The following is a 72089-nucleotide window of genomic DNA, read 5'->3' on the forward strand; positions in this document are numbered from 1 at the left end:
ATCTTACAAATTCACCCTTATATTATTAGGTAATATCAATATTTTTTATTTTTTACATAATATGTTTTATATTAGATGTAAACAATATTTTATTCACCAAAATAAATAATATTAAATGCAACCAATTAATTAAAACAATTATGTTTTAATATATTATTATTACTCATTAAACTATTTGTAAGTGAAATTATACTTTATTAGAATGAGATGATGTATAATCAATAATCAATAATCAATAATATATAACAATTTTTGAAGGCAAAGGCAATGGTAATTGTTAGTGTATATATTTTTGCATCATTTTAACCGCCGCTAATATTAATGCATTGTAAGTGTAATCTCTCCAATTTCAATTTCCCTTGACTATTCAAAGCAAAAGAAACCTCCATAGTAAATATATGTTTCTTATGATGATTAACCAATATTCCTTCAAGGCTTCTGAAGTGAACTTTTCGGCTTTCATTTCATGGATGTAAGATTCATCATTAACACTTGCATGTGTTTCTGTATCATGCTTGATATAAACTCCAGTGCCTACGTTTTCTGCACAAATTTGGACTATCTTTTAACGGGTTTTGTCTTTAGAATATTTCCTTTTAAACTGTGTTTTATTAGGCTTAGGGGAATTGAAATCTCATCCTTTGTGGCCACCAATTCTGTTTCCTTTTTCTTCAAATGCTTTTGGGAAGCATGAGATGCACTTGACTGGATAGCTTATAAACATAACAAGTGCTTGATTCATTACTAAAATTACAGACAGACATGTTGGCAAATTCAAAGGTCAGCATCAATAAATTTTATACCAGTAGCCAATTAGTCCACAATACGATTCAAATTTCCTGCCATCAAAACGTTCCACTTTGAAGATTGGCAAAAGAAAACAATAACTAAGAACATGATTGTAGTAGAGATAAATATGTTACAAAAAATTCCATTAATATAAAAAGAACAGAAAGAAAAGAGAGAAAATTATATACTTCTGAAATGGAACTCCAGATATGTTCAATCTTGACATAAGATTGGATCCAAATCCGTAGCTGTGGTACATATAGAGTGAGATTGAAAAATGGAGATGATAACAAAACATCAATGTTGGTATTAATGAGTTTTCACCATACATAAGGGTCAGAGAGGGGGGTTTGGTTTGGTTTTTCACACTGTTGCTATCCCCAGCTTTGTAATTCATAAGCTTCAATTAAAAATAAAAATGTTCTGCATTTTATGTGAAACTAGTCTGCAACCCGTGCGTACGCACGGGTCACTTGATTAGTTCAATTACAATAATTTAGGTAGAATTGAATTGATTAGTTCAACTACAGGAATTTAGGCAGAATTGAAGATTAAATAGGAAATTCTAAGTATAATTTGTTTTCACCCATAAATATAAAGGGAAATAATTAAAATACACAGAAAATCAGAAATATATTACGTAAATAAAAATGTAGGAAACAATCAGCAAGATAAAAATAGAAACATTATTGGACATTTGAGTATAATTTGTTTTCACCCATAAATATAAAGGGAAATAATTAAGATACATAGAAAATCAGAAATATATTATGTAAATAAAAATGCAGGAAGCAATCAGCAAGATAAAAATAAAAACATTATTGGACATGTACGTGTAAATCATTAATCGACTCTAGTCATATTAATTAACTGAAAAAGAAAAAGGTGACTAACCCTTTATTCTTTTTATATAAAAATTTTCAAGCCCCACCAGAAAAAAAAAAACTATTTGACATGTCCTATTTTATACATCCAGTTTACCAAAACATAGGTTTTCAATTTAATTATAACTCATTAAGTATGGTAATCAATTGACACAGACACCCTCTTGATGATTTCATTTTCATCCGGAAAAAGGAAAAACTACATTGCAATTGCAATATGAAACTCTCTTTCACTATCACACTCTCTCCTTTTGCATGATGATCAATTGAAATGTTGCTGCTCCAACCAAGGCCAAAGGCCAGATTGATCATCAATGCCACAAAACATGTTGCTTAAGCTCTCTTCTTTGACCATGTGATCAATCTTTTGGCACTGAATCTCTGGCCTTGAAGTGGTTTGGAAAAGTTGAGCCACTCCTGTTGGTCTAGCAGAAGATGGAAAGAAGGTTTTGTTGTTGCTCTGCTGAGTGGATAGAGAACTGTCAATAGCTGGTGTTCTTGAGATATCCAAGTTGATCTCTGAGCTGTTCTCACTTCTATTGCTGCTGGATCCGTCAGTTTCTTTGTTGAGGTTGATGGATTCAGTTGGTTCTCTGCTTTTCAGTGCCAATATCTGCAGCAGTGAGTGGCAGTAGTGAAATTAGCTAATCCGAAAAATAGCACAAAACAAATAATAGCATCCAGGAAAGGTTGGAGTATAAGTGTGTAATATCAGCCTAAAACAAAGGTGTGTCAATGTCAAAATGAACCCAAATGATTGCTTATTTCCAAACCAAGGAAACTATGCGTTGCATGACAAACATCTAATTGAGTGGAAACTGGTCTTTATGAAATTACTGCGGATAGTTGGAAAAAGCAGCTTTGTAGAAAGTTATTATCATCATATCAGTTCAGAAGTTGGTGAAAGGAAATGAAAGGTTTTGAGAGCCATAATAAATATTTTTTTTAAAAAAAACATAATAATTAAAGAAAAGCATCATGATTACCTAGCTTTATTGTACAGAATCAAAACAATCTGAAATAGCAGAACTTGAACATCCCCTCTATTCTTCGTAAATTTAGGACTAATTTAATTTAAATAAATTTCTCAACAAACATTCATGAGAAAGATATAAAATGATTTAAGAAGGTAAAATACATCAATCTTCTCTTATAATTTAACTTATGTACCTCAATGGAGAAGTTAAGAAAGTTTCTAAAAAATTTGAGGTGTATAAGTAAATTTTAACTTACGAAAAGAGTTTGATTTGCTTACCCTTTTAATTAATTTTATTTTATTTTCTTGTAAGTATTTGTTAATAAACTCATTTAAATTTGGCCTTAGTAATTTAAGGAAAAATGGTCTTCTTTTTTAAGTTATCTTCTCACATATGAAACCAAAATCAAAACAACAAAATCTTAATAGAAGTAGGAAGAAAATTACAAACCTCAGTTTGAAGTTTTTTGTTCTGAGCTTGAAGTGCATCATTATCTGCCTTGATAGCATCATATTGTCTTTTGAGAAGATCATAGTCCTTCTCCAACTGCTTGGTCTTCCACCTAGCCTTCCTATTCTGGAACCTCAATCTTGTTTTTCATCCCTTATTACATGATTTCAATACACCATCTTACGGCCAGAGATTCATACTTCAAATAACTCCTTAGAGCTTAATCTAGATAAATAGTGTCTTAATCCTACATCAATTTGTTATCTTGTGATATGAACTAATCCATGAGAAGAAGAGGAAATTAACTTTGCAGAGATATATAAGAAAAATAATTGAAAAACAAAGAAATTTCAGGTTTATTTTTTGGTCATTCAATAAGTAGTCAATATTTTTTAAAGAAGAAGAAAAATACTGCTCTTTATTCAAATTGAGGAAAAGAGGTTCATACATCATGTTGCAGATAGCTAACATTCTAAGGTGAAACCTCTTTTATTTAGTATCTTTCCTAAAGCATGAAAGCTAGAGAAGCCAACTTATTAGCAATAATTCTTCTTATCCATTGAACACCAGGTGATGAAAAAGAGTGCATCAATTGAATGCAATCTTTGATAATGCCATCAAAATATGTGTAATGCAGTGTTGGTCCCTTATTACATGACTTCAACACACCATCTTAAGGCTAGAGATTCTGCCACTCTGATGCTATAAGTATTTGCATAAACTTTGTTGCAGCTGCCAAAATTCCTGCAAATATCAACTCATTAAAACACATTATTACATTTTCTGATCAGTTCCACCATTTTGTCAACAACAAAAATTAAACTTCCATTATGTGGATTTGAAAGAAATTCAGAACCGTTAATTTGAAACAAAATAAAGAGGAGGAAAGAAAGAGAGAGAGGGAATAAAAGGTAGCTTGGCAGGGAAAATAATAGTAAATTTTTAGTGAAGAAAGCGCAAAAGGGGCTTTGACAAAAGTTAATTAGAGAAGCTTCTTGTTTTAAGAAGAAAAGATAAAAAAAAAAGGTTGTACAATTATCATACACTATCAACCTGTGCAAACTACATTTATTTCACATCAATTTTAATTTAAACCAGTTTCCTTTCCCTTTAATAACCTGTCCTAAACATACAAACACAGAGTCTCAAAAACACATACACATCCATAAAAACAATACTTTTGATTTATATTTATGAATCTAGAAAAAAAAATTAAAACACAAAAATGATTGAAAGTAATAAAGAAGATGTGTAAATGTAATAATACCTAAAAATCTTACCCGTAACAAAGGCAATGAATGATGAGTGTATCCAACACCCGTGAAGTAGAGAGCAGAAGGTATATCATTTGCAAGGAAAGTGAGGTCCAAAACAAAAATAAAACAGAGAACCATGAGTATATCTCCAAATCAAGAAAATTTTCAAAAACGAAAATAAGGGAATATAAAACTTAAAAACCTTACCCGTAAGGAAAGTGAGGTCGAAAACGAAAATGAAGCAGAGAACGATGAGTATATTTCCAAATTGGGAAAAATTTTAAAAAACGAAAATAGGAAAATATAAAACCTAAAAACCTTACCTATAACCAAAGGCTCCTATGATGCGATAGCCATGTTCGATCCAATATCCAGCACTGGTGTCTTGAGAGGATGAGTAGCGAGAGGAAAGTGAAGCAAAGAACGATGAGTACCAACAGAAGAAGAGAGTAATGGAGTTCCCTGATTAGTTTCCAAAATCAACAATACAAAACCACACAAATTTCATTCATATGTTATCAAAGCCAAGTGATGTACCTATTGGAAGGTGTTGAGGGATGCCAAAATGGAGCCTCTAATCCAGACACTGTACTTCCTCTTTGGTGGTGCCACCACCTTAATTTTCATGCTGCTTGGTGCTAATGTTGTGATCTCCTTGCTCATCCTATCAGCAATGCCACGGAACATTGTTGAGCCATCACCACAATGTTACCATAGAGGTCCTTCTTGATGTCAGTATTTCCAAAATGATTTCCTAAAGCATTGGCAGATGCAAGAAAGTCTTACCAAACTCTCCAAACAGCTGGAAAGTGAAATAATTAATTCTTGTGGACAAAATGTATTTAGCATCTGCCTAGAATTGGCAGATGCAAGAAAGGCTTTTTAGTTCTATCAGTATGCAATTGATAAATGCTATTTGGTTTTTTGACCCAGTTTGAAATTTCATGTGTATGTCTAATTTGATACTTCAAGTTACTACATACTATGTAGTAACTGTGGTCAAGAGTGCACTTGGTTTCATGTTCACTTTTTGATCAACAATCATAGCGTGTGTACCTGAATGGTATTTTGCATCTTTAACTCTTTTTCACCTCCTCAGTTGTAGCTTGACCATCCTGTCAAAACAAAACTACTGAATGATGTAAGAAACAATCTAAGGTTATCATAAAAATTGCAAGAAAAATGGAACTTTAATCAAGGAAATCACAGCTGATAAAAAAATAGATAACCTTATGCTAATTAAAAAAAATCATTTCATATATAGCCTTAGCAACCCAGTTGCCAAACTCATTTTAGAGTTTTTTTGCTGCATAAAGACTTCATAGCCCTTGAATAATCCAAAACTTACAAAATGTGTTTAATTAGAATTAAGAGAATAACTCAACCAAACACTTAAATCCATTGATCGCAAAGTTTAACTGCAGTAAATAAAGGAAGAAAGTTGTATACCTCCATGCCATTGATGTGATCTGAACTCAGCTTTTAGAGTGTGTCTTCATGGTTCAAGATCTGACTTGAGGAAAGGTTTTAACTTGTCTTCAAGGAAATCATTCCCAAACATCTGAGAAAAAAAAATAAAGAATACAAATTTTTAGCCAGAATCTCTTTAAAGACTTTTTAAAACATAGAAGAAAGCATTTATGCATGTTCCATAAACCATGAGGAACCACATTATGAACCTAACCAACTCCATCTAAATTCCAAAGGAAAAAAGAAGGCCTCTAGGACCCTCTAGTTGCCATTACAAACCCCATTCCTTTTTCGTCATCAAAAAGTCATGTCTAACAACGCAAAAGTTATCAACAAACCCTATAACAACTCCTTCTCCAACAGTCTCGAACCCACCATCTTGAAACCATGCTCCCTGTGGCAGACCCAAAAACTGTGGTGTCTGCATAGTCGCAGTCCTTACAGAAAAATTGAAAATCACATTGGACACTTCATTGCTCCTTGATAGTTTCTCTGCCTTCATGATTAAGCAATTTCAAAGGGTAAGAATACTTTTCCATGTTAATAATATGCTAGAATGTAGCTAAAATTGAACAATGGAAGTTCTGCTCCACTTAGTTGATTCCCTTCCAAGCCTAACTCACCTAAAATTTCTGATAAGTCTGTACTCCTCGTTAGATCAAAGACTGGTATTTCGCTATTGTTGTTGTAACCAGAAGCTGATGAAATTGCTGGCAAATAGAAAGGAAGATAGAGTATATAGAAGTCAATATTAAAAAAATAGTGTGTAACACCTTGTCATTCATTCATCAAAGGGATAAGAAAAAAATACTTAGGAAAATAAATATATTACCTTTAGGTTTTCTCTTAAACCTCCATACCAGAAATATATCGATTCCAAGGCAGATCAACCCCACCACAACAACTAATATTATCCAAATTTTGGTCCTTTTCTCCCCACCGCCTGTATTTGAAAACAGAGAAATCATATGTTGTAATTATAATCTGACAATCAGGGAAACTTGTGAGAACTTGTTTGAAATTTGAAGTGATGTTTCCCTTCCCATCATATTCATGCATAGACAACAAATTAACAGATATTCTCCCCCCATATGCAATATGGGAAGAATTTCTTATTTAATGTACTAAGCAAATGTTTTCTTGTGCATTGAAAATTGGAAGAATGCATATAAGATGGGATGTAAGATGGATTTGTTTATCAAAATTAAATAAAGTTAAAAAAACTAATCAATGAATGAAAATATAGACAAAATACTTTGTTATTGTTACCTAAATCAGCATCAGCAAGACGAATGTTGAGTAAAATTTCAAGATTATTTTTAGTTCAAAATTCTCCAACCGTGCAAAATGCGGCAACTTGGTACACCTTTGCTCCAAGAAACCATCTTCTCTGACACTAACCTCAGCTCCAGAAGAACTACTATTAGAAGCTCTCTCAGTCTCAGCCTTTAGTGGAGTCTTCCTCCCACACCCCTTGACCAATTCGTATTATTCCACTCCTCCCAATGCACTGGCTGAAACCCTTGCATGCAACTACAAATAGGAGAGTTACCCATATCACACACTGCAAAACTACCACAAAAGTTATTATTCCATTGTTTCCCATCTTAATAGTGCTCACACTCATTGCATTAAATTAAACAAAAAAGTTAATAGTGCTTAAACATGGCCGAGATCAGTTACATGATACCATTCAGCTCAATTAAATACTAAAAAGTTTCAAAGATGTAACCAATGAACACAAACACAACATGAATCAGAGAAACCATTTGAGTCATCAACATTAAACCACATCTAAGAACATACCAAATCTACACAAATTCCACTAGATCTACAACCTGAAAAGTTATATACTCACTCAAACAGGACCTTTCAGTTATGTTGGATATACTCGTTCATCAGCCCATATATGAGGTTCCCATAATTGACCTGGTAAATAAAAAAAAATGATTGAGGTTAAAAATGAGAGAAACCATTACTTGGAATAGTTCAAATCATATCCTTCCAGTCTGTGCAATAGAGAACAAAAGGCAATAACTAAAATTTTAGCCATAACACACGAATTTGCCAACCTAATTTTGTTTTGTAAAAAAAATCATGAAAATAAACTTCATTAGTCTATCTACAGATTCCGTAAAATGTTGCAACCCTGATTTATGGTGTCATATATATATCCAGGCTATCACCATGCAATGTAAGAAATAATATATAATATATTTATCTAATTCATTTGCTATTATGCCACCATCCTACTTTACATATTTGGAGTGTTCCCTGCTGTTCACAATATCCCATAGAAGTATTTATAAAACAAACAAAAAGAGGAGACCCGTGATGCAGAGAAGAAAGCATATACACCCAGACCTCTCAAACTTCAAAACCAATCACTGCACAACAAAGTATTTATAATCAAATACAGAGAATTGATGTGGAACATATTTTTTATATATGTTGTGGCATATTGTGACAACAAAAACAATTAAGTTAAGAAAGATGCACAACATCTCTGCATCTGGAACTTTAGGGTTTAGGAGAAAAAAAATGAAGCATAAAATTAAAAAAAGTAAAACCCGAAAACTCTAAATAAAAACTTAAAATTAAGTCGGGAATGGAGCAGAACATTGATGGAGGAAAAAAGTTACCTTTAGTATTTTTTTTTCTACTCCAATCCACCGTCCATCCTTCCTAATCACTATCGAATATTGATGGGGAAAAAAGGGTTACATGCATAAAAACTCGTAGACTTTCTGTAAAAGTCTGAACAAAATCAGAAATATGAGTTTTAGGGAAAAACAACAATGAAGCATAAAAAAAACACAAAAAATCAGACAAAAAACGGTGATAGATTAACGATTGGAGATTAGCGATAAGCAAAAGGGGCTTACACGATCAGTATGTATATCCTTTGTAACCTTCGATGGCTTCACGAATCTCTTTCCTGCGGAGGAAAATGATGACAAATTATTGAAAAAGATAGAAGGAAAGGAAAAAAGAGTGGAAAAGAGACATGCACAACAGAGAAGCAAGGAAAGAGGAAGAAAAGAGCCAAGCGAATAAAACCCGGAATGACCAATCCAAAAGCACCACCTCACACTAAGAACAAAATCAGCAGAGCACGTGGCAACAAAAAATAAATCAAGCATGGATGTGTCAACAAAACTACAAATGAGAAAATTGGAACTGCAATATTAGAACCAACACAACAAAAAGCAACAATCCACGTGCCAGAAAACCAAGCCTAAAGCTGGAGGGATATAAAATGACCAAAAAGTCAGGAAAATGGATAGATGTCAACACCTCAGCCATGGACATATTAGTAAATTTGTCATACTCCAGTTTTAGTATATAGATATTGATACAATAACTGTACAAACAGAAGTCTATCTACATACTATCTAATAAAAGAGAAGTACTTGGAAAACCCTATTGTGCCCCTTCTTAGAATTTTGACACGTGTCACTTTCTTTGGTTTTTTGGTCATTTTGTCCCTCCCTTTTTTTGCACCGTTTTTTGTTGTCATCGCCACGTGTCGCTCCCTGATTGCTGGATTTCAATTTCCCATTTAATTTCGCTTAATAATCGCCTGTCTTCTCTCTTAGTTTCTCTTTCTCTTCCGCAATTTTCTCCACGTTACTCCCTCTTCTTCAATCTTCTCTTTCTCTTCCTCAATCTTCTCTTCCACTCTCAGATTTGTGTTTTGTTTCCCTTTCTAGATTTTATTTACCTTAATCCTTCGTCTACTTTTTGCTTCCCTTGACTCCACCATTCCAGGTCATTCACGCAAGGTTTGTTTCTTATAATTTCTTATCTTTTCCAATACTATTTTTACCTAATTTAATTATCTGGATTTGCATGCAAGCTCTCCACCTCATTCACGGGTGTTTGATTTTGTTAATTTCGATCTTTTTGCAGTTTTTGTGATTTTTATTTGGATCAGGGTGTCTGTGGCCCAGTGGAATTTCGGGTTCAATCGCTTACAATTGGTCTCAACTCAACATGAAAACTGGTGTTAAGATCATTCACGCAAGGTTTGTTTCTTATAATTTCTTATCTTTTCCAAAACTGTTTTTTACCTAATTTAATTATCTGTATTTGCATGCAAGCTCTCCACCTCATTCATGGGTGTTTGATTTTGTTAATTTCGATCTTTTTGCGGTTTTTGCGATTTTTATTTGGATCAGGGTGTATGTGGCCCAGTGGTATTTCGGGTTCAATCGCTTACAATTGGTCTTGGCTCAACATGAAAACTGGTGTTAAGATCATTCACGCAAGGTTTGTTTCTTATAATTTCTTATCTTTTCCAATACTGTTTTTTTACCTAATTTAATTATCTGGATTTGCATGCAAGCTCTCCACCTCCTCATTCACGGGTGTTTGATTTTGTTAATTTTGATCTTTTTGCGATTTTTGCGATTTTTATTTGGATCGGGGTGTCTGTGACTCAATGGTATTTTGGGTTCAATCGCTTACAATTGGGGATATATTCAGATGCAGGGTATCAACACATCAACCTTAAGCTTTGATCATGAGCATGCTGATGTTAATTTATTGAAGCCTTTCTGATCACTTACAGTTTCTTTGCAGAAATCAAACTTGCAGTAAACGTATGCCTAGATCACTAGGACATGAAGAAAAGATGCAAAAACATTTTCTTCTTGGGTATATATGATGATACATTCATTTGAAAGTCATCTTGCATTTCTGTCAGCATATTTCTAACATAATGTTACCTAATATCTGAATTAAACATTATTTTAGGGAGTTGGCTACTTGAAGTATGATAATTGTGAAAATGATGGTATATTAGCCACAGAAAGGTATGCATGATCTTTAAATACAAACAATTAAGTATCTACATGCTTATAATGTTATTAAACAAGGAATTCACCGTTTCATATCATACATTTTTTAGAACAGGTATCCACCAATGAGTGAAGCTTTGTTAAAAACTAGAAGGCCAATCATCTTCTCTATGTGTGAATAGTGAGTTAAATTGGTGATGATCTCATATAGAGAGAAAGTAAAATTAGTATTCTATTTGCTCTAATTTCCCTCTAATTAAGTTGACAGAAACTGCATATAATATGAACCAAGCTTTGTTCACAAAAGTTGTTGTTGGAAGCTTTGTATTCAGCACTTGAGTAAAAAAAGTCTATTAAACTATAATTTAGATATTATATATCTCAATGGAGCCTAAGCATGTTTGAAATGTTGTATGATTCTTTTTCTTTTGTTATTAATTCAATTGACAAAATGAAATTGATATACAGTTTCTGTTACAACTTACAAGTCCCACTTTAAAGTTCTATTCATTGCACTCTGTATTTTAGCTTCTAATCACAATCCATTCTTGATTTTGCTAGACCAAATCATGATGGTTTGTACAGAGCTATAGACATCTACTTGAAGGTAGGATTTTGTTTATTCTTCATGGTTTTTGTGTCTATTCCTGCTTAGTTCGTAACTTCTGATTGTTGTGTGTCTCAAGCTTATGGGTTAGAAGTAAATATAAAACATGTTGTCTGACCATAATCAACATCAATTGACTGACACTCAATTTCTTTTTTGTTGCTATCTTTATTGCTCTGAAGAAAATGTTTTGTTTTATTTGATTGGTTCCTATTTTAACTGGCTGCACATTTTTGGTAACTTGACAATTGGTGCCTTTGTGATGTCTTGTCATTTTGATTTATTAATTTACCTATGAATTTAACTTTCTCATATGAATATTTCTACAATGTTCAGAGTTCTTTAGTAGTTTTCTATTGACACACTAATCTGTTACTGCTTAATGGCGTGTATATATATATTTTATATATATAATGAGGAAATACCTTTCCCCAAAATGTGAGGTTTCGAAGTTCAAATTCACTCTGAGCCATTTACTGATATGATGAGAAAATAGACAATATATATGTGCAAACAAAAAAATATGCTTCTGATCAGCTTCTTCAGCAGGAAAAGAGGGAAGTTGATTGCTCATGATGCACGTGCCGCCTTGACCAGTTGATGACATTTATTTTACTAATTAACTTTGTTCTTTTGTTAGGAGCACCCGAATTTGACAAAAGCTGAAAGGAAGAAGCTATGTGGACATCTAAATATGTGTGGTTGAAATAATAACCGGTGCAATTACTAAGGTAGATGATAACGTAGTAGGTAAGAAACCTAACAGAATGGGTGGAAATAAACGAAATAGAAGGCGGGAAAAATGGATTAAGGGTTTGGCACATGAAAGAAGGCTGAGTGACAAAGTAGGAAGTCACCGTCCATGGACAATCATGGATTCAAAGCTAGAAGTCTGGAATATGTTTGTCGTAAATTGCAAGTGGAAAAGTCACAAATACAGATGGCAAGATGTTCAATTTTGGTTCGGGATATGCATGAAAAATGTAAGCAAAGGCAAGGAAAAAATCACCAAATGAATGCACATCCAGTGAGGTATTCGGTTTAGACTGACCTTGCTTGAGCCAGTTGATGAACCAGAAGTCATGGCGGCAATCGCGTTGAGAGAATGATTTCCTTGGAGTTAAAGTGGAGGTCGTAGAAAAAGGGAGCGTGGTTTGGTGGTGTAAGGTAATGGGTGATGGAAGGGTCATTGCTTTTCTAAGGGTGTAACTGGCGGCAAGTTAAGTGGTTTGGGAACTGTGGAGCATTGAATGCTACATCTAAAGATTGGACGTGAATGGGCAAAATAATCAGTGTGAAGGTCCGTGGTGGTGGAGGCAGGTGAAGAGGTTTTTTTATTGCTGAATATAACAAAGATTTTGACACTATTTTTTTATTGTTACAAATACAATTGCCATTATCAAATGAATCACGTGTCTAATGCTGAAGTGGGTAATCATTTGGGAGACATAACATTTTGTATGGGCAATTGATTATCTAACAAAAGAGAAATGGTTCTACTAAAAGAGCAACAATAAGTGTATTATCCTACTAAAAGAGCCACAATAGCATATAGAGTTAATTTGTTGAATGGTAGTATTTAAATTGAGATAAGTATTTAAGTTTTTTTTGTGCAATTCATGAAAGAAATGCTTAATTTGCAGTTTATGAAAAGGGATGAAAATTTAAAATGCAGTAAATGAGAAAATGTACTTCGTAATGGAAGACTGGTTATTTGAAGTTCATGAATTGTAGATTGGCTCATTTGATGATGTTTTAACTGTATATCAGAGATCATATGAGTAAGCGGCAAATATAATTGTGCATAGAATCAAATTTGGAATCGCTAATAAATTGGATTTACCTTTTAATATTTGTAAAGACCTCTTTGAAAACCATATTGGTGGTTGAAGTCATTTTTTTTTTCTGATCATGTATTAAAATTCGAAGTCCTTTCTTTGACTTGACCCTTGATAATGCAACATATAATTTGCCATGTGAAAAAATTGATTTTGGCAAGTAAAGTCCAACTGAAGATAGGGATTGTCATTGAGATTTGTTAATCGTCTTTGCATAAGAAAGCATTATTGGAAATTATCTCCTCAATAGCTTAAAAGGCCATGGTGACTGTGAAGGTGGCATAGACATTCATGGGATATAAACATGATCTTCGATATTTGTCCCAGAAATTATGTCAGTTGCAATAACATGTTTTGCTAGCCTTGTGACAATTAACCTAGTACCGTTATACAACCCTTGAGTTTGGTCTAAGTTCCTTAAGAGCATTATAGGTGTTCCAATTTTGAGTTTGAGACAATGATTGGGTAAGCCAGAAGTTGTCAATGAATTAAGAAATTCAGTTGTGAGTTAGCAGAAATGACTACTTTCAATGGTTTCGGATTTGTCAACTGAATCAGAGCTCAGATATTCCATTTGTTCACCTATGATTATTTTAGACATAAAAATGCAAATTCATTAACAAAAAATGTCAAATCCAGCAAAGTTGCAATATAAATCATTATTATGATTTCGTCGGGACTAAAAGATGAAAACTACAATAAGATAATTTAGTATATGATCACCTGGTATCAATGTAAGTATATAATCATTAACTTGTTGTACTGTTTCATTTGTAGAAGCTAATATTGCTCTGAATTGGAAGTATTCACGATCATTGTGATGATGACATAAATCTAGGAATGTAGAGCTAACTATACTATGAATAGGATCATTATATTCTGTGATTAATAGTTCATGTGAAATTTCAATAGTAGCGTAGCCATCATTGTCATGTCCAATAATACCATCACCAATATCTATAATCCATTGTGCAAAAGTCATAATTTCTTCTTGATCTGTTGCTTGCATGTTGTTTTGTAAGAGCATGTTTTTTGTCAGCCTCAAGATCTGATAATAATCCCATAGATAAGAGGAATTAATTGTTGCATTAACAATATCAGAGCGGCTGCCTCTTGGAATGACTGGCAGGATCTGTCGGAAATCTCCACCAAAGACCATTACTTTACCTCCAAAGCTTTTATTGTCCCTTGAGTTGTGTTTGATGATATCTCTAAGGCTGTGATCAAGTGCCTCAAAACAGAATTTATGAGCCATGGGTGCTTCATCCCAAATGATCAGACTTGTCTGATTTAATAGTTCAGCTAATTGAGTTCCTTGATGGATATTGCAAGTTGAGTCTTCAAAAACTGGAACTGGAATTTTGAATTTTGAATGTGCAGTTCTACCTCCAGGCAATAATAGAGAAGCTATGCCACTAGAAGCAACCATAATTACAATTTTATTGTCAACTCTTAGTGAACTTGCGAGTTTTTTTTCCAAATGTATGTTTTTCCTGTACCTCCATATCCATAGAGAAAAAATATACCATCTTCATCTTTATTAACAACTTCAACAATCTGGTTATAAATCGATGCTTGTTCGTCTGGAATTATCGATATGTGGTGTTAGATGCAAAGAAAAATGAATCCAGTTGAAGTACTGATTTGAAGATGAGAAAAGTTAACAAAGAAATGGACATAACAATTTTTAGAGGTGTAAATTGCTTTGTAGTTAATATACCTGTTATCTGAGAAAATAGATGTTCAAACTCCGATCTGAGTTCTTGATTGTTGTAATTGAGTTAAGCTAATATAAGGCTATTGTCTAGATAGGTTGGGCAATTCGCATCTTCTAGATATGACATTGAAGGATAGTTTGTAAGCGATCTTTGATTTGCTTGCAACAATTGTTCAATTTCACGCAAGACCAGATTTTGAAGAGTCCTATCATCAAGCTGTAATGCTAACACACAAAAGGAAAAAAAGTCAAATTATGTGTCGCATCAATATTCATCTGTGTCATGGGAAATTACTACTAACTTGGACTTGTTGATGATTTTTTATAATTATAGACAATATCATCAGCCATTCAATGCCAAGATTGGTCCCAAACTTGTTCAGGTTTGTTCATTGTTGTAGTTAAAAGTAACAACACAAATAGCTTTCTTATATAATGTGCTGAGCTCCAGTCTTTTGCTTCTTTGATTGCCTCAATGAATTCTTTATCATCTTGCAAAAACCCCATAGTAAAACATGCTTCTCTATATGTAGGATATTGAACATTACCAACTATTCTTAAATCCTCAAATGAGGTAGGTCCTTTGCAAATAGTAAGCATCATCCTCAAGTAAAATAATTTGCGTGTAATTGGTGGGACCCATAGTAATCTACCAATGGTGTAGCCTTTCTTCATAAGGTGACAACATCTTTTCTTCTTGCTATATACAAACTTAGAAACAAATTCTGCATAAGTAAGATTTCTTCCTTCAACAAAATTTTGGTTGGTGTTCATCCATGAAATAAACTTTGAATCAGAGATACTTGGCTTAGACAATACATCATCAATATCATCATGGTCTTCGTAGACAATACTATGTCAGCCTGGAAGATGGAAGTGCAATCTTTCAACAGCAGGTTTTCTGCCATGTATTGGAAACCCAAAGATTCTCCAAGTAGATTCACAAGGACATATGTATCTGTCGGGAAGATAGATGTAGGTGTTAAAACAATAATGGTTAGATAAATTAGAGATTAATTTTTAATAATACCTGCAATCTAGATATTCTTTGATCTCATCATTATGAGTGCTACCATTGTGAATTGGATCATTATCATCATGAATCAAAACAACAGTTACTCTATCATATCCTTTGTTGATGTACTTAAATAAATATTTGATAGAAGTGCTTTGGTTAAACCATTCAACATTGATATGGGCTTGGTATTTTCTAAGCAATCTTGGATTGTAAGGTACAATATACCTATTATCAATTATAACACCATTTTTCTCAATTGTGTGACCATTATTTCTTCTACGATAGACCGGATAACCATCTGCATCTAAAATAGTATGCGGCTGGAACATTTTAGGATAGAAACGACTACACTTGCCTTCTTTCATGCATGGAGATCCAGGTCTCAAAATTCCACATGGGCCAAGAACCATATGGTTTTTTACTAATGAATGCAGTTTTGTATCATCTTGCTGTGAAGGTATTTCTGCTGATATAATTTGATCAATTTCATCCGAGGATGGATATTTGTTATCGGGATGTAAAAAAAGCAACAAACGGACATGAGACAACCCTCATTTTTGAAATTCTATTGTATACATATCTGCAATTCATTAGTAAGACTGTTAATAGGCAGCAATTAAAGTTATCAGATACGGCTGTGTGGTCAATATTAACAGTGCAAAATAAGAATTTGGCACATAATATAAATTCACCAAAGTTAGAATCAACTTACATGCAATAACTTTCCCTAGCATCTGATTCTTTGTCAAGTCCATCAATATTAGTTCATACTTTAGTTTGAAGACTCTGGAGATTATGCCTGGTCTATCTGTTGCTTTTAGATTCAAGGGATTTAGCAATCTATGGATTTCAGGCCAGTTTGGATTGCAGGTTAAAGTAATAAACAGATTTGGGAAGCCCACATGGCTGCATATGGCCATACCATCAAAATAAAGTTGATCCATATAGCGTGGACTACCAACAAAGGTTGAAGGCAAAATGACTCTTTTACCTTTATTTAGGCCTTTCGTGCTTCCATCATCCAATGAGTGTTGTAAGCTCCAAAACTTATCAACTCGAAGTTTTTTTTGGTTGTTTCTGATGTAAGAAAGCCTTTCTGATTTAACCATAGTATATTGCTCAACAACAAATTGTTGGAATAGTCTCCCAGAATTCAACAAATTTTTTGATTCATTTGATCTGCATTGTAGCCTGTAAGCAAACCACTCCCTCATTGTAAGACGATTTCTTATCCTTTTCTTACTATCTGGTGCACTACTATGTAGGATATCAGGTCTATATCCATCTTCCCCGTAAGGAAATAGGAGAGGGTATTATAAAGCTAGATAGCTAGAATGTAATTCATGGATCTTTTGTAATTGTCCATGTTGAGTTTCAATAATAATATCTCTTTTTGAATTTGCATCAAAATCGCCTACAATTAGCGTTGTAACTTCTGGAACAGTAGGTACATTATATGTACGACCATCTTTTTCACGGTTAGTAATCAATTTCAACTTTATATTATCCACTTGACCATCTTGCAATCTATCTCTTGCCATCTTGAAAGTTTTTGCATGCACGTCGTATTCATCCAGCATCTCACTAAGTTGTGAAACAATGTGCCCTTGAATTTGATTATGTGGACTGCTGACAAAAGTAGCCAATTATATATATGATGATTGCAAGATTAGCAATGCAGAATAAAGAATTAGAATCTGTTTAAATCTAACATTCTTTATGGATGTTGTGCATTTATAATAATAACAATGAAAGAGTAACTACCTTATTGCATTAATCCTATTCTGCACTTCATTTTCTTTTGAATCTATTTAAATCTAACATTCTAAATGGATGTTGTGCATTTATAATAATAACAATGAAAGAGTAACTACCTTATTGCATTAATCCTATTTTGCACTTCATTTTCTGTGTCAAAGATATACACTTGTGCAAATTTAGGTTCTTTCCCAGGCATTGGTAACATGCTGCCTATTCTGTGACATGGTTGACCTTGAATTCTTATTGTAGGAAGTCCTCTTGAATGATTAATTGATTTGTCGAACTTAATACCAGTAGAAGTAAAGACAAACATCATGTTATATGTCCTCATGTTCTGTTGTAATTTTTACTATCAGATGTATCATGATCATACAAAAGTTGGTGGAGATATTTAGGTGGATTTTGTAACAATGGAAGTTCAACTTTGTCACCTCCACAACATAAGCTGAATCTTGGGTTTGTAGTTCTTACACGTTTTGAGATTCTTTCATCATACCACATATTTGCATTACAGTGGGTACATTGCATGAGTTGGTCACCAAGATCAGGATACCCTGAATTTGTTTAATGACATATGGTAAAATGATGTTGGCTATTGAAAATGTTTTAGAAAAACATGTAAATTGGAACACGATAAACAAAAGGAGTTCTGTACAGTGCAACCTATCTGAGGCTAAGCTAATAACATAGTATTTATGAATATTAATTGTTACCTTCTCTATTAATTGCAGGCTCATTAGCTGAGGACATACAGTTTTGATTTTCAGCTAAAGAAACTGAAGTAGAGCCTATGAAAATTGCACTTAGATCATATTATAGCATGATAATCTTGAGATTTAATTTGATAAAGTAGATTTTGAGTGGTACCTTGTGTTGATTCAGAACCCTCGTCCTCTGATGAATCAGAAACATTAGCTAAAAAAGTGAATTAAATCTAAGTTAAGTGGATTCTATTTTGGTAATTAAAAGAGAATTGTAATGTGGAATGCATTCCCATAATGTTGAATGCAGCTTACAACTTGGTTGTCTTTGCGTATCAAAAAAATGTGGACATTGTATTAAATTAATAAACTAATTACAACTGTTAATTATAATTTGGAATATAATATTTTAAATTGCTTACAATGAATATTCTAAGCCTGATCATCAACTTTGTGCTGCCTGATACGTTTTCTGTTCATCCTGGCTTGTGCTGGATCAGTATGATTTCCATGTTGATGGTTATCCATGTTCTTGATACTTGTTGTTAATGTTGACTGAGTTATAAAATTCTCAGTGATTTCTTGTTGGAATGTTACAATACATGGTGAATTAAAACTTCGAAACTCCATGAACATGCAGAAGAGAAATGCTATTCCCACTCGGATCAAGACATAACTTTACTTGTTGACTAAAATTATCAATTTTGATAGTTGGTTAAATGGATCATACTTTCATAAAAATGATTAGACATGCATGTATAGGCATGATTATAGCCATGGTTTGGCGGCTGGATTAAAACTTCAAAAGTAAGTAATAAACAGTAAACATAAGGAAAATTACTAAAATTATGAATGTTGATAGCTAATTAAATGGACCATACTTTCATAAAAATGATTAGACATGCATGTATAGGCATTGTTATAGCCATGCTTTGGCAGCATCGATAAGAAATTTGATATGAAAGATGTTATGGATGGCAGAAGTAGGATGTCAACCTAGGGGGAAATTGTTTTTTTGCCTATGTTATTAATTGTACATCATATTGGGAGATATGATGAAAGATGGAGTAAATTTATAAAATATCTGATTCTGCATTTGTCAAAGTTAGATCAAGGCAAACATGCCATCTAAAATAACAAATGAGGCTAAACGATGATTGATAATAAATAAATACTTAATTACATATCATTGATGATTCAAGATCATGTTTTTGGAGACTTGAAAGCTGATACTTTTGTCTTGGTGTGTATATTTTGTTCTTAGAAAATTAATCAAATATGAATGTTGGTTTAGCTGTCATGGTGATCGATGTTTCGTGGTAATTATTTCTAAGATGTTACTTTGTTGTGTGCATACTTGGAGCTAAGACAATTAAGCATGTACACCTTAAAATCAGATGTTTTAATGGCCCCCTAAAACTTTGATTGAAATTTAAGTTATCATCATTGTGAAGAACATGTTTTCTGAATTTTCTATCTAGCCATCTATGATATGTATTTCAAAATCTTACTTGTTCAGTCTTTCGCCATACATTTGAATTCATAACATTTGCGTAGGTATTGTATGAACTTTGACAATTTGTGGAGTTTCTTGAAACATGCCTTTATAACCATTAATATAACCATGCTTTGTTGGTATTTATTTTAACAATCGAACAAATAAGGATTTTGAAATATAGTCCAATAGTTAAGGTGAGATCGCATAAACAACAGAACTTAAATCCCACAATACTTGGATACAAAATAAGGTTGAAATTTTAACAAAAGTTGAGATTAAAGTTTTAAAGGAACACCACAGCAACAAAAGTAAAGGTGGGAGCCAATTTACAATATGCAAATAGCAAGCCAAAAAAAATTGTTTTGCAAAACTTGCAAGCAACCAAATGCACTAAATTGCGTCATGTTTTTTTAATTTGTTAGATGAAAGCTGTGCAGGTGAAATTAGAGAGCTCGTTGCTTCATCATCACAATCATGAAATGTCTGTCGCTTTGTAGGTGTCAATGGGAGCCCAAGCAGTGGATCATGGTCTATAGTCACAGACATGGATTTCTGGATAAAACAAATAGCAATGAATAAGTTGAATACTAAGTTGAAAGTCATGAAGTGTCAAAATGGAAGAGTTGCAAGAAAAATCATATTAAAGGATGAAGGTCATGATTAAAACTCACAGATTCATGTTTGGTAGAATGATTGGAATCAAAGGCTGGGACATTGATTTTTGAAGATGTCTGAATAAGACATACATTGATGGCAACACAACCCATGCAAAACAAATAAGTATGGGTAGAATACATAGTTTTGACAATAGTTAATGTAAAATAAGTTGTATAGAACAGTACCTCAGCATCAGGTAGCATGTCCATCACAACATCAATTAAGCTTGAGTCAGTAGAACACTTCAAAATGGCAGAATTCCTGAACTTGGGTTGCACCTTTATCTTAAAAGCAAGCACATAACCCAACAGCTTATCAAGTGCTTGGGGTGAAGCATTTAAATCAAAATCACCATCCTTGTGCAAAGAGAATAATTGGATGCTAAAAAAAAGGATAATGGTATTGGATATTACACAAACAAAAAATAACATATCAAAGGAAAAAAGTTGCTTTTGAATCCAAATATGTACTTCAATTTTAAGCCTATTAATTGCATCAGCTGACTGACCAATTAATTCAGTGCATTCACGATCCCAAAGCAAGAATTTTGTGTTTTCATCTCTGTGGTTGATCATCACGTCAAGCCTATACCTGGTACCATATATACCAACAGTGTGAAAAATATGAATGTATGAAGAATACACAGGATTTTAAAAGATCGCAATGACCTAAGCATAGCTTCCTGATTGTATTTGCCACATGCACATGTGAAGGGCATCATCTCTGCATCAATTTTTTTATGGCACTGAATGCAAGCTATATAACACCATGAATGATTGTCCATAACAATCCTAGTAATTGTGCCAATAGTTACACAAACAATTTCCTGTGTGAAATAGCATACACATCAAATGTTGCATAAACTTGGGATGGTGGGGGGTCAAGAATTAAAATCTATAAGATAATTACTTCAGGGATGGTGTTAATCTCAACAATAGTCTTTGCCTCAGCCTTTCCAAAGAATGATTCCTTTGATGATAATTGGATAGAACCTGAAAGCTATGAACTGCCTTAACCATGGGATTTAAACACTGACCGGGCCTCAATGCCCAACTCTGCAAGCCTACAAATATAGAATCAACAGCAAAAGTAAGACAAAAAATGATCAGCACATATTAGACACCACATGGAAAAAATATCGTTCATTGAATTCTTGAATCTCCATCACCGATTGGTTAATAATTAACTTCGAAGCCTTGAAAGAATTGTTGACCGATGGTGGATAAGATCCTAAATCATTTTAAAATAGAATGATAAGGTGGAATAGCATAAACAGAAGAACAAATAAATTGAACATAAGGATATACCCTGAGCTTCCTTTATTCTACCATGGGTCAATAAAACTGTAATCGGGCCATGACCTTCATGATCATCTAAGAACTTTAAAAATTGCAAGCAATAATCATCCCACAAAGTGCAAGATAGCAATTGCTGGCTATTGGAAACAAATAGTTATGAGACAATCAATTAATAATAATGTAATCATAGCCACAACTTGACAAAGTATATGAGACAAATTGTTAGCGACTATCAAACTTTACCTCAAGTCCTTTAGTTTAAAGACTACCCTTCTACCTTTTCCTGAAACATGGCGAAAGACAACCTCGTCCACAACACCGATAACGTCTAAAGCAAGTAGGAAAATGAAGGAATGTTATTTATTCCAAAAAGAGCAAAACTTTGAAAATAAATTCAGTGGCAAAAATATAAGTTAACATACCAACCAATAGGCCAAGTTCAAACTGCCTAGCCACAACATCAGCAAATTCAGCAAACCTGTATTTTCTAAAAGGGAGGTCGTCTAGAGCACACTGCCTTACAACAGTAACTTCAATAAACACCAATTTAAATTGGTGATCACAGACTCTGTATTGACCGTTGTTTTTTAGCACTTTAAAATTGTGCATGACATAAGTACAATTTTCCTTCAAGTCCATCTTCTAAGACTTCAGTTGGTCTTGTTTACAAACAGCATGGATCTCATCACCCTGGATTCCGTTAAAGTTACAACACAATGGGCTGAACAATAAGTAATAAACCTAGAAAAAACCACAAAATTGAAGCATACATCGGAGTCAACAAAAACCATCTCAGCTTGCTTAGATTTGTTAGGCGTCCCAATAAACCATAGATCACTGATTCTCACAGCAAGTTAAAGAGTTTCGTTTGAGTCGTCGATGTTCTTTATCTTGTCTGGAGAACGTGCCATAATGCTGCAAAAAAACACAACAACAATGTAACACAATGCCGTTTTTCAACACCCACAACAATCATCCAAAAAACCAACAATGAGTGGCACCATCAGGCCAAAAGAAATATTGTTGTTCTTATATGATATAATGACCATGATAGCTTACTTTATCTAAACTACTTCCTGCACAACCTTGTAATGGAAATGAAAAATGGTGACGACCATAAAACCTTGTAATGTAAATGGAAAATCGTAGATAAACTTCTTGTTGCACGACCTTCTGAACGAAAAATCGCTATGACCAAAAACAAACAAACACATACCATGAGTCACAAAAAGAATGCCCATGCAAGTGCTAGAGTCAGCAACAAACCATGCACAAAAATGCACAAAACTAATGCCAAAGACATAAACTTTCCTGGTAGATGGTTTTTCGTAGATAATCTTACAAGAAAGAAGTTAAGTTTTTTAAAAAACAAAGCCCAAATAAAAAAACCAAGCCCAAAAAAGGAACCTGCCCGATGTAGATAGTATCGTAGAACAACAAAAGATGATAGAACAGGAAAAGAACGAAACAACAAAAGTACCAAGAACAAAGAAACACGATAAGCTAACATGCAATTTCTGAAAAACATAAAAACACGGACAATGAAGGCAAGATGAATGTAAGAAAAGATGCATGAAAACAACATTGAAAGAGAAGCCAAACCTCGTCCGACACAGAAAAATGAAAAGCTAACATGCATGTAAGAAAACACACATGAAAACAGCACCAAAATAAAACAGCAAAAGTACCAGGAACAGACAAACACGATAAGTTAACATGCAATTTCTGAAAAACATAAGGCAACATGAATGTAAGAAAAGATGCATGAAAACAACACCAAAAGAGAAGTCAAACCTCGTCCAACACAGAAAAACTAAAAACTAGCATGCATGTAAGAAAACATACATGAAAACAAGACCGAAAGAGAAGCCAAAAAATGAAAAGCTAACATACATGTAAGAAAAGAGAAGCCAAAAAATGAAAAGCTAGCATGCATGCAATGTAAGAAAACATACATGAAAACAACATCGAAAGAGAACCCAAAACTCGTCTGTATTTGGAAAGATGAAAAGCAAAAAACCCAAACTGGAGCATGACAGATAAAATGGAAGAGATTTTAACCATGTAAAAAAGCAAACAGGAGCACGTGCACAGTCTGGGAAATCAGACACGTGTAAGAGGCAGGGGAGTGGGAAATGGAAAGGCTAAAAGACCGAAAAACCAAGGAAATGGACAGGTGTCACAGCCTTAGGTAGGGACATTTTAGAATTTTCCAGGTACTTCTCTTTTATTAGATAGTATATAGATAGATTACATGACAACCACTAATATAAATGACATTTTTTTCCTAATTACACATTCTTAAGTTGTTTGATGATATATTTGATAAATTAAATTTGTTCAAAGAATATAACAAAGTTAATATTCATAATTAATAATGTTGGATTAGGATTCTATTTAATTTCATTGTTGTTATTACTAATTTTTTTAAAACCTGATTTCTCTGCTCTCAAAAAGTGATTCTTTTGTTGCATGTTTGTTTTTTCTCACTTTGCCTTAGCTTCATTATTATTATTATTATTATTATTATTATTATTATTATTATTATTCCGAACTGAGGACATCCTTTTGCAGTTAGCTGAACCTCACGGGATCGTGATCCTTTGTCCAGTCGCTAACCCTCGCGGGATTGCGATGCACGTCTGTCGTCTAGTGCATTTCATTTTTTGTTTTCTTTTGACATTCTTTCTTCAAGGTTGTCCTAAGTATTGTTTTAGAATTCTATTTAATTTTATTGTTGTTGTTGTTGTTGTTGTTATTATTATTATTATTATTATTCCAAACTGAGCACGGGTTTTTGGAATTAACTCACCCTCATGGGATCGTGATCCTTTGTCCCGTCCATTGTAGCATGTGTGTCACATAGGACATTTGATTTTTTGTTTGCTTTGACATTCCATCGATATAATTTAAAAGGTAGTAAGTCGTAGTTGCATCGCACCACAGTAACATGGGTATGTTGGAAATGAGAAACAATTAGTTAATTATGAATATTAACTTTGTTCATAATTGATTGTGAATCTAATTTTAACTCTATTGCAATTAAAAAAAACTTGCAAAGTAACTTAACCACAAAATCAAACCACAAAAAACTAGACAAAAAAAAAATGCTAACCAAAATCGCAAACTAATAGGATGAATATGGCAAGAGGACCATAAAAAATAACAGAAAATGCAACACACAGGGTTTTGAAACCTTCAACATGAAAAGAGAGGAAAATCTAAGGTTGCGACACGTGGGACTTTTTTCGATTTTTTGGTCATTTTGCCCCTCCCTTTTTTTGCACTGTTTTGTTTTGTTGGCACCGCCATGTGTCGCGTTGCATATGAAGTTTTGAACATATGTCACTTCCTGATTGGCGGATTTCAACTCCTCATTTAATTTCACTTAATAATCGGAACTGTCCTCTCTCTCTTTGTTCCTCCGCCACGTTTATTATTATTATTATTGTTGTTGTTATTGTTGTTGTTGTTGCTATTATTATTATTATTATTATTATTATTATTATTATGTATGCTCTAGCTAAATGTCCTTTTTTATGTTGTAATGCCACGAGTGAACATTGAGATTTTTCTTTGAGGTTGTTGGTGTGTGTAGGTGGTAATAACAAAGAAAACCATTTTCCTTTTAGGAAGCATTAACCTTCATACAGTTACATTGGTGAAATTCATGCAAGTACCAGTTTGCCTATGCAGTAATCCCTTTGCTTACCAGTTTGCCTATGCAGTAATGCTCTGTATTACATAAATTTCTGACCATTTTTTTTTCTTTTCATTTTAACTTTTGTGATTCTGATGACAAAGTTTCTTGATGTTTTTTTCTTCTAATTTTCTTACTTTCTTTCTTTTCTTTATTTCATGGTTTGTGCTTCTTTGGTATAATTTTTTCCTGCCTGTTTAGTCCTTTATTTGGTATTTGGTGCTTTTTGGTTCTTTGCTTTACCATTTACGCACACCCAGAACCTTAAAGAAAAATCTCAATGTTCACTCCCGGCATTACAACATAAAAGCATACATAATAATAATAATAATAATAATAATAATAATAATAATAATAATAATAATAATAATAATGTTTTAAGCCATAAAAATCATGAAATTCGTCTACACCATTTATAAAGCGCAATAAACCATCCAGACCCACCTCGAGGAAAAGACAGTTAAGATTACCCACAGGATCTTTTAGATAGGTTGAACCAATGACAACATTATCCTTATGCCATGGCTCTAGCTTAATGCCATTTTTTATGTTATGATGACAGGAGTTGCATGCTTCTTTGGTCAGCCTAGAATTTCATCATGCTTGTTTTGATAACAATAAACCTATTCAGGTATTTCCTTTTCTTTCTGTTATGGACATTTCATGCATTTCTTCATGGCAACCTAGAATTTCATCATGCTTGCTTTGATAACAATAAACATTGTCTACTTTTTTTTGTAAGTGTGAATTCAGAATATTGCATGGCTCTTTCAAATACACTATGCGAGTACCTTCATTCTATTTCAGATGTTTCAAATATGAATTTTGTTTTGTTTGTGGCTTTTACTATAAGTGTCATGTTTGCCTATGCAGTAGTTGTCATTAGACGCCAAAAAGATTGGGACGACAACAACACAGATTAGGTTTTAGCGTGTTATTGAATCTATTTTGTTATTTTGACAAACAATTTTAGTTATCTTTGTTTAGGACTATCTTTATACTTATGTTCTATGGATTTAGCAATCACTGCACTATATAAAACTCTTTAATATGAATGTTAGTCTTTTTTCTTTTTTTACATTACCTTTCTTTTAATTCTTTCATCGATACGGGTTACCGATAGTATAAAGCTGATTATGAATAAAAGAATTAATTGACGAGTGTCATGCATGAATCACCACTCCACTCAATTTCCAAACAAAAAAAAGGAACTTTTTAATAAAGTTTAAGTTTTGTATAACATCAAAGAAAAAAGAATAACTGTAGTTAACAAAAAACTTTAACCTAATAAATACTTTACTTGAAGCACAAATTTTCCAATTTCTAATATTAACAGCTAATCGTTGTAAACGCAGATTGTAAAGGCTCCATCTGCTTATTTCAACTATGAGGCCGAAACCCTGAAAAGACCTCCATTGTACCTTTTCTATCTTCTTGATTTGAGCCACATAATTTTTCCACCGGGCCTCTGCATTGCAAACAAAAGAAATTGAGAAGAGAAATGTATAGGCTTCCAGAATAATCACTTTTCTGCTCATGTAGTTCATTCTTGACAATTTACATAAGCACAGCGAAATAGAACAGAGCAATTTCTCTGACACACCTACATATATACTCAAGAATAGTACGAAGATGATTTAAGCAAGCATTCAAAGATCAGAAGAGAAATTGCACACATTAGCGAAATAGCTGCACAATGACTTCCTTTTATTGTTCACGTTAGCGTCAAATTCTTTAGTGGCAATGGCTATCTCTTCTGCATTTCAATTCCAACCTACCAAATCAAATACTGCTCAACGAATTTGTGACCAGAAGAATTGAGAATTAAATTGCTTGAACGTGCATTTTTATGTATCCTTTGGTGAGTGAAAATGCAGGGTAAAAATGAAAAATGTCTTGCTAGAATAAAATACATAAGCATACGACCACCCAACAAAATCAGCCTTGAACCAATGTAATCCGGGTTCCCTCATCTCCAATGATCGTCACCACCATCAATGTGTGGTCTTGCTGCAATGAACGAGGAACATAAAAATCTAAACAATGTGCGGTTACATATAACACTTAAAAAGTAAAGAATATTGCAATGTGCATTTGTGAAGCATTCAAGAAGATATATAAAATTGGGCCCTACAGCATTCAAAAAGAAAAAAAAATGAGATTTTGAATATCACCCAGAATTAAAAATGAAAAAGGGTGAATGTAATGGGTGACTTTTAAGAAGCTAAGCTCGATGGTTGAATTCAACACCTTTTTTTCGCCTTCCAAACAGCACAGGCAACTTGGATTTTTGTTCAACCATGCACACAAAAAATAACGGAAAAATCGTGGTCAGATATGCTCTCTTGCCGTGCTTGCAGAGTAAGCAAATTATGTGAAATTGGTATCTTGGCTTTTTTCTGATAACCCGATGTAGATGTGAATGCAGAGGGAGATGCGGATGAGTATCCGATGTATGGTGGTAAATAAAGGTGAGGAGGAACATTTTTTGATTGGTAGAAATAGAAAGTGTCTCAGGAAATTTACAATAACGTTTAACCAAAGGTGCAAATAAGAAGGGAGCAACAAAATAGCACACGATACAGAGGGGTATCAGTTATTTTTTTTTCTTTTCTCACCGAGGTATGAGTAATTTAGTAAATGATAGGGAGTGCCATGGGGGCAAAGAGAGTGCAGTTACAAAACAATAGGATTGTTGTTTGTTGCGGCTTTCTTTAACAACGTAAGACACTGAGAGTTGGTTACATGAGCAGTTGAAGAGGATATTAGCTGGTAATTTCTTGATTAATTTATGGGTAAAATCGACTAGGTAAAAGTGAACACCAATAAAGAATATCTCCTTTATATATTATTATAAATTAGAGTAAAAGTTTAACATATGTAGCATACCAATGCAGTTATATAGTTCCTTATATAAAAATACTTCAATTTAGAAATTAATTTTTTTTCTTTGGTTATAGATGTAATTTGCTTACAAAAGGCTTTTGACAAATAAAAAGTCTCGAGTTAGGGAATTTGCTTCCCTGTGTAAAACAAAGTGGTTACTTATTTTAACATGTGTGGAGATGAACGAGTTGAAAGTATAACATTTTTATTATTTACTCCCTTAATTTCTAATTATAAGATTTTCTTTTAAAAAATTTATTTGTCCCTTTTTATAATTTTTTTTAATTTTTAGATGTATTAACTATTTTTCCCCTTGCATATTCTTTCTTACTTATTCTTTCTTTAAACATTAATAAAAAAAACAATTAAATGGATAGAGAGATAAGAAAATTATAATTTTGAAATGATAATATAAATAATTAATATATTCAATGTGACTAACTAAATTAATTATTTTTCTTAAGGGATTTAAAATAGTTGAAGAAGTCTTATAGATAGAGATAGAAAGAGTACTTCTATCAATGTAGAGAATTCATACAAATATTTTTAACCTTCATTTTGTAATAGATTCAATGTAAGTTCTACTTACTTTCAAACTGTATGAGGGAATCATAGATTCTAAGATTCTTACAATATGTAATAGATTCATTGAATATAAATGTATGAAATCTATAACTAACATGTGATATCAGAGCATTAGGTTATTGAATTTATGATTCTCCATGAATGATGTTTTTATTCACATAATGATGTTTCTTTCACACATTGTATGAATCTGATTCCAATTGAAAAATTGTTCAAACCATTTTGTTTTTCGCTGTGCATATTATAATTGTTTTTGAGTTTGGAATGCCTTGAATCCAATTTTTGAATGTCTTGAATTGAAATTCAACATCTCTCTCTTACGTCAATTTCAATTCAAAATTGATCTTAAATTTACTGCAATTTGAAATGGAAATATGGCGAATGCCTTCATATGGTGAATGTAATATATTGTTACCCCATATTAGGAATGCCTTCAAAATTCGATTTTGGAAATAAAAAAAATTGTTATTCAAAATTGGATCAAGTAATTTGGATTAAATGTATAATAGATTTATAGTCACCAAAGTGGTCAAATCTTTATGTTTTGTTTAATTCCAAATTAGTGATAATTTTATTTCAATTACCCATAGAATGGATGCTAAATTATAGATTATTGGTTTATGGGTTAATTGAAGTTCATTATTATAAGACATTTATGGATCACCCAAAGATTGATTAGTTGTTCTTATAATTTATGGGTATGACTGTTGGTAGTATGTATGCATTATTAGTTTTATTTATATATCCAAAGATAATAAGTATTTCTAATTAATGCATATGCCTTACTAAATAATGTTAAAATTATTAGCATCGGTATGTTTTTTTGTGTATTAATGTATCACCCAAAGGAGAACATTAGTACACATAGAATGATTGTTTGTTGTTTGAATCTGTATTGTATGTTTAATTTATGACTCAAAGTATTAGTGTTAAGCATGTGTTAATTGCAGTATCCCTTCTTGTATCTTTGTATTCTCTTGGTATGTATGTTCCGGTTTTTAACGGGTTAAATTTCTCTGATTGGAGCGAACAAGTCCAATTTCACTTAGGTGTGTTGGATCTTGATTTGGCTCTTCAAGTTGAAAAACCTTCTGCTATTACTTATGCTAGTAGCAATGGAGAGAAAACTCATTATAAGGCCTGGGAAAAGTCAAATAGAATTTGTTTGATGCTTATGCACATGAACATAGCAAATAACATTAAGTTTGTTATTCCCAAAACTGAAAGTGCAAAAGAATTAACGAAATCTGTGGAAGAGCGCTCCCAAACTACTTATAAGTCTCTTGCTGGGACATTAATGAGTACTTTAACCACCATGAAGTTTGATGGTTCTCGTACTATGCATGAAAATGTCATTGAGATGACAAATATTGCAGCAAAACTTAAGTCTCTTGGAATGGTGGTGGATGAAAATTTCCTTGTGCAATTCATTTTGAACTCATTATTGCCTGAGTATGGTCCCTTCCAAATGAACTATAATACCATGAAAGACAAATGGAATGTGCATGAATTGCATAGTATGTTAGTTCAGGAGGAAACTAGACTTAAGAATCAAGGAAACCACTCCGTTCATTATGTGAATAATCAGGGAGTTGGAAAGAAAGTCAATAAGAAACATGGAAAGGACAAAGGACCATTAAAGATTGTCGAGTCCTTTACTAAGATCCAGAAGAGAAATGACAAGCACTCAACTTCTTGAAATTATACACACTGATATATGTGGATCTTTTGATGTAAATTCTTTCAATAAAGAAAAGTACTTTATCACTTTTATTGATGGTTTTTCACGTTATGAGTATGTCTATTTACTGCATGAGAAATCTTAAGCAGTGGATGCCTTAGAAATTTTTATAAATGAAATGGAAAGGCAATTAGATAGAAAGGTGAAAATTGTCAGATCAGATAGAGATGATGAGTATTATGGAAGATATAGTGAAAGTGGACAACATCCTGATCCATTTGCTAAGTTCCTTGAAAGTGTGGTATTTGTGTTCAATACACAATGCCAAGTACACTACAACAAAATGTTGTGTCAAAAAGGCGTAATTAAACCTTAATGGATATGGTTAGGAGCATGTTAAGTAATTCATCTTTACTTGTATCATTATGGACATATGCTTTAAAAACTACCATGTATTTGTTGAACAGGGTTCCTAGTAAGGCAGTTCAAGAGACACCTTTTGAACTGTGGACAGGTAGGAAACCTAGTTTGAGACACCTATATGTTTTGGGTTGTCAGGCAGAAATTAGAATATATAATCCGCAAGAAAAGAAATTGGATGCAAGAACAATTGGTGGATATTTCATTGGTTATCCAGTAAAATCAAAAGGGTATATATTTTATTGTCCTACCCATAGTACATGAATTGTTGAAACTGGAAATGTCAGGTTCATTGAGAATGGTGAAACCAATGGGAGTGAAGCTTCACAAAATGTGGAGATTAAGGATGTTAGAGTACAAATTCCTTTAACTAGTGCTTCTACTTCAAGAATTGTTGTTCCTTATACTGTTGAACCACATTACAATCAAGAAGAACAACAAATTAATGATCCTAAAGTTAACAATGAACCTATAGTAGAACAATCACAAGAAATAGTATTAAGAAGATCTCAAAGAGAAAAGAGATATGCTATTTCAAATGACTATGTGATTTATCTACAAGAGTCAGAAAATGACTTAACATTGATAATGATCCAGTTTCATTTTCAGAAGTCATTAATGGTGATGATTCTGGAAAATGGTTAGATGCTATGAAATATGAGCTTAAATCAATGACACAAAATGGTGTATGGGACCTTGTGGAATTGCCTGAAGGATGCAAGAGAATTGGGTGTAAATTGGTCTTTAAGACTAAGCGTGACTCTCGTGGCAATATTGAACGACACAAGGCTCGACTTGTTGCTAAAGGTTTTACTAAAAGAAATGGGCATTGATTATAAGGAAACATTTTCTCCAATTTCTAAGAAAGATTCTTTCAGGATTATCATGACACTAGTAGCTCATTATGATATTGAGTTGCATCAAATGGATGTTAAAATTGCCTTTTTGAATGGGAATTTAGAGGAAGATATTTATATGGACCAACCAGTGGGGTTCATTGAAGAAGGAAAGGAACACATGGTGTGTAAACTTAAGAAATCAATATATGGACTTAAACAGACTTCCCGACAATGATATCTTAAGTTCAATGATACTATTACGTCCTTTGGATTTAAGGAAAATACTGTTGATCGGTGTATATATCTGAAGGTCAGTGGGAGCAAATTTATATTTCTTATTCTATATGTTGATGACATCTTGCTTGCAACTAATGATCTTGGTCTATTAAGTGAGGCTAAAAAGTTTCTCTCTAACAACTTTGAAATGAAAGATATGAGTAAGACAGACTATGTGATATGAATAGAAATATTTCGTGATAGATCACAATGACTGTTAGGCTTGTCTCAGAAATCATATATTAATAAAGTTTTAGAAAGATTCAGAATGGATAAATGTTCAGCATCTCCCGTTCCAATACAAAAAGGAGACAAATTTAGTCTCATGCAATGTCCAAAGAATGATCTAGAACGGAAACAGATGAAAAATATCCCTTATGCATCTATTGTTGGGAGTCTGATGTATTCTTAAACATGCACAAGGCCCATTTACACCATCACTAGTAAACATTAATAAAATTATGTGTCATTTATGTTACTATTGTTTGCTAACTAGAGAGTAAAAGTGTGAAACATTTCCAATAAACAAGATTGTATTATAGGGATGAGTGGTTAGCCCAATATTTGAAATTGTCCAAAGGACAAAATACTGGATTTGAAATAAGTAACTACTAATTATATGTAACAAAGTAGATACCTGATGCAAAGCCAGGCAACATCAGAATTGGCACATCCAGACTTTAACTCGTGCTATTATCAATATCATCATCTATTATCTGGATGCATTCAGTGTCATCAATCTTTTTGCCTTTAGTCTTCTTACAATGATGTTTGAGCTACAAATTATAACTCCAGCAGTGGACAGAATTTTGTATCTATCAACAACCTAATCACATTAAACAAGGAAGTTGCTCTAGCATGTGCTCTTTCAGCTTGGGACAAATCACTATAGATGGATCTTAAGATGAGGAAAAAGTTCCTTGCACTATTTTATATTCCCTTTCCGCTATATCCGTGAACATCAAGGTTTCCAAGTATTCAAATGAAATAGCACTAGAAGACCTACCGGGTTACTCGGAAGAAACTCAGAATCAATAATAAATTTTCCATCAAGCTTGAAAGATGGAAAGAGTCCAAGGGAGGCAACAAGACACAATTTTTAAATTTCTAAACTTTTAAGGACTTCACATTGGATAATGAATCATCTCCAAAGTTGATACCAATATGGAAATCCTGTACCACCACAGCTTCTGATTGATAACTCTTTTCTATCTGGGTCATAAAACCATACAGTTCAATAATTAGATGAGAAAATGGACATCGGAACATTTTAAGAATCTATACTGAAGAAACCTAAAGATAATATGCTACTCCATTTACCTTTAAGAAAACAAGCAAACCTCACATGCCAGTGTTAAATGTATCACACACAATGTTTCCTGGCCTATTTCCGTGCCCAAATTTTGTTTTTGATCAATAATTTGAAAACTTGAAGTCCAATAATTTGAAGTTGGATATCATTTTCTTCAGATATCCACGTGTCTATTAGGTGGGTTGAACGTGCCTACAAAAATAGAATTCAAGGAACTTAAGTTATTGTAAAATATACCATTGTAAGATCTATGATTTTACAATAGCAAAGTCTAATGGTCTCAGGTATATCAGACTATCAGTATGTAAATTGTATAACATCAGTAGTTGCCAAGTGTATCGGCAAATACCCCAATGTATTGCTGAACAGATTTTTTATTGAAATAATATAATGAATTTTCATGAAAAAAAGAGAAGCTACTCCCATGTAGAAAAACATAACGAAAAAACAAAATATAATCAGAGAAAAAAAATACTAGTATTAAATACCCTCGAGGCATTGACTCAACAACAACGACCGGAAGACCCTCAACAATTTCTTTCAAAACTTTAATTAACAGTCAATTCGTACCTTTTCTTTCCCACTCACTCTCGATTTTCTCCCGAAAAATCACCGAACACTCAGTGGCAAACTCGCAATATAAACCCAACACGAAGGCCAATCTTCTCCGCCCTTTCACTTTTATTATTTCCTTTCCCTTTCGCCCATTTTTTCTTTTCCTTTTCTTTATTTTTTCACTTCCTTTTCTCACTCTCTGAATTTTTTTTATGCTTTTTTTTTTCTTCTTCACACTCTCTTTCTCTACCACTCGCTTTCTCTCTCTATCACGCTTTCTCTCTCTTCTCAAACTTCGCTATCAGATCATATCTTCGTCGGAGATTTTCTCATTCCGATTTCCCCGGCTTAGTTCAATCGCCGAAATCCGTGGAGTGTTCCGATCGTGTCGGTTTTCCGTGACCTAAAAGCTTCTTCCGGTGCCGATCGGCGCCGGAGATAGCCGGAGTTCGCCGGAGCCGTCGCTGTGCTCGGTGACGCGGAGTTCGGAAGCATTGCGATGAGGACGACAACGACGGTCCCGTAGTTGCGCGAATTGGAGTTCGATTATGATGGTGGAGGTTTCGAATTTCGACGCGCGTGAAGAATTTGAGGCTTCGGAGCGTGTGAATTCGGGGTTTAGCAAGGGTTTGGGAGGGTTATTGGGTGAATGGAAGGGTTCGGGCACGAGAACGGGTGAATGAGCGAGTGAGTGTGAAATTGGTGTTGGAATTTGGAGGAAGAATAGTTAGTTTCTTCTGAGCGGTTAATTTTGTGTTTCGAGTGATGTCACGCACTGATACGATGACGACTTCGGATCTTAATAGAACTGGTCCCGTGGAAAGAGACATTGAGCAGGTATATTGGTTAGTTCGTGACTACTGTATTCATGTTGAATTGTTTAATATTTATTGATATTTAATACTTAGTATTCAATAGGTTTTTTTAGTTATTTTTTGTTTGAATTTATTTATTTATTTATTTGGATTTTTTTGTCGAATATTTATGGATATTCAAATAGGTTTTTAAATGAGATATTAAATGATGACGATGATGATAGCTTGGTACTATACTGGAAGTCAAGTTGGTTGGTTCATTAAATTGCTTGACTACTAGGTAGGGGTGTTTGTCATCAGCTAAAGTAAGCTTTTTGGGTTTTCTTTTGGCCTTTTCCAGTAATGGGTTTGATTCTGCATTGAATATACGTGTGTTATACAACATGACTTAGAGAAATATTGAAAGGGTCTTACTAAACATTGCCCTTAAAAAGTCATGGGTAGCACAATTTTGTGCATCCCAATAAATATCTTTCTCCTTTTAATTTCTTAACCAATGCGCCAAGGGCATTGATTAACATTTTCCATATTGAAATTCTTTGTAATTTTGCTTATTTGTTTGATCTCTGTAATTATAAATGGTAGGATACCGGTAAAAACTGATGATATTCGGTTCAGCGAGTGGAATTGGAAATGTTGGGTGGCATTAGTATTTAGTAGTAATGCTTGGAAAAGGGAAAAGGTGGTAGTGTGGTGTATGATGCTTGCTTGCAATCTTGTGATTTGGGAAAATGAATGAACATGTGGTGGAATCAGAAAACTGATGCTTTATAAATCTTAACACATGAACATTCTGGTTTCTTGTTAGTGTGGAAGGAGCATTTCACTCATATTGTAGATACTTCAGGGATAAGGACTTGACTTGCAGAAGAGAAATGGTTTTGCGAGTGTTATATTATATATATTATATATTATATATTATATATAGGGAGAGGATAAAATATAAGCATTTTCCAATTATATGTGATATATTATCTTTATTTCTAAATGCCATGTCAGGTCTTGTTCGACTTTTTAAAATGTTTTGTTTACAGAAACCCTGGCCTGTTTTTGTATCTGTGAAGTATAGACATTTAGTGAGTTAATAATCAATTTGGTTTTGATAAGTTTTTATTTGTGTTGCTTTGGTCCTTGAAACTTGAAAGTGCTTGTCTATACAAATTGGTTAGATGAAGGATAACCTAATAACTAGAGGTACAGGTAGGCCAAGAAAGATTGACATCATTTGATTCATCTAGTTGAACCTGCGTAGTGAAAAGGCTTTGGTTATTGTATCTGACTATCTGGCTATTTATGCTTTGATGAGCTCAATACTGTAGTGGAAAAATTTGATTTTGAAAATTACTAAAGGATCTATTGCTCTTTAATTGATAGTGATATTTAGGTTGTAGCCAAGAGTGAGAGCAAGTGCATCATATTGAATTTTCCTGTCTGCTCGGGTCCTTGCTTGTAGAGATGCTAATAATTAGCAAATCAGGATAAGAAGGAACAGTCTCTGCAGAACTAATGGGTCCATGGTTGTCAAAGATTTTCTTTTTTTCAAAATTTCTAGCTGCTTCTTTTAGGGACTAAATTTTTAGGAGATTTTCTAAATAGTAAGATGTGTGGGATAATAATCTCATCATGGTAACTATAAAGTTTTTTTCAATTTTGATCTAAGTTGATGTGCATTCAGTCTATTGTTGTGTTTTGTGGAATTTGAGACTTCAGGAATACTTTTGTGCTTGCCAAATGTGCTGACTATACTGACTGAGGTTCTTTATTGGTCTTAAGTACAGGCTATTACTGCTTTAAAAAAAGGGGCTTACTTGCTCAAGTATGGAAGGAGAGGGAAGCCCAAGTTTTGTCCCTTTCGGCTTTCCAATGTGAGTTTTGTGCTTCTTTTTCTGTACATATAGATTAATCCCTGTGAAAGTGTATTTCACTCTTTTCTTCCTAGTTCCTAAGATATGTGTTTGCCATTACTTTGTCCCTGTATTATTTTGAAAGACAAACTTAGAGCCTCAGTCTCTTTTTTCTTTTAGTTCTGTATTTTCATATTTTACATTTTTACTGTATAAATAGTTGTAACAAGATTTCTCAAAAAGGAAGTAGGGAGAAATATAGTAGACGGTCTTGAAGTTGACAGATGAAGAGTGTTAGTAATTTGTTGAAGAGAGGCCAAAATGTATCCATCCAACAAATTATATTGTGTAAAAGGAGATTTCAGAAGAGCATACCTAAAAAGTTTCAAATAACTACAGAAAGAACTATTAATGGCTTATCTACAGTTATATTATGTTTTTGCAGTATCATTGTGAAATTATGGGAAATCATGGTTGCTATGGCTGATTACAAAGTTTCAATCAACTAATTGAAAATGTTAAAACTTAATATTGCTTTTGCTAAACCATGGGGAACCTTGACTAGTTTAGCAGAAATATAATTTTCGTCACAATAGTATTCATAGTAGAAGATGGGGGAAGGACTTCTCTTAGTCATGAGACTGATTGGATTTGTGTTAGACACCCTTCATGCAAATACTAAAAAATGGAAGCTTTACCTTGCCAAAGGCCATATATATTAAATTTAGAGTTATGCAAATATACTGTTACCTTATTGACTATATCAAGATCTGCTGCATGCTGTGATTATGTGTTATTTATAGAATCTACTGGCTAACATTTCATTGCTCTCTAGCCTCATGCTTGTTTTGTTATTGCTATAGTATTGGCTATGGTTTATTTTGCATTACCTTCAATATGTTATTGGCTTATGTTAGATATATCAGACCATTCACATGGCTTTGCTAAACAGTAAGCTTTTGAGAATTGAGATAATTGAATCATGATGACATACATGGTATCAGAGTTTATAGCTTCCATGGCCTAGTGCTCATGACTTCTATCCTTGAAACTCATTCTTCTAAATAAAAAAGTTGAATATCAGAGCAGGGTACGTGGGCTTGTGCATTATCCATGCTTTGAGCCTAAAGGACTTTTACGTAGGGTAGTGTGTTACATATAAAAACCGTTCATGAGTCTTTACCTAATTGCTCTTGTCTTTATGTCATTTAGTTCTTGACCATAGTATTAGAGCTTCTGGAACCAAGTGGCTAGGAGTTTGATCCTCACCATCCCCATTCTTCTAAATAGAATCTGAATTTTAGCACAAGGTTGATTGGGCTTGTACATTATACATGCTTCAAGCCCAAAGGGTTTTGCATGGGAGTGTGTTGGAGATATGAAATTGTAGTTAATAAAATTGTAAAATATCAAAGATATTTTTTAGATAGATAAATATCACATTGTTTTGATTTTTTTCTCTTTCAAAAAAAGTAAAATAGGAAAATAAATATCTAAGATACAATGTGATATTTGTCTATCGCGAATATATCTTAAATATTTTACTAGTAAAAAATTTCACATGTCTTCACCTGGTAGGTTATGTTTTTTGGGATAGTTGGTTCATGACAGTTTCCAGTTTTTGCAGTTGTTTTTTCCTTTCCAATAATTGTTTGGTTATCAAAAGTTGAAAGTATTTGATTTGTCTATTGCTTTCAGGATGAATCTATTTTGATATGGTTCTCAGGGAAAGAAGAGAAGCGCCTTAAACTAACTAATGTTTCTAGGATTATATCTGGACAACGCACGGTAAGTTTTTTAACATGACTAGGAAATCATTGATACTATTTTGCTGTTTCTGATTTAGCCAACAATGTCATTCCTTATATAAATAAATCATTTATGTATGCATTATTGTGATCTCACAATTTGTTCCTAGTTGATATATATAAATGAGTTATTCTGAATCTTTTCCAATATATAATAACAGTTTATGGAAATTTTTTGATCCTGTTTCCCTTTAGGAGATATGATTTTATTAGTATTCTTACTCCATTGTATTAACTTTTACTTACTGTTAGGGAGCTGTCACCAGCTGTAAGGTAGTTACAGTTACTAACTGTAGTTAGTAACTGTCTGGGTTAGTTTACAGTTGAGAGTTAGTTACAGTTGAATCTCTCTATATAAAGAGATAACACTGTTAGTTGTAACTTTGTCTAATCTTTTTCAGATCAATGACAAACACTATTTTACTTTCTCTCAAATGCTATCACAGATCTAGGTTGGGATCTGCACAAATTTTTTGGGAATTTCCTCACTTTTTTATCTTTGATCATTTTTTTTATCTCTTCAGGAGATTTCAATCTGTTTTCCCCTCCTCCTCCACCTATCTCTGCCGCGCTCGCGATCAGGATGACTACTCCGGTTACTGCCGGTGGTGGCGGTTGTGATCCTCTGCTAAATGGTGGCCATGCGCTGCCGATTCAACCTTCATCGGCTAACACGAACTTCAATCACATCATTACCAAGAAGCTCGATGCTGTGAATTATCTCTTCTGGGATCGTCTTCTCCAATTCATTCAGAATGTGCAGATTCTGGCGATGTCTGCGACAATTGCTGATCGTGATGCTGGTTGCGTAACTGAAGCTTACCATGCCTGGGAGCAACATGATCAATTGTTGCCCTCGTTGCTTCAATCCGTCGTTTCTGCTTCGATGCTTCGCAAGTTCATAGGCTGCACAAATTCTTGGTCACTATGGGATAAAATTCTCAATTAATTTCATGCTCATACAATGCGAGAGCGAGGCAGCTGCGTACTGATCTTCGCCAAATCTCCTTGAAGGTCAATCTGTTTTTGCAATACAAAACATTGTTGACTCTCTTGCTGCTATTGGTGATCTGATTTCTGTGAAAGAACACAGACATCATTATTGATGAGATTGAAACAGTGCTTTTTGCACATGAATCTCATAAGAAAAATGTTGCTTCTATCAACATTGCGTCCATTTCTACTGCTCCATTGAATTTCAATTCAGATTCTATTCAAGCTAATCTTGTGTAACAGAATCAAAATCAGCCTCAAAGCCTAATCAAAATCTGATATGAACAGATAAAAATGGAACAGATTTGAAAAGATGAAACATAAATTTTTATAGATAATTTGAGATATTTTTTTTATTGCACAGGTTTTCGAAAGCTTGTCTCTCCACAATTCAGATTCTTCCTAATTCCAAAGTGACTTTCCCATTCTGGTTCACTTCTATTTATACTACATCTAATGGACACAATTATTTTGAATGGTTGTGACTATTCCCAAGGGTCATGCCCCCTTGATTCGCATCTCCTGACCTTGCATCCCTTGGGCAGATCATAACGGTTGGTTGTGACTGTTCCCAAGGGTCATGTCCCCTTGATTCGCATCTCCTGACCTTGCACCCCTTGGGTGGATCATAATGGTTGGTTGTGACTGTTCTCAAGGGTCGTGTCCCCTTGATTGACATCTTCTGACCTTGCACCCTTTGGGTGAATCGTAACTATTGGGTGGTTTACACCCTTTGGGTGAGTTGTAATTGTTGGGTGGTTTGCACCCCTTGGGTGTTGTGCGCCCTGCCGCTGGTGGTCCATGGTTATTGTGTTGTGTGCCCTGCTGCTGGTGGTCCATGGTTATTGCTTCTCTTGCTTGCTGTTTACGGTTGTACACCATGGTGATGTGTGGCTTATGCTTATGCATATCAATACCCCCACCTAAAAGACTCACCTTGTCCTCAAGGTGATTAGTCGGAAAAACCTCTTGTAATTTAGCCACAAATTCCCAACTATTTTCACTGGGAGGGAGATTTTGTCACTGAATTAAAACTTCCACGTTGCCAGGTTGTAATTCCCAAATATCTAAAACAGAATCTGGATAAGCTTGTAATTCCTGATCCTCAGATAACATAGGTGGTAAAGGTTGGGACTGGAACGAGTCATCAATGGCTTTCTTGAGGAGAGAAAGACCGGATGAATTTTACTGTGAGATGGAAGATCCAACTTATAAGCAACAACACCCACCTTGTTTAACACCTGGAAAGGACCATAAAATCTAGGGGAGAGTTTTTCATTAATCCTTTTAGCCAAGGATCTTCTCCTGTAAGGTTGCATCTTCAAGAACACCCAATCACCGATTGCATATTCTTTGTCCTGGTGGCGTTTGTTGGCATTTGCACGCATGATATCTTGAGACTTCAACAAATTTTCTCTTAGAGTAGTCAATAATTCATTTCGAGCAATTGTTAGTTTATTGACTTCTTCAAGGTGGGAAGGAATGGTGGATCCCTTGAGAATGTGAGGGGGATCATGTCCATACAAAGCTTTGAAAGGAGACATCTTGCTTGAAGCGTTATAATTAGAGTTAAACCAGAATTCTACCCATGGAAGACAAGAGGCCCATTTCTTAGGCTTTGTTCCAGTTAAGCTCCGTAAATAAACTTCCAAGCATCGGTTGACAACTTCTGTCTGTCCGTCAGTTTGGGGATGATATGCTGAACTGAACTTAAGTTGTGTACCTACTGCTTTAAAAAGGGCTTTCTAGAAGTTCCTTAAAAACAAAGGGTCACGATCTGAGACAATGGTAGACGGAAATCCATGCAATCTTACAATTTCATGTAGAAAAACTGCGGCTACTTCGGTAGCAGTGAAGGGATGTCCTAATGGTATGAAGTGGGCATATTTAGTGAGTCGGTCAACCACCATCAGGATTGTATCCTTCCCCTTGGATTTGGGCAGTCCTCCAATAAAATCCATAAAAATATTTGTCCATACTTGAGTAGGAATGGGTAATGGCTGTAGCAATCCTGCTGGAGACAAGTTGTCGCTTTTGTTTCTTTGATATACTTCGCAAGTAGCAACGAAATTCTTGATATCGGTTTTCATCCCTTCCCAATACACTAGAGTTGCTATTCTTTTGTAAGTTTTGAAGATACCTGAATGTCCTCCTACCAATGATGAATGAAATTCTTTTTAAATGATTGGAATCCAGGAGGAAGATTTGGATAACACCAATTTCTCCTTGTAAAATAACTTCTAATCCCTGAAAGTATAGCCCATATGAGATGCGGGATCAATAATCAGGTCTTCCATGATTTTCTGTAACTTGTCATCTTGTTTGATCTCTTCTGTCCATTCCTCGAAATTGTGAATTTGTAAGACTGTCATGGCACAATAGGAACTTCTCCTGGAAAAGGCATCGGCGGCAGAATTTTCCTTCCCTGGCTTGTACTATATTTCAAAATCATATCTTGCCAATTTGGAAATCCATTTGTATTGTTCCTTTCCGAGCATCCTCTATTCTGTCAAAAATTTTGAACTTTTTTGGTCAGTTTTGATAATGAAATGCTTTCCTAGCAAGTAGTGTCGCCATTTTTGGACCACTTTCACGACTGCCATCAATTCGTGATCATACACCGATTTCCTTTGGTTTCTTTTGGATATGGTAGTGCTCCAAAAGGCTAGGGGTCTTCCTTCTTGCATTAGAACCGCTCCTAATCCAGTTCCACAAGCATCAGTTTCAACCACAAAAGGCTTTGAAAAGTCAGGTACTGCTAATGTAGGCAAACTGGTCATGGCTTGCTGAAGTTGTTCGAAGGCAGTTTGCACCTCTGGACTCCATTGGAAGACATTTTTCTTCAACAGGTTGGTCAATGGCCTTGCTATTTTTCCATAATTATGAACAAACCTCCTGGAATAGCCAGTAAGGCCTAAGAATCCCCTTAAGCTAGTGACATTCTTGGGCATAGGCCATAATGTCATTGCTTCCAACTTCTGAGGATCTGCGGATACACCTCCAGCAGAAATAACATGTCCTAGATATTCCAAGTTTGCTTGGCCGAAGGAGCATTTCTTGCCATTGATCTTTAGTTCACTTTGTTGCAATAATGTCAATTTCGCAGGTGTTACTTATGTTCTTCCATGGAAGGGCTATATATTAGGATATCATCAAAGAATGCTAAAACATATTTCCGGAGTACTGGCCTTAAAACTTCATTCGTTAATGATTGAAAAGAAGGTGCGTTAGTAAGTCCAAATGGAAGTACCATAAATTCATAGTGGCCTTCATGTGTGCGGAAAGCGGTTTTTGCAATGTCATCTTCCTTCATTCCGTTCACAAAAATGTTCTTCACCAACATTTTGTAGCATTCCTGCAAACCTTTCGAGTTGCTCAACGTACTCTTCCACCGTTTCTTCTTGTTTAAGTGCAAGGCGGGCGGCAAAAGGGTTGAGAGTGGCTGAAGTTTGGAATCTTTCAAGAATGGCAACTTTGAAGTCGCCCCATCCAATATCAGAATTGCAAGTCTCCCACCATTGGAACCAAGATAGCGCCTTTCCATCTAGTGCCACCATAATTGCTTGAATTTTCTCTTCTTCCAGTATATCTCTCTTTTGAAAGAAGCGTTCCAATTTATTTATCCAACTATAAGCATCAGATTCCCCATCATATATGGGGATTTTCAATTTTCTCCGTCGTTCTGTTTTTCCTTCGCTGGTGTGGTTTTTGGGTGTCTCTTCTTTATTGACGGAACCTTTGGGTGTGTCGTCATCTGAATGCTTGGACAAATTTTCCATCATGGCTTCTAGGCGCGCAAAACATGTTTCAAGTAGTTGTCGTTCTGCAACTTGGTTTTGTCGGTCCTCCATTAGCATCTCCAAAATTCTCTCCATTGTGTCTAGATTTTCAGAATTAGATCGAGTTGTCACCATTGTTGGAAACAAGCACCGGATCGGTGCTCTGATACCAAATTGATATGAACAAATAAAAATGGAACAGATTTAAAAAGATGAAACATAAATTTTTATAGATAATTTGAGATATTTTATTACACAGGTTTTCGAGAGCCTACCTCTCCACAATTCAGATTCTTCCTAATTCCAGAGTGACTTTCCCATTCTGGTTTACATCTATTTATACTACAGGTAATGGACACAATTATTCTGAATGGTTGTGACTGCTCCCAAGGGTCATGCCCCCTTGATTCGCATCTCCTGACCTTGCATCCCTTGGGCGGATCATAACGGTTGGTTGTGACTGTTCCCAAGGGTCATGTCTCCCTTGATTCACATCTTCTGACCTTGCACCCTTTGGGTGAATCGTAACTATTGGGTGGTTTACACCTTTTGGGTAGGTTGTAACTGTTGGGTGGTTTGCACCCCTTGGGTGTTGTGCGTCCTGTTGCTGGTGGTCCATGGTTATTGTGTTGTGTGCCCTGCTGGTGGTGGTCCATGGTTATTGTGTTGTGCGCCCTGCTGGTGGTGGTCCATGGTTATTGTGTTGTGCGCCCTGCTGGTGGTGGTCCATGGTTATTGCTTCTCTTGCTCGCTGTTTGCGGGTATACACCTTGGTGATGTGTGGCTTATGCTTATGCTTATCAGAATTAGTACTCGAATTATTCCCAAAATGATCAAAATCAATATCAACAGTCTTCAATGGTGGCTGTGGTGGTCGTGGTGGCTGCTTTGGTGGCTGTGCAGGTTGTTTTGGTGGCCCTGGTGGTCATAGCTCTATTCAATGCTCCATCTGTTTAAGTATGGGCATGATGCTGGCAATTGTTGGCATAGACCATCTTCCTCTTTCTATAGCACAACTTATCCTATTATGACTCAACCTATGCAGCCTATGCAAGCTGTGTTCAACCAATGCAAGTTCCTTTTGGCACACAGCAACATTATGCACAAGCTCCAGTGCAATATGCTCCCATGCTCAACAATTTTCTGCTCAACCTGTCTTTCCACAGCAGTTACAGCAACAAGCTTACTTAGGCACTGCTCAATCTGTTTTTCCACAACAGTTGCAGCAACAAGGCTACTCGGGAAACTCTTCACAAGCTTCTATGATTGTCAATTATCCTATGACCTATACTTCAGCACTGCCGCAGTCAGCTCCTCCATCATCTACTACTCCTAATCAACCACAAGCTATGATTGCTGGATCCACTAATACTCCATCTAGTAGCTGGTTTCCTGATTCTGGTGCTTCCCTCTTGTGACCTCAAATGTTCAAAACATTCAGCATTGTGTTCCCTTTAAGGGATCTGATCAGGTTATTATAGTAAATGGTCAAGGTTTGCCGATTAAATCTATTAGCTCATCTTCATTTTTATCTCCATTCAATTCTAATGTTACTCTTAATCTTCATAATCTGTTGCATGTTCCTAATATCTCTAAAACTCTGCTAAGTGTAAGTCAGTTTGCAAAAGGCAATTTTGTGTTTTTTGATTTCCATCCTAATGTTTGTTTGGTCAAATCTCATGGATCCGATGAGATACTTCTCAAAGCAAATCTCAGTTCTGATGGTTTGTACAAATTTCCCAGCTTGCTGTCAAGTCCTTCCTTCAATGTCAAGACAAGCTCAATTCTAGTTTACATCATTCTCTTGTAAATTCTGCCTCTGTAAATTCCATTACTTCAAGCACTTGGCACTCTAGGCTAGGCCATCCTAGTGCTGCTGTTCAAAAACTTGTAATGCAACTTTGTAAGATTCCATTTATCAACAAAACTGAGCTTGATTTCTGTTGTTCATGCTGTCTTGGTAAAGCACATAAACTACACTCCCTCTTCTCACACCACTTAAAATCAACTCCTCAAACTAGTGACCTTTGGGGACCAGCTCCCTTTGTTTCATCTACTGGGTATAACTATTATGTTACTTTTGTTGATGCCTATACTAGGTATACCTGGATTTTTCTGCTTAAAGCAAGGTCTGAAACACTGAATATTTTCAAACAGTTTCAAGCAATGGTTGAGAAACAGTTTGGTTTTCCTATTAAAGCGGTTCAAACAGACTGGGGGGTGGGGGAGAGTTTAGACCTTTTACAGCCGTTAGGGATCATTCATTGGGTGATTTTCCCTTGAGAGAAAACATAGACACATGGTTGAGCTTGGACTTACTCTCTTGGCCCAAGCTCTTCTTCCTCTTACCTATTGGGATCATGCTTTCCTAATCAGTGTTTTTCTTATCAATAGACTCCCTACTTCCTCTCTTAATTTTGATATACCATTTGTCAAATTGTATAAACAGCAGCCCGATTTTCATTTTCTAAGGGTGTTTGGGTGTGCTTGTTTTCCACTCTTAAGACCTTACAACCAAAATAAACTTCAGTTTAGATCTCAAGAGTGTATTTTTCTGGGATATTCACCTGCTCACAAAGGGTACAAGTGTCTTTCAGCAGAAGGCATAATTTACATCTCTAAGGATGTTGTGTTTAATGAGTCCAAATTTCCCTACCCTAGTCTGTTTTCCTCTACTTCTTCCTCACACTCTTCTTTAGAGTCACAATTTCCCACCACTACCATACCTACTGTGTCTGTTCCTCAACCACAAGCACCTATTCCTATTGTTGATTACTCTTCCACACACATGTCTAATTCTCAGTCCAATTAATCGGCTCCTACTTCTCCTAGTGAGATTCATCCTGTACCTAACACAACTTCTATTGCTTCTACTAATTCATCTTCACCAAATTCTGATCTACAAGTATCTCAACCGGAACACAGTTATTCATCCCATTGTTCAAAACACACATCCAATGCAAACTAGGTCTAAGTCTGGAATTTTTCAGCCTCGAATTCATCCTACTCTTCTTCTTGCTCATATGGAGTCTATGTCTGCTAAGCAAGCCTTGACTGGCCCTACATGGTTAGCTGCCATGAAAACTGAGTATGATGCCCTCATCAACAATGGTACTTGGACTCTTTTTTCTCTGCCTCCTACAGAGTTCCTATTGGTTGCAAATGGGTTTTCAGAATTAAAGAGAATCCCGATGATACAGTCAGTAAATACAAAGCCAGATTAGTGGCCAAAGGGTTCCATCTGTAGTATGGAACTGACTATACGGAAACATTCTCACCTGTGATAAGGCCAATAACAGTGAGATTGCTTCTCACCCTTGCTGTCACTTATGGCTGGCAATTGCAACAGTTAGATGTAAATAATGCTTTTCTTAATGGGATTTTGGAAGAAGAGGTGTACATGCAGCAACCTCCTGGTTTTGAGTCTTCCACCAAATCTATGGTCTGCAAGCTTAATAAGGCCATCTATGGTCTTAAACATGCCCCTAGAGCCTGGTTTGATAAACTCAAGGTGCACTTCTGAAGTTTGAATGTAAGTCCAGCAAGTGTGATCCCTCTTTATTTGTCTACTCCAAGGGGTCCTCAACAACCTATATGCTTGTTTATGTAGATGATATCATCATAACAGGGAATAATCCTTCCTTAATCAAGCAACTCATCTCTAAGCTAAATACTTTTTTCTTTCTTAAAGATCTTGGTTCTCTAGACTATTTCTTGGGAATTGAGGTAAAACATCAATCTGATGGATCTATTGTTCTCACTCAAGGAAAATACATTAGAGACTTGCTGGCCTAAACTAATATGACAGAAGCAAAACCTATTTCTTCACCTATGGTTACTGGATGTAAGCTAACTAAAAGTGGATCTGATCCACTCACTGATCCATATATGTTCAGATCTGTTGTAGGTGCACTATAGTATGCAACTATAACCAGACCAGAAATTAGCTTTTCTGTGAATAAAGTCTGTCAGTTCATGAAGGAGCCTCTTGAAGATCACTGAGCTGCAGTTAAAAGGATACTATGGTATCTTAAGGGTACTCTTACATGGGGTCTTCATCTAAGGCCAGCTTCTGCACCTTTCTCCATCAATGCATTCTGTGATGCAGATTGGGCCTCTGATCCTGATGACAGGAGGTCCACTTCTGGTGCTTGTGTCTACTTTGGTCCTAATTTAGTATCCTGGTGGTCAAAGAAACAGTCAGTTGTTGCCCGCTCAAGCACAGAGGCTGAATACAGAAGCTTGGCCTTAGTTAATGCTGAAGTATCCTGGCTTCAATCTCTTTTTATGAACTTGTTCCTCACAAACTTCCTGTTATTCATTGTGTCAACACAAGCATTGTGGCTTTGGCTCATAACCAAGTCCTTCATGCTCGTACAAAGCACATGGAGATAGACCTATTTTTTGTGAGAGAAAAGGTTCTAAATAAACTACTTCTGGTAGTTTATGTTCCTGCTACTAGTCAGTATGCAGATATTCTTACCAAAGCTTTGTCTCCAAGTAATTTTGAAGTGTTCAGGGCCAAGCTCATACTGTGTGATCCTTCCAATTCTTCTCGGTCTCACCCACCATGAACTTGTGTGTGTGTGTGTGCACTGTTGGTTGTAACTTAGTCTAATCTTTTTCAGATCAATGATAAACACTATTTTACTTTCTCTCAAATTCTATCATGATTTATTGGCTACCGAGGATTAATTTGTTGGGGTCATGGATTTTCTCTTTCCCTTGCTATCATTTATGTAATTTCTAATAGCAACTATTATGCTGTTTCTTTCCAGGAATTTATATACATGCTGATGTACTTTTGTGCTGTCTTTTCTAATAACTTGTCATTTATGTAAAATTACACTACACATGGTCATGTTGTTCCGGTGAGCATGAGCATGGGTTTATTTAATAATTTTAAATATATTCAGAGTTCCTTCTTGACTTTGAACATCTGCAGTGAATTCATCGCAAGAGCATGGGTTCTCTTTTCTATCTCTGTCATGACTGATTAAACATGACCCTTTTTTTTTCAGCCAATCTTTCAAAGATATCCGCGGCCCGAGAAGGAGTACCAGTCATTTTCTCTCATTTACAATGATAGATCATTAGACTTGGTATAAATTTCTATATACCTCTCCACTTCCCCCTCTTCTTGAAAAATGGCCCATAGATGGAGCTTAGGGGAAAAAGAAATATGATTTCCTATGCATCAATTAATTTAATCAATAATCTAGCTACAGTCAACCACAAATTTGTAAAAGGGGTGGTGGGTGGTGGCAGAAATGTGTGGTAGATTCGTAAATAACTTTGGATAGGTTATTTGTTAAATTAACTGATGCTTGGTTAATCAAAAATTGTAGTCACAAACTATTAATGGAAAACTTTTTCCAAGCTGTATTATGGGTCATTTTCCCACTTTTTTTGGGGGTTGTTCTTGGCCTGCTGCTTTGATTGCACAGATTTAATTTATATTATGAGCATTATTGAGGTATTTTGTTTGTAGAAGCTTTATATAATGTTGTGATCTGATTCTAAAATTTTTTTCTACCAGATTTGTAAGGATAAAGATGAAGCTGAGGTTTGGTTCAGTGGATTGAAAGCGTTAATTTCTCGCAGCCATCACCGGAAGTGGAGACCAGAGTCAAGAAGTGACGGTATTCCATCTGAAGCTAATAGTCCTCGAACATACACTAGAAGAAGTTCTCCCTTGAATTCTCCTTTTGGTAGTAACGAAAGCTTGCAAAAGGTATTAATATATAGTGTCTTTTTATTTTCTCCCTGTTTGACTACATTTCAGTTAAAGATGTTTATTCAGAGGATTTTCATTTTAAATATTCAGGACAGTGGGGATCATCTTCGCCTTCATAGCCCATATGAAAGCCCCCCTAAGAATGGTTTGGATAAAGCATTTTCTGATGTGATTTATTATCCTATTCCTCCAATGGGTTTCTTCCCTCCAGATTCTGCCAGTGGTTCGCTCCACTCTGTGTCATCAGGAGGATCAGATAGCATGCATGGTCAAATGAAGACAATGCCTATGGATGCTTTTAGAGTTAGCCTATCAAGTGCTGTTAGCTCATCTAGCCAAGGTTCTGGTCATGATGATGGTGATGCCTTGGGGGATGTTTTCATTTGGGGGGAAGGCATGGGTGATGGTGTATTGGGTGGTGGGGTTCACCAAGTTGGGAGTAATTTTGGTGTCAAAATGGATTCTCTGTTGCCTAAAGCCTTGGAATCAGCAGTAGTTCTTGATGTGCAGAATATTGCTTGTGGTGGGAAACATGCTGCCTTGGTGACCAAACAAGGTGAAGTTTTTTCCTGGGGGGAAGAATCAGGAGGAAGGCTTGGGCATGGAGTTGATTCTGATGTTCCTCATCCAAAGCTTATTGAATCTCTAAGTAATACAAATATTGAACTTGTAGCTTGTGGGGAGTATCATACATGTGCTGTGACACTTTCTGGTGATCTTTATACGTGGGGTGATGGCACTTACAATTATGGTCTTCTGGGGCATGGAAATCAGGTGAGCCACTGGGTCCCAAAAAGAGTAAATGGCCCTTTGGAGGGCATACATGTTTCATCTATTTCTTGTGGTCCATGGCACACTGCTGTTGTTACCTCTTCGGGGCAATTATTTACTTTCGGCGATGGTACATTTGGTGCTCTGGGTCATGGAGACCGAAAAAGTGTTTCCTTGCCTAGGGAAATAGAGTCCCTGAAGGGTCTTCGTACTGTGCAGGCTGCTTGTGGTGTTTGGCATACTGCTGCTGTTGTGGAGGTCATGGTTGGAAATTCGAGTTCCAGCAACTGCTCTTCAGGGAAGCTGTTTACATGGGGTGATGGAGACAAAGGTCGACTTGGGCATGGTGACAAGGAATCAAAACTTGTTCCAACCTGTGTTGTGACTCTTGATGAACATAATTTTTGTCAAGTTGCTTGTGGTCATAGTATGACTGTAGCACTTTCTAGATCACGCCATGTCTATACAATGGGCAGTTGTGTCTATGGCCAGTTAGGAAATACTCAAGCTGATGGGAAGCTACCAATCCGTGTTGAAGGAAAGCTTTCAAAGAGTTTTGTGGAGGAGATAGCTTGTGGTGCATATCATGTTGCAGTTTTAACTTCAAGGACTGAAGTTTTCACGTGGGGGAAGGGTGCAAATGGTCGTTTAGGCCATGGGGATACTAATGATAGAAACACCCCAACATTAGTAGAAGCTCTGAAAGACAAACAAGTAAAAAGTATTGCTTGTGGTACAAATTTCACTGCAGCCATATGCCTGCATAAGTGGGTATCTGGTGTTGACCAGTCCATGTGTTCTGGCTGCCGTGTGCCATTCAATTTCAAAAGGAAACGCCACAATTGTTATAACTGTGGACTTGTTTTTTGTCATTCATGCAGTAATAAGAAATCTGTTAAGGCTTCAATGGCACCAAACCCCAACAAACCTTATCGTGTCTGTGATAATTGTTTTAATAAAATAAGGAAAACTACAGAAACTGATTCTTCATCTCAGTCTTCTATGAGCAGAAGAGGAAGTCTTAATCAGGGGTGGTCACTTCAGTTTAATGGTAAGGATGATAAATTGGATTCCAGATCTCATAATCAACTTGCCAGGTTTTCTTCAATGGAATCCTTGAAACAAGTGGACAGCAGATCTTCAAAGAAAAACAAAAAATTGGAATTCAACAGTAGCCGTGTCTCACCTGCTCCAAATGGTGGTTCCCAGTGGGGAGCAATGAATATTTCTAAATCTTTTAATCCTGGTTTTGGATCATCGAAGAAGTTTTTTTCAGCTTCTGTTCCTGGATCTAGAATTGTTTCCCGGGCAACATCCCCAATATCTAGACGACCTAGTCCACCTCGTTCAACTACTCCAACCCCAACACTGGGGGGACTTTCATCCCCAAAGATGGTTGTGGATGATGCTAAGAGAATCAATGATAACCTCAGTCAGGAGGTTGTTAAATTAAGATCGCAGGTATTTTATCTTATGCTTTCATTGATGGACGGTATTCCCTTGGTGAAATGAATGGAGTTTTTATACCAATTGATATTATGATTTTCTGTTTCTAGCTAAATGCATATTTAATTGGAAGCAACTTCATTATTTTCTGATGGTTGAATTGTATAATAGTTTACAAGCCAGATAATATATAAACGTATGTGCAGAGTTGTAATATTGTCATGTAAATTTTAATTTTTAATTGTTGTTACGTTAGAGCATGTGCATGCAACTGTTTCAGAGAGGGCTGGTGATTAGTGGAGCTAGGTCACAAACTATTTAAGATGTGGTTAGCTATGAGCTCAATAAGCTAGGCTCATGAACTCATGAGCTGCGTCTGAGTTGAAAATTGAAATTATGACTCTGTTTAGTAAATGAGCTGAGCTAGAGCTTTTAATGGTTTGGTTCTGATAGAGGTCCATTAGTAGCAGGCCAAGGAGATGGACCTTGGATATGCAGGGTGTTCACTAGAAGAAATAAAGAAAGAAAAATAAAATTAAATAGACTTGGCTAGGACACAGTCTTGTTTGTTATATTTCTTTTTTGGTTTGGATGCGCTGATAGTGGAGAGGATGAGAGGTAGTTATATAGGAGTAAAACAGGAGGCCTATGATTTTTCTTTCTGTTGTTCCATTTGGCTTCTACCTTGGGCAGGGATAGTTTTTCTGTGGTGTATAGCTCTGGGGCAGGAGTTAACAATCTTTTCTATACCTCCACAAGATGTTTTAACTCACTGTCATAGGGTGGAAATAGTTTACTTTTTCTCATGTTTATTTATTTTTCTAAACCACAACTTGGTGAAATCTCTTGACTATCTATTTGTAGTGAGCCTGATGAATTTTTTGTCCCCTATTAGGTGGAAAACCTGACTCGGAAAGCCCAGCTTCAAGAAGTTGAGTTGGAAAGAACAACTAAACAGTTGAAAGAAGCAATAGCAATTGCAAGCGAAGAAACTGCCAAATGCAAAGCAGCAAAGGAAGTGATCAAGTCACTCACTGCGCAGGTAGGAACTCTTACCCCTCAAGCCATTTTTACAAACTATATTCCTATAACAGCTAGAAGTTCTTACTCACGAAGGAAAATATGAAGGACCCAAAATCAAATACATTTTCATGCATTGCATTGGGTATGCACACAAGTAGTGGGTTGGTAACTTTTTTTTCCCCATTTAAAATAAGCTAACTTTATCTAGAAAAACCATATTCAAGAGGATTCTATGCCTATTTATATTTTCTTGAGTTGTTTGATTAGAAAAGCAACACTAATGGGTGAAAGGTTGTAGATGAAAAAATAAATGTTATTGCTACTATAAATGTGATTTGTTGCCTGTAATAGAGTCTTATTCTAGGCAAGTAGTTACCAGCCTAGGTCTATATATTATAATTATCTTTGCTCATCAGAAATAATATCTAGAAAATTTTCATTCAAGTACTATGCTTACTTGGAGACCAAGTAGTGTACATATTAAATAAATAACCAGCCTCTGAAAACATGCCTAAACGACCACAAGAATGAGGAAAACCTCATGAAACTGATGCCTATGCATTGATTTGACATAACTATACCAAAGTTTAATATCCTAATGAAATTTACAAAAATAACTCTAGGACTAAAAAGTAATATTAACCGAATTAACTCTTATCGATTTGTACTGGATGTATCAGAACTAGTCTCACTAATCTTACATGTCCTTGTTTCTTGCACTGAATAGTTGAAGGACATGGCTGAGAGGCTACCCGTAGGAGCATCCAGGAATGTCAGATCGCCACCCTCTCTTGCTTCCTTTGGCTTAAATCCTGGTTCCAATGACCTTACTAATGCTTCCTTCGATCGATTGAATATACAAGCAACAAGCCCAGAATCAGACTCAACTGGATCCACTAACCAGATACTTTCAAATGGATCAAGCACCATCACCAACCGGAGTGCAGGTCACATTAAACACAGTCAATCGGATGCAATTAGCAGAAATGGTAACAAAACAAAGGATAATGAGACTGAATGGGTTGAGCAAGATGAACCTGGTGTATATATTACTCTTACCTCCCTACCAGGAGGAGTAATAGATCTTAAAAGAGTTCGCTTCAGGTATAGAATGCTCTATCGTATTAACTTTTTTTTTTTGGTCAACTTACATAACTTGACCTCCAAACTTTGTTGATGCAGAGTAGAGAAATGCCAGCAATACAATTTTTCCAACATATTCTCTATTATTGGTTTAAATTCATGTGAGTTCTACCACTGTAGAAATAGAACTACAAGTGAGACCTACATGAATTTCAACCGATGTTGGAAAGAGTGCGTAATGTGTTGGCATTTCTCATGTTGAGTATAATATACATAGGTTGTAATCTTTGACAAGCAATTTCCTAGCTAAATGCTTTATTCTGTAATTTGGTTTATGATGGGAAAAGAAAGCTTTACAAGCAATTCAGATAACTATGTTGCATTTCAAACGTTTAGCCATATTATAATGTGGGTTTAACCCTTTGCATTGGTGAATGCAGTCGGAAGCGGTTTAGTGAGAAACAAGCAGAACAATGGTGGGCAGAGAATCGGGCAAGAGTATATGAACAATACAACGTGCGCATGATTGACAAGTCGACAATTGGTGTTGGGAGTGAGGACCTGGCTCATTGATGTGATAATTTGTACATGAGGAGTTTTAACCCGTTTTGGCAGGACTTGAAGCAAGAATTTGCCATCAAATACCTTTGGCTTCCATCCAAGATTAAAAAAACATTAAGGGAAGCAGGGATTGGCATAATAGGAGAGAATAGGGATTTGATTGTGATTTTGTAATTCCACTTTTTTTTTCCCATTTTGATTACATTTTCCATTTTTTCCCTATATGTAGCTTGTGTGGGGGTTGAGGGTGAGAAATGTAAATTCCTAGTAGGTTATTGGCTCTTGTTTAAAGTAGCTGCAATGTAAATTTCATAAGCAAATGCATTTACTAATTTTTCTTTTACACCAGTTATATAATACCTTCAGCCATGGGATAGATGGCTTTAAGTAGTTAATATAGATAGACTCTGGCAAATGTTATATTTTTCGTGCTCGTACAGTATTTCAAAGCATTATGTTCTGATTCTCATTTGTCTAGCAATATTGTATACTTTGTATGGCGTTCATCTATTAAAGCAAAAAATCAGTGAAGAACCGATTAAATTAGCCCAGAACTACGGTCAGAATCCCAAAAAAGACCAGAATCCAAAAAAAGAGAACTATGGTTTGATTTCTTTTTAAAAGTGGTTTTTTTTTTCTTCCTAAAAATTATTTATTAAAAGACTTTTTTAATATAAAAAATCTTGTGGATTATAAAAGACTTTATAGAAATGTGATGACTATTAAGATTTTTTTAATTAGATTTTATATTTTTAATGAATTTATAATATGTATTCATAAGATTTGAAAAGATTTTTAAATTTATAAGATTTAAAAGGATTTTATCAGTTTTTAAAAAATATTCAAAATTACAAGAATTGATTTAAAAGATAACAAATATATGATAAAGTTTGGATAAAAAAAAGTACAATAATATAAATTTTTAATAGTTAATTGATTGTAATTTCGTATCATCCTGTATAATGTTTCAAAATTAGCATCTACTCGTTCCTTTTGAGGTTAAATAATAAGTTCAAAATTATAATATGGGTAATAATGAAAACAAAGATTTGTTTATTGATTCAATTGAAAATTTTGTGAAGAAAATTATAGTTTTTTGCAATATCTATATTGCCTTAAACGAAGAAACAAAAAATTATATTCAAATTATGTGACCAAAATACTTTGTACGCAGTTGGAGATCTAGAAATTTTTCTTAGTGAGGGCAAAAAATAATTTTTAATATTTTCACAAAAGTAAAATATCACAAGATTCTACAAAACATACAATATCATGATAAAAGAAATATAAAGTATTTAAACTTCTACAATTTATTGTCTTTCACCCATTTTCATACTTTGAAAATATTTTATGATTTTTTCATTATCAATACTATCAAGTAATTCGAGTTCTTCTTTATCTTTGTTTGAACAAAATTTTTCTGTTTTCTTCCTTATTATCAATCCTTGGTGATTCAGGTCGATTTTGACCAAATTCAGGATCCAACTGAATCAAATTTGATCGATTTGTTCAGTTCAGTTTTCACAATTTCTTTTTGAAACCCAACCCAATTCAACTCATTGATGAACAATTTGGTTTAGTTCAGGCGAACGACACTACTAGAAAATAGACTTTTAACATCGGTTATTAAGGACTTTCAACATCAGCTATTAACTGATGTTGAAACTAATGATGTTAAAAGTATCAACGTTAACATCGATTTTTTAAAAACTGATGTTGTTTTACGGAAAAACATCAATTTTTATAAAAACCGATGTTGTCAGTAAACAACAACATCAATTTTTTTAACTTATCATTCAAAGTTGTAAAAAAACTCTAAAAATAAGCCAAAATTATAAACAAAATATACCACAGACTTAAACAAAAATTTACACAAATTAATATATCATCAAATATACCACTAAGAGTTATAAACAAAATATGTCATGCACCAAGAGTACTTATAAACAAAAATTTCCCACAAATGTGTTCAGGATGTTCCAATTCGCACAAAATATATCACCAAGACTTATAAATAAAAATTTACAGATCAATAATAGTATAATATAATGTACTTCAATTACGAACAATTCCAAAATAAAACAAAGTTAGAAGTTGCATATGGAACTCAAATATAATTTGAGTTCCAACTTGCAAATTTTGTGATTGTGCAAAAGTCCTCCATCCATTTCCAATTTTTGTAGTCTTCCTCCAATGATTATAAACAATCTTGCACTTTGTAATCCCTTCCAAATTCAGATGGGTGAATCCTGCAGCTTTCATAAATGAGTACATGATACTCGGCACATCCTGAAATTAACATTAATTCATATTAGATATGTATATGGTTTTAAAATTTGATAGAAAGATGAGTGCTTAATTACTCACCAAATTGTTACAAGTCACTTTGTACTCAGGCAGAAGGACTTCAAAAGTGTCTGAGTTAGAAACTTGGTGGTACAAGGAGTGCCATTTAAGATAAGCTCTTGGTTTAGAACTGCTTTTGAAGATGGTGAGGAACAAAACACTCTGTTCAAAATGGGTCATGATCGTTTGATGATTTCCAGTGAGTCCATAGAAATGTCTGAGTTCTGTCCATCTAGCCAGTAGAATTGGGTTCGCCATATCTTGGCTGTATGTAATATAGTGCATGTTGTCATTAGTGTCTAGTAGATTCCAAGTGTGCTCTAGTTCATCCTTCCATCTTATAGCAAAGGACCTACTGACTTCATTATAAGGCTACATTTAACAAGCAAACTAATAAGAACAAATGTGTTATATCATGTCATGTTTATTTAAGAATAGTCTTGAAATTTCTAACCTGATCCATAATATGAACTGTATTGAATATTTCCTCTGGTTTTTTTTGCTAATCTTCATCATTGTTTTAGCCATTTCCTTCCAGTTTTGTTGATCTTCATTAATTGTTTCTAAACTCCATTTACAATATTGAAGTTACTATTAAAAATAAATATGCATGCCTACCTACTAGTAGTAAACTAAGACATATGAGTTTGGTCGAGTACATGCCATGGAGTTGAAAGACACATTAGTGCATATACCCATTTTTGAAAACCAGGAATGATATTCCTATTTTGAAAAAAATTAGGGGCCTAAGGATGTGGCAAAATTCTCACACCAACATAAAGTCTCATTAACAAGCATTTTCATGTTAGTAATACGCACAAAGTCCCATTATCAGTATTTGTATATCCAGAAAATAACACATGTTTTCAACAACATACACATAAACAAACATTTTCGTGTTAGTAATACACACATTAATAAGAAGCAATACGCACATTAACAAGAATTTTCATGTTAGTAATGCGTTGTACATTTATATAATAGAAGGAACCACACATAGCTTCTCGCTTACCATCACCATCCAAACTAAACACAGAAACAAGCATTTATATACGACTAACCTTTCATGACCAAGAACGAGAATGAGTAGAGCTGTGAGTGGGAGCGAGAACGAGAGTGCGAGAGTGAGAGCGATTGTGCAACGCCAGGGTGGAATGTGGTGGGTACATAGTGACACAGTGAGCAACACGGTGGGCACATCGCGCTGTGAGGAGTTGAGTGACTGTGAGAGAGCGAGAGTGAGAGTCACAGAGGGAGAATGGGAGTTGCAACGCCTCAAGGCGGAGAGTAAGAGTGAGACAACGCGAGAACGGTATGAGTGAATGAGATAAAAAAAGGGTTTGGGTGCCAGAACCCTTCTTTTATAAAAAAACCCAACAACATTGGTTTTTAAACAAAACTAATGTGGTCTAAGCACACACAACACTGGTATTTAATGATGACATCTTATTTACAAAAATGCCACCGTGTATTTTTTAACATCAATTTTCATCATAACTGATGTTAACATAACGATGTTAAAAGTCAATTTTTTAGTAGTGGGGTTACCCATTTAAAATTGATTTTTTTTTCTTAGAACTACTATTTTATGTCATGATTAATTCAAATATCCAATACAATTAACACAATATTATCATATGTCTGAAACTAGTAAAATTGATTCGTTTAATACCATCAACATAATATTCTAAAATAGAATAATACAAATTAAAACAAAATATTATCCAACGAGATTTACTATAATAGTTTGAATCACAACTATTTCCTATAAACTAATTTCTTGCAATAAGCTTTGCTGCAACCAGATTTGCTACAACTAGATTTGTTGTAACCAGATTTGTTGAAACAAATGAACAAAATATCATTAATATTATAAACATGACAGAAAAAATAAATATGAAAAAAAGGTGAAACAAATAATAATGTACCTGAAAGTAATGTCTTAAGAAGTTGCAACACTAATAGTCCCAACACTTGTAGTTCCAACGCTTGAAGTCTTAATATTAGTAGTATCTAAAGCCAAAGCAAACAACTCTAAAAATTTTGATCAGTTGGGTTCGGTTTTGATCGGATCTATAAATTTAAACCCGTGATCCAACCCGTACATGAACGATTTTGATCGGTTCAATTTGATTTTGACCTAAATACATGAATGATCCAACCCAAATTGTTTGGATCAGTTTCTGGTCAATTCGGGTTCGTGAGTGACCCGTAGTCGTGAACACCCCTACCACTAATGACAAAAGAGACTATTTATTGGTGTGATTCTCGGAAAATGAACTGTCTATTCTTATATAAACGTTATACGTAATTTAAAATTATATCTTTTGAGATTTATTTAATCAATCTTTCTTTATCTATTATTTTTATTATCTTTATCTAATCTATTAGTATGCTAATATGTTTTAAAAAGATATAACAATCTAATATATTAAAACAATTTAATCTATCTTTTTCTTTACTAGAAGATATATTTAGATAATCTGTATCTAAATAATTATGGATTATTTTTGGGATATTATATGAAACAATGTGTTGTATGGTGTGTTCTTTTTATGTGTTGTTGTAATAATAATGAGAATTGGACTAAATGGTTTGAACTTAAACATGTAATTTTTGTATTGAATGTTTTATGTTTATTTTGATTTTAGGTTAAAAAAAATCTAATGAGAGCAATATATATATTTTTGTGGGGGTAATTTTTTTTATATACATTAATAAATAAATAAAAAATCATGGTGGGGGGAGCAATTGTCCCATAAGACATAACATGCATCCCTTAATGTTTGTACGGGTGTGTTTTATTTTTTGTATTGTGTGATTGATTGCTTCCGAATATGTTGTCATACAAAGTTGTGGGTCTATATTGAGGGTATGAAGCCTCTCATGCAATTATAGAAAGATTATATAAAAAAAATTACTATAGAAAGATTTAAAAATATTATTATAGAAAGATTATATAAAACAATTTTACACTATTATATAATCACAAAATTACTGTTTGTATTACTTTAAGATAATTATTTTAAAAGTTAACAAAATAAACATATATAATAGGTTACAATCGATTGTGTAAATATTTTTTACACGGTCAATATATAATCTTTTTTATCTTATCTTATCTTTGTATTTTGTCATTATTTTAATCTTCAAAAACCTTTATATATCGAACAAAAAAAATCTTCAAAATCTATAAATCTAGAATTGATAACTGACTATTTAGAGGTTTGAGAAGTAGGTACAACAGACAATGTTACCTTATTAGTTATTTATTAGTATTGTTTTGCTAGTGTGCTCGAAAAAGCATCTAGCGTAGCAACCGAAGATGACAATGGTTGGGACGCTGAAGAGAAAACTATAGGTTTCCTTCAATAGAGTGTCGAATGTTTGTTAGTAGCATTTTAAAGTACCTTGCCATATGCAATTGTTCTGTTGCTACTATGCCACGCGAAGGGACGCGTTTGACCGAACAATCTCTCCCTTATGCTATAGTACTTCCTGAGGAACTTGTATAGGAAATTTTGTCGTGGGTTTCGGTGAAGACTCTCATGTGATTTAGATGCATTTCTAAGACTTGGAATTCCCTTGTCTTTCATCCTACATTCGTTAAATTGCACCTTCAAAGATCATCCAAAATCACTCACATCTTGTTAACATTCATGAAAGATATCTCTGACGAATGGCATGCAAGGGCCGCACCATGCTTTATACACGGTTTACATTAGAACCCATCATCCACTATTGAAGGTTGTTGCAACCTTTATAAAGGCATGATATTTGAATCATAACAATTAGCCGTGAAAGCCATCAAGCAATTTCATTTTCTACATTCATTTAATTTTGATGTTGAAGGGAACAAGAGTAACAAGTATGTTGTTAAGTGTATACAATATAGTAATGGATGTCATTGGAGGGCAAAGGCCTCACCGTGCCTTATATGCCATTTACTTGAGAACCCATCATCCACTATTGAAGGTTGTTTCAACCGATTTGACCAGGATTATGATGTCTTGGATACCTGTAATGGTTTGGTTTGCTTTCATGATTATTCAGTTGGAGGTGAATTTGAAGAAATCTAGTTTTGATTTTGGAACCCAGCCACAAGGATCATGTCCAAAGATTCGCCATGCTTTCTCCTTATTTCAAGCAATAATGAAAATGGAGTTTGTGATACCCTCTACCCCAACATGCTTATAAAAGGAAAAATGTATAAAACGTGGAATCTAATTAAATCAATTTTATTCAATAAAATCGTAAGTAAATCCATGTGGGGAAAAGATCCACATTTGCATTACTATTGCCAAATAAAACTTCTCAGAAACATTTCCAGCTCAAAACAAGGCCGTTCAAGTTTACAAAAGAACTCAAGTTAAGCAGCAGAATAAAAGGAAGTAAAATAATTTTTTTGAAATATCATGCAATTAAAATTAAACCCATGCCCCAATGCCACATCATATCAGAGCATTGTGTCCCGGTGTCCTTTAGCACGAGGTTCATTAAAGGAATTCACCTAGCCATTTGCTCCCGCGAACATAAGATTCGAGATCACCATAGGATCCAAACACAAACAACACACGGGGAGTGAGTTATCACATTTCTAAATAGAATACGGATAAACAAAGACATAAGCAAAACCCGTTATGGAAATATTTATTGCTTAACTTAATACAATCCACCCTACTTCACCATTTTATCATTTAAAATTCATTTTCAATCACCAATACACATGAATCACACACTCGACGTAAGACGTAACAACACTCAAATTTCATAATAAATAATTCACAAGCGTTATGCAACAATTATACTAAGATTTAAGCCTATATGTAATATGGTACCATGTCAGTGAAATCAACACCATGGTGCTCATGAGTACATAACAAGACACGCCACACAATGAATATGTCAGGTCATTCTCACTAAGTGAAATCATAAGGTGACTAGTCAGGCTCACTCTGTTTTCTAAGAATGCTCTAGCCATATGGGATTAACATAGACTTAAAGGAGTACTCAAACCGAGTGTATTTACCTCCAAGGCCTAGACTTCGAAGAATCTGTTAGGGTCTCACCTTTTTTATTCAGATCCAACTCTTAAAACAACTTTTGCACGGAGACACTACTCATGAATGATATAATACCTATGATCTCACACTTGTTTTTAAACATGTTTAACACATTGCGCTACAATTTAACACCTCAGGTTTCTAACTTGGAACCCTACACTTTCCTTTTTAACACCTCATGCATAAACACTTTTCTCAAGGTCAAAACCAATCAGGTTTTTGTATAATTCACAATTCACAACACAAGTAACATCACATCAAGGATTGATCAAACACTTACTCACAACCATATCCCATGTCCACAATTTAACATCTCACAATCTCACAATCTACCGTCACATGTTCACGTGTATCTCACAAATTAACACATGCTCAACTTGCCACTTATACTCAATCTCAATCCCAATTTCATAATCCCAAAATGACATGTCATTACGTAATAGCAACCTTCCAACATTTAAGGAATATAATCATTCACTTATTCATTCGGTTAATAGAAACCACACGTACATGTATAGTAAATGAGTATATCCTTACATTTCCTCCTAAGTTACTATGACCTTTCAAGAGTAAAATTACAAGTACAGAGGATGTACTAGTCCGATTAAGTTCATACTTATCTTGTTTGAAAACTAAGACAATTATCTACAACTATCATGTTGATCACAAAAACTGGTTAGACCGTTAACTATGTCTAAACCTAAGGTAAACATTGGATCATTGCTTAATCCTGATAACTCGACCTATGCTCAGTAATTTGACTCTCTAGGGGGCTATACAAATCCGAATTGGGTGGCACCAATGAAACTTGTTAGCTATCGTCTAGGGCTACAACTTTAATGAAGAGAACAAAACCTAATTCAATAATTTTCTTTGTCAAGTTTAGGATACAAGTTAATTTACTTTGTCAGGAAAATAACACGAGCTTAAAACAACTGATTTTCACTAAGCACAGGCAAGCTCTCATCAAGCACGGTTGTGCTTCTCTAAAAACCTCTATTTTGTGAAGCAAAAGAAGCACAATTTAGACCTCAAAACACACCCAAATTAAAAACGAATAGCACAAAACATGTGATCACATCATGGGGAACATACCCCTCAATCAATTACAAGAAAACATGCAAAAATTAAGAATTCCCAAATTTATAGGTTTCTAACATTCAAAGTCAAACACTCAATTAAATCATCCAATTGGCATCAGAGCATCAATTGACCTGTCAAACATGAGCAATTCATAGTTATCATTGTACAAACAAAATTAAAATGCATAAAACACTCCAAAAATAACCTCAATTTGATCATCTAAGGATCCTTACACATGTTTACTCTAACCCCAATTACGATAAACTTATCTCTTACCTCTAAGCGGGCTCATCTGTGTAGTCCGACAATGATAGCTGCGTCTCTAGCGGTTCCCTAAGATTCCTCAAGCTTTTCCTCTAGTTGCTCTGTTAGGATTTTCAAGCTTTAAAGAGAATGAAAATGGATTAGAGTCTCAATTTCATTGTCTAGATGATGTATTTAGACAATCTTTATAAGTGAGTTAGTATTTCTAAATTGTCAAATCACATCAAAGCTCTATCCTCTTGAATTAGAAGAAGTGAGAATCTACCTAATACCGAAACTTTATGTTCAAATCATATTAAAGCTCTATCTTCTTTGGCCATTTAAACTCTTATTGCCTTTTTCTTCTAGTTTTGTTGGGATGCTTCTGTTTTAACGTGTGATGAATGTAATTTATTAAGATTGTCACTTTCTATACGTAATATTGAAGGGTTTAATATGGATTTGCTTAGTTTCATGAGTGTTATATGATAGTGAATGACCTTATCAATGTTGTTTTGAGATTATAATTACTGTGTGCAGGGTCAAATTAAAAAATTTGGAACTAGAGAATTATAATTAGCATGCTTGAATTGTGTTGATGTGAATGGATTTGTTTGATTCTAGCTGGTTGGTTGGTACTTGGTAGGCATAAGCATCCATTGGTTGCATGATGGTGTTCATTACTTTAATTGGTGGTGAAGCTAAATATCTCCTTTTAACATGTTTACGTTGGACAGGTTTGCCTTTTCTAGGAAATCCTGTTTTGGCTCCGTAGCTATAATCTAGTGGCCGGTGAGTTTCAACTTTTCCAAGTACTCATGCGAGACGGTTTTGGAGGATGCATGAGCCGTTTCAAGGCCCAAGGATTCAGAATTGTTTCGATCTATATAACATCTACATGAATTCTTTAAAAATAAAAAAAAAATCATGAAATTTTGAGTAACACTGATGGAAAACATGTTTCGATCCATGTAGAGATTTCTTAAGTTTGTAAACCAGTGTTTACCATTGCTAAAAGAGAAATGTTGTTTTCTCATTCACCTGTTATAGCTACAAATGAAAATAAGTAAATAATGTCAAAATGATACAAAGAAAATCTTTCTTAAATCGAAGAAAAAATGTTTCCGTGCAATTAATTGATTCCTTCCGTGTGAATCTTTAGCAATAAATATTGTTTTATATCTCTCAATGTTGTCCAATAATCTTAGTCTTAGGGTTTCTTAATACCTGCTAAAGTACAACATAAAGAAAATAGTACAGAACAATTGTTTAAGTAACGGAACATCTTTTTGTTCTGTACATTATCTCTCATGAATAATAAACAAACAAAAGAACATCAAATTCACTATTATATATTTTTTAACATTAATTATTTTAATAAATTAATATTATTATATAATAGAATAATAAATTAATTATATTATATTATAATTATATATAATATATATATATACTTTGATAAAAGAAAAGCTTTACACTCATTATATTGGTAATCGTATAAAAATCTTCTGAAAAAGATGGTGATTGTTCAGGCAACATAAGATAAGAACGGTTTTTCAGTCACATAAGTGGGGAGTGAGAAAAAAAAAACATATTGAGTATTTTTATCTTTTACATATATTGTACTTGGACGAAAAGTTATACCATGATTTATTGAGTAACAAAATTTATATTTTTGTTCTGTGTTGTTTCATTTCTTTTTGTGTTGTCTTGTAAGCCTTTTTAAAATCAAACGTAGAAAAAATAATTTTGTGTTGTCATGTTCCTTAATTAAATTTATGCAAATCAAATGGACCTCTATGATGTGTTTGAAAACAGGTTGAACAGAAAAATATACGTTTTCAACGCAAAAGTGCCAAAGCAACATGGCTGTTATGTTCTCTTTAACTTGGACACAAACACAACTTACAGACTCATTTAGTCATTTATAATCAATAGCTTTTGCACCATTAGGAAAATAAGCAAGACCCCAAACTCCATTTAGACGTCATAGAATTTATCATATCTTTAGTTGTTTTGGTATCATAAATTAGACTCTCTGTAATTCATGGCTATTGAGAAGATCATTTTCAAATATTAAAGTTTAACTCTTGTAGATACAAATATAATGCTTGTGCCAAAAGTACACATATTAATTATTTAAATAATTTAATAACAAATTTGTTCGGAAACGTTACAATTTAATGACAAATGATTTCATAAGTTTAATGACAAAATCAATTTATAATACTTTTGCAAACTAAATTTAAATTTTTCTTATTTCAATGATCAATTTCTCATCACCTTACATTTTCAGGGATCAAAATAAGTATTTATTCATTTATTTATTTAAATGAGTCTAATTAAAACTCGAGCTTGACTATTTAACTTATTTATAATTTAATTATTTTTATTTTATGAATATTATTATTAACTTTATCAATTTAATATTTAATGCAAAATTAAATATTATTTTATAATCTACAAATAGACATGTGATATGTGAAATTCAAAATTATAAACTTACATTTTCTTGATTTACTGATTAAAAAAGTTAGGCTTAACTAAATTTTAGTCCATATAAAATGAGGGTCTTTTATATCAGATCCTATTTAGATTTCTATCAATTTTTTTTATTTAAGTTTTTATTGATAATTTCTTGATGATGATATCATTATATTATCACATGTTATGTCATCAAATTGATGAGATAAATATATTATATAATCCAAAGTGTTATGTCATTCTGATGACATCACAAAGATTAAATAAAAAAAGTGACATTTACAAAGATTATAATAAATAAAATAATATATTTGTAGGAACTAAAATTAAAAATAATATACTTACACAGACTAAAATAAAGAATGACATATTTGTGTGAACTAAAAATAAAAATTAATATATTTATAAATACTAAAATAAAAAATGATATATTTGCGGGAATAAAAAAACTTACAGAGAGAAATTAATTAAAAATAAAAATTGGTATGAGTAGTTATTATAAATTCCAAAAATACTAAATTAGTTTAAAAAATTTATATTTTTAATGTATTTAAATTTAAATTAAAAATCTTATATTTTTTTGGTGAACAAATTATTATAATTTATTCTATGCATGCGAGAGGAAAAAATAAGTAAAGAGTAAATTACAAATTTCATTTGAAATATCATGTTCTTTCCCAAATTTTATAAAATAAAAAAATTAATGATAGAATTTCAAATTAAAAAAACTCAAATATTTGAAACTGATGGTTTTTTTATTTGTTAAAGCTGCCCATTTTTCTGAAGTGCCACGTGTGGAATTCGTGACCGTTCGATACTCATCCACGGCGATGGCGATGATGTTCTCATTGCCCTTAGATTTAGGGCGCTACAGAAACACTCTCACTATATATACCTCAGCGCATCCCCTGAAGATTTCTCTCTTTTTGCTGTGGGAAGAGGAACCCTAGCTAGGGTTTGGAAGAAGCTGATCCGAGAAGATGGTGCAGCGTCTCACCTACCGCAAACGCCACAGCTATGCTACCAAATCCAACCAGCACAGAGTCGTCAAGACTCCCGGTAAACTGTCTTCGCTCGCTTCGCATCGTCGTTTATTCTCACTCATGGCGTGTCGTTTGCGCCGCGAGTGTTCTAAAAATAGACTGTAATGTGCGGTGGCTGGTTGTTGAATGCAGGTGGCAAGCTTGTTTATCAGACCACGAAGAAGAGGGCCAGCGGACCCAAGTGCCCTGTCACTGGAAAGAGGATTCAAGGGGTATGTATGCAAATTTTTCATTTCTCATTTGGTCTTTAACTTTTTGAAAAAAGATCTTATAATGCTGCTTTTGTATGTTATGTGCGTGTTAGTTTGATTGAATTAAATTGGGTAGAAAGTAAATGTGTTTTGGGAAGATTGGTTCATGCTTGTGCTTTTTCTTTCTTTTTTAATGTCATTGGGATTTTGAAATTGTTTAGTGTGTGAATGAACTTTTTGATTGGTTTAATTCGGATAGTTTGCTTGGTTAGAGTGAATTTCTGACGTGTCATGCAATGTAATAGATGTTTTGGTATCAAGTAGTCCAAGGCTAAATGCACACATAAGACTGAAGTTTTTTTTTTTGTCTTGAGGGAAAAAGGCGCCAAAAAGTGCATGGCTTATTAATGAATGGTGTTAACCATGGTTTTAAATTGTGTGGTTGCGATATTGCAAAGAATTTCAACAAATGTGGTCAATGGAACTACAATTGGGGCCGTAGAGTTCCCAAAAACCTTGACATTGAAATTGTGGCTGTGGACTGTTTTTTAAAGCCTTGGTATTATTTGAGTTGGTTTGACAAATAAATTAACTGGTCAAACTTAACATTTGTAGCAAAAGATAAGATTAAGATTATGATGTTCAAAGTTCCTACAACTAGTTTTTTCTTTCTATGTACGGTAAAGGATTATGTAAGTGAATGATGCATGGTATATCATAATGGTTATTAATGAGTGGAAATTGCAGATTCCACATTTAAGGCCAGCAGAGTATAATAGATCAAGGTTACACAGAAACCGAAGGACTGTGAACCGTGCATATGGTGGTGTGTTGTCTGGCAGTGCTGTTAGAGAAAGGTTTGTTTTTCTCAATTTTCTTAGTCTACTATGCTTAATTTTCATTGTGCAAATTAGTGGAGTACCTTGCTTACTTTTGTCTCTGGTTCTGTTAGAATCATTCGAGCTTTCTTGGTTGAAGAGCAAAAGATTGTGAAAAAGGTCTTGAAGATCCAAAAGACAAAGGAAAAACAAGCTTTGAAGGGCTGAGTTTTGAGAAAGAGTGATAAAGATCTTTTTGGAGGGATTTTAGGTTTGGGTGATTATAGTAAAGCATGAAATTTGTTAGAGCTGTTTCTGTGTTAATTTTGTGCTTATTTGGCTTTGTTAAACTCATTCTAGTGCAACTGGTAACTTTGTCGACAACTCCATTATGATACAGTTTTTGTATGTCATGATTTTCTCTTGCTGGATTATTGATTTTATTTCTGCATATTAGTACTTTGCTTGAAAACCTGTTGCAGCTAGAATAACTCTGCTTTTTCACTGCAGTTTTTACTGAACGAACATTGGTTTTGTAGCTTGAAATAACAAGTTCTCTAATACTACTGTTTTTTTTTTGAAAGCACAAACTAAATCTTTTACAGATGCATGGCTAGTTTGAACTTCTTAAAAGGGTAAGATTTTGTTGCACACTCTCCCAACAGAATGAGTAATTTGAATGTGGGAATGAATGAAATGGCATTGCATAATATTAGAAGAGGTGAATCTTTTGGATGAAGATGCCACTGGTATCAGAAAGACTTTTTGTTTTTGCATTTTACAATGGGTGTGTATGGATCCATATATGGCATGCATCATAGGATGAGTTAAATCTGATTTTTCCATTGACCATGATGTTTGACATTGCGTAGGAAACATGTTTTCAAGGTTTAAAGCTTTTGCATCATTTAGTCATATATGTCCATGTTTTTTGTTTCATGTATGGATGTGCATATAAAAAGCTTGATCTGCTCTGCCTTTTGCTCTATTATACGTGGAAATCATTGTATACGTGAGTCAGAATTCAGAATTGTGTTTGGAAACTTAATTCTCCGTGACCATTATTTTATAGAATTGTTTCTAATTAAGCGTGATTTTTTTTTTTGTAATAATGTGATTTTTGTTTTGAATAAAAAATATTAGAAAATTGATTTTAATACACAAAAAAAGGATTTTTACTCGATGTGATATGGAAGCTTATATTCAAATTTAATTTTAGATGTGTAATTACCAAAACAACTGTAGTGCATGTTGCTTACGCAATTCTGAATTCTGACTCACGTTTGTTTTCCTTTCTGACATCCAAATATCATACACCGTGAATGATTTGTATGTTAAAATCAGTCAGCCTGAAGGCTTAGGTGTGGATATTTACAATGTGGACATTATTTGGTTCTAACCATGGTTCAAAAACAGATTTAGCTTGTTTAACGTATGACAAATGATATACATACCAATAATAAAATATACCCCCTCGTTTTTTTTTTGTTTTTTTTTTCTTTTTCTTTTTGAAACAAATTTCTTATCTTGTTTCCCTTGCCCCTCTTTTCCTCTACCACCGTACTCCAATCCGTAAGTTTTCTTTTTAATTTTTTTTAAAATGTTATACATAACATTAAAATTTCTAATGTATATTTAATTTGTATGTAAATTTAAACAATAAATTTTATGATAATTAATTTTGATAAAATTCATATGAATTATTTAATTTGTATATTTTTTATAAATAAAAAATATTTATTATTAAAAAAATTAATTTATTAATAAATTAAAATAATTTTGAATTTAAAAAAAAAATACTTATGGATTACATAATTTTTGAGTCATACAGATTGCGTATTTACCGATCATACAATTCTTAAGTGTTTTTTTTTAATTTTTTTCAAAAATGTTTAAATTTTTTTAATATATTAAATTTTTTAATAATATATATTTTTTTATAAAAAAAATATGCAAATTAAATAATTTATATAAATTATATTAAAATTAATTATCATAAAATTAATTATTTAAATTTACATGCATAGATTATTTAAATTTACATGCATAGATGTGCACATGGATAAATAGATGTACATATATAGATGCGCATATGGATAAGGTTACGAACTAGTTGATCATATCTTTTTATGAACGGACAAAAGGTAAAAATTGTGTATCATATTATTCAGTGAAGTTTATGAATTAGTTGATCATATCCTTTTATGAACGGACAAAAGGTGAAAATTGCGTATCATATTATTTGTTATAATATGCAAACATTGGTTTTTCTTTTTGATTTTTTTTTTTCGTCCGGTCTTCTCGGACTATGTTGTTAATTCTATCATGAATTTTATTCCTAGCATTCGGTCTTAATTGATTTCGATGGTGCGATCTCAAAACCCACAGAGCATGAAGGGGAATCAAGCACCTCATTGGTGGTGAGTTAGGGATTTGCGATTTCTTTCATAATTTATAATAATAAGTGGTATTTTTGCTAGAGGAAAAGAGAGAGAAAGGAGAAAATAGATGCAAAGAACTTCATGAATAATGAAAATGAGATGCAAAAACAAGATTAAAGAATTATAAAGATGGGGGAGTTATAGAGTTTAAAGAATCATAATAAAGATATGGTAATAGAATGCTAAAAAAAAAATGACGTAATATGATTTAAACAAGATGAAGGGGGACAAAAATAAGGTTTATATTATTTTTTATAAAGGATATTTTAGTAATAAAAATATTAAAAATGAGAAAGGGAAGTGTATTAATTTATTAGGGGAGATAGATATATCAAAAGCCTTGTACAAAATAATTGTTTTTATATATATATAAATTTATAATTTATAATAAATAAATATTTGGAATTCTACAAGATTATATTATAATTAAAATTTGTAATATATAAATTGTATATTAGATATGATAGATAATTTATATTGTGATTTATTGTTATTAATAATTATAAATAATTTATTTTTTAAATATTCAAATTAAAGTTAGAATTCAATATTTTGAAAATGATAGATCGGAAGAGATAAGAAATTTAAGCATGTTCTGTTTGAGATGATTTTTAGTTTTAAGTTTTTAATTTTTTAAAAATAAGACTAATTTTTAGTTTTTGTTAATCTTAAACAATTATTGAAAATTATAATTTTTGTACAACTTATGTATTTTTTAATTCCTGTTAAACAAAGTTTATGTAAGCAATCATGATAAAAAAAAAATAGTAATAATTCTTTGAAAACATCCTCTGCAATCCTGTAACTGCCATTGCTCTCTTCTTCCTCTTGCAACCTACTATGTTCATCCTTTTGCCATTGCTGAGATCCTCCTCTCTTTGCCCCATATAGAAAGCCTTGAAGTTTTCAACTGGATACGAGAGACTACAAGTTGTCTACAACAAAGATGAAGTCCCGATAACGGTTATCTAAGGAAGGAGAAAGCATTAGTGCCACCAACTATTCTAATCTGAGATTAATGTAATGATCCACTTTCATTACATGTTTTTTATACTAATACATCCACAGTACTATTAAAGTCGTCCTATGCAAATACTTGAGAAATTTTCATATTTAACACATATTGTGCATGCCTTCACATAATTTACATTACTATAACATAAAATATTAAGCCTTATGTCTTTACAAAACAAAAATATGCAAGTGCATACATTGCCAAAAAGATTCCAATTTAGAGGATAAACAAACTTAAGTATTTATAATTATGTCCTAAGCTGGTCCCCACCATATATACATATATGCAAGAACAAATATGAAAGGGGATTTCATCCCATCTTCAACATCTACATCCGCTTCAATCACAAGTGGCCTCAGAACTAGCAACATCATCACTATCTACTGATGTGCCAACCACACAATCATTGCAGTCACACAACTCAAATACAAACATAAAATGCAAGGTAAGCTTATTTATAAAACAAACATAGATATACAAATGTATAAAAGAAAGATAGGATTTGCTTAAAGGAAAATTAAAATGAACCAACAATCGTAAGGCAAATAACATCATTTGATAACACATACATCAATTTATAATTCAATGTCATATGTATTTACATAATGTAATGTCATGTTGACTAAACTTGATGGAGATTTCTAGTACTTTTGGATGGTTCCATAGGCCCCATTCGATGACATGGTCCCACTCTCTGACTATTTAGGGAGCCCCTTGAGCCAACCCTGTGAAGGAAGTGTGATTTTATTAAATATAGATAAGTGTGGGTATTAACTTATCTCTGTTAGGCTTGCAAGACCTTACATCTATAGAAATTTGTCCACTCGTCTACCACAAAATCCCCCAGTACTAGGTTGAGAGCCCATTAAGCATCCTAAACTTACATGCCTACCAATATGCAATGCCAAAGAGGTATTATGTATGAATGCACATACAATTTTCACCTCACACATCAATACAACATAATTTATATACACATTTACCAAAATCTCAACATATGAGCTCACCTTACTCATAGTCACTGAGTTAGAAATCCATCTAATGGTCTACTAAATCAAGTGGAAATTCTCTACATGGATTTTCCACCATCACCTCAACCAACATCATCACAACTTATTTGAACATACCACATTAAGATAAAACTTTGCTTTCAATCAATCCATAATTAATCATTCATAATGTAGTTATCCTAATAACAATAACACATTTATCTCATCAACACATTTAACACATGACTTATGACATTCACATAAAATCTCACACATAGCTTCAAACCCCATTTTTGAGGTTTCATGTTTAACATGGAGATTTTCACGCTTAGCCTAGTACCCCCGGAACAAAAAACCCCATTTTGTAGATCTCAAGCTCACCCTAAAAATTCCCAAGATTAGCCTTAAGACCTTATCGCTAAAACCATGTTTAGGAGGTCTTAGGCTAGGCCTCAAAATTCCCAGGATTAGCCTTAAGCCCCAGTAGCCTCAAAACTCTCACAATTGACTCAATTGTGCATACAAAGCACTCTAGA

The 72089-nt window shown here is 34.0% G+C and overlaps 4 protein-coding genes and 3 long non-coding RNA genes across 8 annotated transcripts; 2 read left to right on the top strand and 5 right to left on the bottom strand.

The window, feature by feature from the left end:
• Nucleotides 1–1922: 1922 nt before the first annotated feature.
• LOC114396983 (homeobox-leucine zipper protein HOX23-like) lies at nt 1923–6328 on the bottom strand. The gene is made up of 5 exons (XM_028359132.1): nt 6106–6328; nt 4680–4818; nt 3755–3844; nt 3101–3248; nt 1923–2286 (listed from the first exon to the last, which is right to left on the bottom strand). The coding sequence occupies exons 1-5, from the start codon at nt 6326–6328 to the stop codon at nt 1936–1938; spliced, it is 951 nt and encodes a 316-aa protein (XP_028214933.1). The 3' UTR covers nt 1923–1935.
• Nucleotides 6329–6370: 42 nt separating this feature from the next.
• On the bottom strand, nt 6371–7378 carry LOC114395624. The gene is made up of 3 exons (XR_003663074.1): nt 7096–7378; nt 6659–6769; nt 6371–6536 (listed from the first exon to the last, which is right to left on the bottom strand). It is a non-coding gene; the product is annotated as an uncharacterized LOC114395624 (long non-coding RNA).
• A 306-nt stretch (nt 7379–7684) lies between these two features.
• LOC114395528 lies at nt 7685–8858 on the bottom strand. Its single transcript, XR_003663057.1, has 3 exons — nt 8712–8858; nt 8469–8583; nt 7685–7755 (listed from the first exon to the last, which is right to left on the bottom strand). It is a non-coding gene; the product is annotated as an uncharacterized LOC114395528 (long non-coding RNA).
• Nucleotides 8859–13581: 4723 nt separating this feature from the next.
• On the bottom strand, nt 13582–14502 carry LOC114396984 (ATP-dependent DNA helicase pif1-like). Its single transcript, XM_028359133.1, has 2 exons — nt 13797–14502; nt 13582–13655 (listed from the first exon to the last, which is right to left on the bottom strand). The coding sequence occupies exons 1-2, from the start codon at nt 14500–14502 to the stop codon at nt 13582–13584; spliced, it is 780 nt and encodes a 259-aa protein (XP_028214934.1).
• An 18087-nt stretch (nt 14503–32589) lies between these two features.
• On the bottom strand, nt 32590–34132 carry LOC114395937. Its single transcript, XR_003663158.1, has 3 exons — nt 33993–34132; nt 33431–33614; nt 32590–33322 (listed from the first exon to the last, which is right to left on the bottom strand). It is a non-coding gene; the product is annotated as an uncharacterized LOC114395937 (long non-coding RNA).
• Nucleotides 34133–34200: 68 nt separating this feature from the next.
• LOC114395936 (PH, RCC1 and FYVE domains-containing protein 1-like) lies at nt 34201–54292 on the top strand. 2 transcript variants are annotated; one of them, XM_028357805.1, is made up of 9 exons: nt 34201–34814; nt 36571–36657; nt 38335–38424; nt 48238–48318; nt 48756–48950; nt 49044–51185; nt 52066–52212; nt 52921–53297; nt 53717–54292. In XM_028357805.1, exons 1-9 carry the CDS (start codon nt 34743–34745, stop codon nt 53847–53849), a joined length of 3324 nt encoding a protein of 1107 aa, XP_028213606.1. In that variant the 5' UTR covers nt 34201–34742; the 3' UTR covers nt 53850–54292. The 2 variants fall into 2 exon arrangements, with proteins under 2 accessions (XP_028213606.1, XP_028213607.1); XM_028357806.1 differs by lacking the exon at nt 48238–48318.
• An 11665-nt stretch (nt 54293–65957) lies between these two features.
• On the top strand, nt 65958–67559 carry LOC114394715 (60S ribosomal protein L34-like). The gene is made up of 4 exons (XM_028356383.1): nt 65958–66115; nt 66232–66311; nt 67038–67147; nt 67243–67559. The coding sequence occupies exons 1-4, from the start codon at nt 66037–66039 to the stop codon at nt 67334–67336; spliced, it is 363 nt and encodes a 120-aa protein (XP_028212184.1). The 5' UTR covers nt 65958–66036; the 3' UTR covers nt 67337–67559.
• The last annotated feature ends 4530 nt before the right edge of the window (nt 67560–72089 follow it).

Source organism: Glycine soja, chromosome 18 (genome assembly GCF_004193775.1).
Source record: "Glycine soja cultivar W05 chromosome 18, ASM419377v2, whole genome shotgun sequence".
NCBI classification, from domain to species: domain Eukaryota; kingdom Viridiplantae; phylum Streptophyta; class Magnoliopsida; order Fabales; family Fabaceae; genus Glycine; species Glycine soja.

Bases quoted from the DNA above. Each gene is read 5' to 3' on its own strand.
- LOC114396983 (XM_028359132.1), bottom strand. From the start codon at position 6,328: ATGAAGGCAGAGAAACTATCAAGGAGCAATGAAGTGTCCAATGTGATT. The intron at 4,819-6,105 runs GTTTGTAATGGC...GAAACTAATCAG, and splicing joins GATGACGAAAAAGGAATGGG to GGAACTCCATTACTCTCTTC. The intron at 2,287-3,100 runs GTTTGTAATTTT...TCACTGCTGCAG, and splicing joins ACAAAAAACTTCAAACTGAG to ATATTGGCACTGAAAAGCAG.
- LOC114395936 (XM_028357805.1), top strand. From the start codon at position 34,743: ATGTCACGCACTGATACGATGACGACTTCGGATCTTAATAGAACTGGT. The intron at 38,425-48,237 runs GTAAGTTTTTTA...TTTTTTTTTCAG, and splicing joins TTATATCTGGACAACGCACG to CCAATCTTTCAAAGATATCC. The intron at 52,213-52,920 runs GTAGGAACTCTT...TGCACTGAATAG, and splicing joins TCAAGTCACTCACTGCGCAG to TTGAAGGACATGGCTGAGAG.
- LOC114394715 (XM_028356383.1), top strand. From the start codon at position 66,037: ATGGTGCAGCGTCTCACCTACCGCAAACGCCACAGCTATGCTACCAAA. The intron at 66,116-66,231 runs GTAAACTGTCTT...TGTTGAATGCAG, and splicing joins CAGAGTCGTCAAGACTCCCG to GTGGCAAGCTTGTTTATCAG. The intron at 66,312-67,037 runs GTATGTATGCAA...TGGAAATTGCAG, and splicing joins CTGGAAAGAGGATTCAAGGG to ATTCCACATTTAAGGCCAGC.
- LOC114396984 (XM_028359133.1), bottom strand. From the start codon at position 14,502: ATGGTTGCTTCTAGTGGCATAGCTTCTCTATTATTGCCTGGAGGTAGA. The intron at 13,656-13,796 runs GTGATCATATAC...AAATAATCATAG, and splicing joins TATACTTACATTGATACCAG to GTGAACAAATGGAATATCTG.